We start from the raw sequence: 72089 nt of genomic DNA on the forward strand, positions 1-72089 counted from the left end.
ATAGGACTTCAAGGGATGTGCTGGTGTTAGACTGCAGAGTCTCTTTCTGAAATTAGTGAACATGAAAGGAATGTGTTGCGAGTTCCTATCTATTGTTTATCTGTGAGGGCCCAGCAGATAGTGAGCTTGACAGTGAAATTCTAGCCCTGAAACTGATGAAATGCCAAAGTTTCCTTAGTCCCTTGGACCTCTCAGTGTATCTTTTCTTGCTTCATAAGGGAGTGACTGGTATTTGAGCACTGATAACAGCAATCTTTCTGGTGGTGCCGAGTTAGAAAAGACATTCCTCAAAAATAAACAGCAGAACACAACTGCTTTTTTTTCCCTGTGTGAGTGGCAACCCATATTAGCATCAAGTAATACATCAGTTTATGGAGCAGAACAATGAATTTTGTGTAGATCTAAGCAGCCATTGCAGGATGAGAAAATTCCATTCACTTTGATACTAAGCTAAGGTGAACACAGCAAATGAGAGGAAATGTGTTGCAAAAACTTTCTATAAACTTACAAGAGCCATATAAAGGTTCCTTTTTATGTAAATTTGAGCAATTGTGTTCAGGAAAGTTTATGACAACAATACTTAAGCTCTTGTCATAGTTAAAAATATACTCTAAGTAGAAAAATAAATTATATTCTTTCCTATATGTAGGTACTGCAATTGAGGTATCTTTACTGTTCTTTGTCTCACACATATTGTATATAAGAAAGATTTTCCTACTGGGAACTGAAGTTTCTATTCAGTGATTATTACTTCTATGTCCTCCACACCTCCAGCATTTTCTTAGGAGAAATGTTCAATTACCAGTCAGAAGTTACTTTAAAAAACCCGCTCTGAACAAAACATTAAATAATAAAATTTATTCATCTCCTATCTAGTCATGTACAAGTAGGTAAGTAATATTTAGCTTTTGAGATATATTTTTTCTCAAATATTTTAATTTTCTTTTTTTCCTTTCATTTTCACTTTTTCTGAAAAAACACAACCTGTTTCCTCAGTAACCAAACTTTTTAATGTTTTACCCTTGGCAATCAACCCATGCCCTTGGCATTACATGCAGACCATGAACAGTTGGAGGGAATTTCTAATAAGGATGCCATGTAACCAGACCAGCTTTAAGACTGCATGATCCCAAATCCTGAAGGTCTCCTGGGGCTGATTTCATCAGGTTGATCCATCCTTCTGCTGCACACCCAGCTCCTCACCTCCACAGTGAAGTAAAGGGACTCCAGGAAATTGCCATCATCTCCCTTCTGATTTGCTCCCAGAATTTCCCAGGCTAGATAGCTTGTGTCTCTACCTCTCAGGCATATTGAAAACCACTTGTTATATCTCAGTCTTGCTCACCCATCTTCCATCTGAGGAGGCACAACCTCTGGTCAAGTGTTCATAACCTGTTTGTCCTGGACAAATGGACAAACAGACCGTCTGGTCCACTTTGCCAAACTGAATGCTGATATTAATTTATGCACCTCATCCAACTTATTCTGGCAGGTAAAAAAGTTATCACTGGTAACATGGAATATCTGTAGGCATTGTCAAAAGTGTTTAGATCAAGGTCAATAACCATAACAGTAGATCAAGATGTCCTGTGTTTCCACGTTTTCTTGGAAATGGATGTAAAAGATGATGACAATAACAAATATAGGTATAGATTATCTGAAAACAGTCATGTCAGATGCACAAGAAGTTACATGCTCATTTATAACAGCATTTTGTAATTCAAAAATGGTCCTGGAAAGTTCTTCCAGCTTACTTTTGTAAAATATGAAACTAATACTGAAACATTGAGGAAGCAAGTGTTTACTTGACATGCTTAACACTGGTTTAAGCTTTTGACTATGTAATGCTGCCCCTGCCTATACCTTGATAAATCAAAGAAATGGCTGCAACACATAGTAAAAGTAGAATTAAACAAAAAAATTATTTTAGTTAACTGTAAAATCACATGTACAGAGTATAATTTCACTGTAGAACAGGCCAGCATCTGACTTTATTGAGCAGTGAATGGAAGACACTGTACTTTGTAATTCTTTTCAATATTCTTCCCTGGGATGATGTCCCTTCTAACTCTTCCAATTTGTCGCTTGATTTTAAGCGTTCAATGCAATTTCTACAGAAAGTGAACAAGGCAATTATGTAGGTGTTTTGAAAGCCTCTAGAAGATCTCTCCATCACCTAAATTGAAGATTGGTTGCTTGTAACTTGTTTTGGAGCACGTGACTCTAAACAAATCAACTTCAATTTGCAAATCAAAATGATAAAGTGAAGCCTGTTAGCCTTAGCAAAGCAAGAATGTAAATCCCCACTGATCAGTTTCACTTAATGGTCCCCCTCATAATAACACAATTTTTTTCCAAACAAAAACCTGTTTTTTAATAAATACTGTTCTATGCAATGACAGTGTATCATCATGAAGTAAAAATATATCTTTTGGCTGTACATATCCACCATCTGCCAATTTTATCTAATGTGAAATTCCTTTTCCATACTAACTTCATAGCACAGTAGGTCTTTAGGTCTTTAAATGGGATTACGTGAGGATGAAAATTATTTGGAAAAAGAAGAAAGAACAGTTATTATGGCATACAAACACATATACATACATCTAGGTAGAGTTACACATATAATAATGTATGTGCACGTATATAATATATAGATACAACCCTGTAGACATCTATGCAGATATTTATGCAGCTGGAAAGGTTCACAGAGCCAGACAAATATATATGACCAATGGAATTTTTAGCAGCCAGTGATAATATTTCTTCAGATTATGAAACTTTCTTCAAATGCCTAAAAATTAGGAGTTTATCAATGTTAAAAAACCTTAATGACAGAAGAGCACCTTCAAAAAATATCTGTTCATTCATTGGCAAGCATTTATCACTTTCTGTGTAATGCAGAGCTTATCCGCTGGCAGACTCAGCAATGTTTCCCGACAAAAAGCACAACCTCTAAGCATTCACAATTTTGCTATGTGTCTTCCTCCTACTCTTAACTGACCTGTAGGTGAAAATTTCATCAATTTGTGTCCATATGGAACATGATAAATTTAATGCACTGAGGTCTATTTTACTTTTTCTATTTGAAACTGAATTTCTAAAGTTGGGTCACAACTTATATTTCTAAAAGAGCTATCACTATGTTTATACTTCTAAGCAAATTTATTTTGCCATTTGGGTGTATGACAAGTACTTTATTGTTAAACAAAGGAGCTAGAGATAATTAAAGTGTTGACTTAAATGAACAATGTGTACGAAAATTACTATTCTTTCAGAAAATGTTATTTGCAGAAAAAATTCCCAAGGAAAACCAAGAAACCAAATAAAAAACCACCAAAAGCCTCCAAATAATATCTGAATCTCAGAGTCCTGGACCAAAATGAAGCTTTTCTTCCTGGTGGAATATACTCAGTATTTAAAACGTCTGAGGACAAACCTGTAAGAGATTGATATTTTCTTTTTCTAAATGTAATATTTCCTGTCTTTGCTGGTCAAATAGTAGTATTAGTTTAAATTTACAACTAAAGAGGTGCATAAATTGATTCACTGCAGTAAGCTGCTTCTATAGCATGAAGTGCCATGATTCCTCTGAAAGGAATCTCCTCTATAGAAAAATATGTTTAAACAGCACTGTTTAGTAGTCTTTTTATATACCTCACCAATTTTAAACATTTCCCAAAGGAATTATGATTTCAAAACCAAACCAAACCAAAACAAAAGGATTTAAATTGGATGAAAATTAATCATTTTTGCACAACTTTCATATCCCAAATTATTATTTATCCCTGGTAATTTTTTTCCCCACTTGCGGTCTTTGAACAGATAGAGCTGGGGGAAAGAGGCCGCACAAAACCATGGCATAAAAAACAGTCAGATTTGGTACTATGTGCAGTCCTGAGGCTCATGAAGGGTGCAAGTATGTTTAAGTGATGCAGCAATTGTGAGCTGACAAAAGTGGGGTCGGCATTTTTAGGAGTACCTTTTCCACAGTGGTTACGCAGTCAGATTTTGCTTAGTGCTAATTTTTTACCTGGTAGAAGGGTAAATGTGATGTGTGGAAAATAACTTCTGTTACATGGTGGGAATTCTAGAATGTTTTCCCTTTGGGACATTAAGAGCTGCTAACTGGAGAGATGCAAATTGCTTTCTGAGTCACTGCTTTCACCATCAGTGAAGTCAAAGGCCTTCGGGGAATCAATATTTTTTTTTAAGTGCTCACTTAGTGCTTCTGTTAAGTACAATTGACATAGTTAGTCTCCCTTATAGACATCTCCAGAAGTAAAAGAAACTCAATATGTGAGTCAAGAAGGAGGACTAATTTTCTCTCAGGTTATTCCTTATATAAACATAATTATGCAGGCAGTCATTAAACTCTCCAATCCTGCAAATGCTCACAGCAGTGGGGGCAGCTCATTGTTTTTGCTGTGACAATCCTGTAGTCACTAAGCCCTTGTGGACATGAATACTTGATTCTTGATTCAGAGTTTTCCTAAGATGGAGCACCTGAATTTAAAAAGCTATTGAAAAAATAGGCAAGAACTGTGAGCATGTCTCTGGAAAGAGGCAGACAAACATTCCATCCTCTCTCACACTCTTGGTAGTTTTCACTTCAGATCTGCATAGAGTGAAAATAATCTCTGCTTTGGAAGAGCGAATGGTACCTTACTCTTGTTCTGGTTGAGAACTCCCAACTACAAATGCTGCTTTGCACATCTCCGTTCAGAGGAATACCAGGCAGCAAATGCAAGCATGGAAACATGGTTCTGTCCCCACCTGCCCAGTGGCTCCCTGGCTGCAGCAGCAAAGGACAAAGGTGCTCCGATTCACAGCAGGCAAGGGACAAAGATGTGTAACAGCCACAGTGTGGCAAAGTGACACTGCCCCTTTTGCACCCTCTTGGCCCTCTGAGACCTCCTTCCCCTTGAAAAGAAATGAGTGCAAAACATCATCTGCTGTATGAGGCAGGCTAACACAGCAGAGCAAGATGCCTTCACAGAAGTTTCTCTAGAGATGCAAGGTCTCCTGAGGCTGGTTTGACCCCACCCTGAGGTAAGGAGATAAAGTGTCTCTGGAGATGCATTTCCCTCTCTGTCTTCACAGCATGTCTAAATGACTGCTCTGCATCATTTGCCTGAGTTACTTACATGGGGTGAGATGAACTCCATCTTTGCTGTTAAGTCAGTTTGGGATTTTCAGTGTTTGTTCACCACCTTCATTTTCAGATTGTCATGTAAAAGAATTCCAGAGCATATTTTAATATTATTTATTTCCCATTGAATCATACACCGTGGGAGAACATGAGCTTAGCTTTATTGCTCTCAGCAGCAGCAACAGTAGACATTAAAATGATAATATATCCATTTTCTGAGGCAAAGAAAAGTTGTGGACAGCTACCTATTTAAAATATTTCAGAAGACAATAATTCTCTCAGGGAACCTTGAAATGGCCATAATTACCAGTCATAGATTAGAATTTAAGAAAACTACTCTGCTGTTCCCAACCCCTGAGACTGGAAAATTGTTTTCCCTTCCAGATTTGTACTAGTTATTAGAGAAAGATAAGAAAAGATGAAGCAAAATAAACATAATTAAATCTCAGGTTGCAGAGAAAAATAAAATGAAACAGATTCTTTAGAGAAGATGTCAACTTTTTCTCACAGGAAAAATAGTTTGGGCTATAAAATACAACCTGAGCACTAGGAAAACTGGTGTGACGTTTCCTGCTCTCCCAGAGATTTTCTGTTTGACCCTGGTGAAGTTCCTTGCATACAATTGACAACTGTCACAATCTCTGGCATTTTATTAAAACCTGAAGTTTTTCAGTCTTACTGATTATTGATGAATTTAATAATTTATTGGAAAAAATAAAGTAGTTAATAAACTTCAAGGTTGCTCACAACATTTTTACCTTGTTGATTTTCAAGCCACTTTCAATATTATTATTACTATTACTATTATCATTGTTAGTAGTAGTATTATTATTAAGACATGACATTAGCAAATTTGACCATTTTAAGTAATATCTTTGGGGAAGCAGAGTGATTTTTTTGGATTTGCTGATTTTCTTCTTGTCTTAATTGGTATAGTTTAAAACTGTAAAGTCAGGAAGAGATACAAGTACAGATACCACAGGAGTCCTTTTGTGTTTGTGTGAAAAGTTAAAAAAGGCTGACCCTTTGGGGGTATATATTTGTCACAATTATTTGTATCAGAGTGAAGATGCTGCAGAAGTGCCATATTTCTGTTGGGAGGCTTTCACAAAATGCCCAGCAAATAAGGAGGACAGAGCATTGTGCTTTCAGCATCGAGTGTTTTTTAACTTGGAGCTGGTAGCAAACAGAAGCCATTGCTGCTTGGCTTTGCTTCTCGAAAAGGAAAGGATCTGCTATCACCAGTATTTACTCCTGGCCACTGAATCATCACACAGCATGAAAACAGAGCACCCTCACTCAGCCTAGATGAGACATGCTCTCCTGAGTCATACTCTAAAGATTGGTTAGTGTTGCTTGGACTGCCATTTCCAAAGTGGCAAGATCTCTCTCCTGACATTTTAACAGAGTTGATTTTTTTTTTTTCTACATGGCTCCCAGCTTAAATTGTTTGTTTGATCAGAGTCTCTCATGCTTTATCCTTCAGGATTCTTTTACCTAACTATATGCATCTCATAAGGCTTTTGACTGCCGGTAATAGATTTATATTAGAGAGCATATTTAGAGGGTTTTATCTCTAAATTCCCCCAGTTCCCTGCCACTGCTCTGTTTTCCCTCACACTTTGACCCTAATCAGTAGTTTAGTTTTAGAGAGTGTGGTATATCAGGTGGATGCTCCTCCTTGTTCACAGCCCTCCTCTTCTTGGGCCATAGGACCTCCAGTCACACAAGGATCCCACCAACCCCCATAACCCTCTGCAGTATTGAACCCTAAAGGCAAAAACAAGAACACTGAAAAACAGTGCACACCTCTTGTAATATTTAATATTTCTTCTTTTGCCTTCTCCTTACCTGTTTAGATGGCAAATTCTGTGGTTCTCAAGTTTTGTCTACTGTAAATCACCCAATACATTCATTGTATTGGTAGGGAACCACTGAATTTGTAATCAAAAGGAGCGCTGAATAAAAACATTCTGGAGATTTTAACAAAGCAGAAATACACACTTTTCAACCAACTATGGGCTTCACTGGAGTTACAGAATATGTATTTTGCGTTTGTGGCTTTCATATCGAGAAGGAGAATAAGAATGGAAGAAGCATAGCATTTCCATTGGTGCCTTAGAGCTAATGAGCTCTGGGAAGCAGAAATTCCCTTAGTCTTGGAAGAAAAATATTTCATTATAATGGTATCTATCTTGTGGGTGCTGCCTCATTAGGCCCAGATATCTTGCATTCTCTTAATGACAAGAGTTCAAGTTCATTTCATCAGCAAGATGTCAGATATCACAACCAAATGGGCTGATATCCATTAGCCTCATGGTGTCACTCCCAGCTCCTTGTTGTCCCACTTTGTCAATAGTGATAGCCTGGGCTGGTTATCTGCTTGCTTTTCCAACAGCAAGTCTTCTGAATTGCTCTTGGATTTTCCCATGAGTCAGAGGCCACTTGTCCTGTATTTCTGGGACTATTCAGGAAGCCTCTGAGGAATCTGTCAGCTAACGATCTGCCAAACTTTTATGTAATCAATATTCATTTATGCAGAGGTAAGTGAATGGGCAAAAGCCTGTTTCCATTGAAGTCAGTAGAAAAAAAAACTCCACTACTTCATTGTCAGAGGAGATAGACACTAAATTCACCATTACAGACACTCAATTCACCATTACTAGCTATGTGAATAGCCCAACTCCCAGGCAGCCCTGGTCCCTAGGCTGGGATGGGAGTCATGGTGCAGAGACAGAGGCAGGATACACTCAGGAATGTCCTCACAGACCCAGTGCTGCCAGGCTCCTGCCTTCCTATGGCCATTTCCACTGCTCCTCGAGAACTGACCAGCGGAAGTGCAGCAGCAAACTAGTCCTTGACCATCTCTGGGCCCACCTGGCCCCCATTACCTATTTCCCTCCAAGGTGTGATGCTTTGCAGGTTATGGGATATTCCTCCCATGGTGGTGACAAACCACAGGGCTGGGGTCCCAGCAAGGACCCTTTTGGCCGTGTGACTTGTGCTCCTGCTCAGTGCCCTGCAGGGTGCTGTGCAGCCCAGGGTCCTGAAGATTTTCTCTGATACGGCTCTTCCTCACACAAACTGTCAGTGTTTACAGCCTCATGGCCTCTTGGTCTTTCCTTAATTGCTGGCTTCTCATTATTGGAGGAATGTGTTCACCTCTTTCTCTCTCCCACAGACTGACACAGGAAAGATTCCCTGTGCCCCTTGAAAACAGTGAAAATGGACACCATCCACTTAACTCTCTTGGTTTCTGAGTTTATGTAATACTTCATCACCACACTTAGAGGGCTGAAATTAGCCAGCAGTTATTGTTTGCATTATTACAGGCAGCCCACAGCTAGGGAGTCAGTATGTGGTAGCCAAAGTATGCACTTTGCCACCAATCACAGGTGGTGACAATACAGTGTACACTTCACTGCCTGCTGTCATCACTCTCAACAAGACATTTCAGTGGTGTTGAGCTTTGAAATCAGATTTCAAGGCGACAAGAGCCCTCAGGATTGTGGAATTTAAAGTCAGTCTTTATCTTCAAAGCAGCCTATACAGCTAATGTGCCATATTTGTGTTTACTCTAGTGCTACATCTGTAATCCTTAAGATTTGCCAAACTGATTGCAAGGTAGCCACAGGGGAAGGGAAAAGGAAAGAGAACAGAGAGATTTAATCAGGGCTATATTTCCAATGTGTTGTCTATTAAAAACAAGTTTGCCTTTGCTACGTGAGGACTGCAACACGGCAGATCTGTCTAGTGCTCTTGTGGCACTGACATGTTGAAAGCCACATCACAGGCACGTCAGTTCCCCGTCTCCACAGGGGAGAGGCTTCTCTCTTCAAATATCCTCTTCTGCTTTTTTCTGTGCTCGTTTTGAAGGCTTTCACCTCTTCTGTTGCTATTTTCAAAGGGTGGGAGGAAAGATAAGGTTACAAGGCAGCATGGACATGGTTACATGGTCTAGTCCCTGGTGAATGTGCAATGGCTCATGGAAAAGGGAAGGGAAGGGAAGGGAAGGGAAGGGAAGGGAAGGGAAGGGAAGGGAAGGGAAGGGAAGGGAAGGGAAGGGAAGGGAAGGGAAGGGAAGGGAAGGGAAGGGAAGGGAAGGGAAGGGAAGGGAAGGGAAGGGAAGGGAAGGGAAGGGAAGGGAAGGGAAGGGAAGGGAAGGGAAGGGAAGGGAAGGGAAGGGAAGGGAAGGGAAGGGAAGGGAAGGGAAGGGAAGGGAAGGGAAGGGAAGGGCCAAGCAGAGATGCAGGTTTAGAATTAATCTTTACTTTTACTTTTAAGAATTCACACCCACAATTGAATCACACAATAATAATGAAAGAAGTAACTTCTTCAAAAGCCTATGGTTCCTCATAGGCATTTGTATGGTACAATCTACATTTGCTTTCACTATATGGTGCATTATGTGCCCCGTGGATGGAACTGGCCCACTGAAGTGTGGTGGTGCTCAGGGATAGTCCAGGTTTGCCTCTGTCAGAAGAAGGTGACTCTAAGATCTATCCATCTTAGAGAAACCATAGGCTCAGATTCTGAAGGGAGAGTTTGGGAAGGTGGGGTGGAGCAGGGAAAATAACAGAAACTTTGTTTTAAGCACCGACCTGTTATTTTTTTGTCCAGAATACAAGAGAAGTGATAATAAATCATTTAGCTCTTTTGCTGATATCTTCAACAGCTCAATCTGGAATAAGTTGAAGTATAACAAGGCATTTTATTAACCACACTTGCACGTTTTTACAGTTCATGGTGGGACAGAGCAGCAAAGCTGATCTCAGGGTGCTCAGGTGGGCCAGACTGCTCTGCCCTCCATAGTTATAAAGCTTCAGTCAGTGAGGACATCATCAGGAGATTTCACTGCCACTGGATTTCACCCACACACCACTGAGGCCAGATGGATTTCTCTATGAGCAGAAGTGGTAAAAATTGAACTTTAAACATAAATGAATGTCTACATTTAATTGGGAAGTTAGCCAAGGGACATGCCACTGAAGAGAAGAGCCTGGGCTGTTAATGATGCAGCAAGACAGAAAAAGGTAGTCAGCAGTTGCCAAAAATTTTACTGGGGAAAATGTGCAAAAATCCCCTTAATCTGAAAGTGCCTCAGCTCTCTGGCAATGATATTAAACACAGAGCAGCAAATTGTTGTCCTTCACTTATCTCTGCTTCTAATTCAGTCATTTCATTTACTGTGTATTTGTGTACTGAGCATTTTTATGGGGATCTGCGGGATTTAACTGTTACTGGTTTGGCTGCTGCACTTAATGTCATGCAGCAGCACCCCACACATGGGAATAATTTCAGATATGCTTTCTTTATGCAAGTGGAAATGGATTTTCTGTTTGCTTTGTCATAATCTGGGGTAACTCTGAAATACCAAGATAACTGCTGCTTAAGGAAGAAGTCAATCCCTCCACTCCCTTCAAGCAGAGTCTGTGCTCTGTGGTGGCCGCTGGGGCACCCGGTTTGTCTTCAGACAGCAGACGGCAACACAGGGTCTTGTCTTCAGTCTTCCTTCTTGAGATGCCTTGATACACCATGAGCTCATTGAATGGTTCTCCCTAAACAGAAGAGAGGAGAAGGCAGGATGCTAGCAGTGTCTCCAGTGACTTGGTCATTCAGAGCATATTTAAATGACTTTAAATAACACAGAGCTGCCCCATTGCAGTTTCCAGAATCAGAATTAGGCCATGCTTTCAGAGCATGGTCAGCATCTTCTTGTTTAATGTCATATTGTACCTGATTTTCATTTGGCTTAGTGAGTAAAGCAACCCTGGCAGCAGTTCCCCTATGTTGGCCTGCTCTGCAGCGGTCACAGCCCGCACTTTCTTGTAAGTGACCCTGAAGTGGAGGGCAAATAGTGATATAAAAACCTGTGTGCCAGTTTTGAAAGGTTAAGGTGACATTTTCAGAGTCCCAGATTTGGTTAGTGATATAAATAGCAGCAGAGTTAGGTCAGCACAGAGTCAAAATGAAACTCAGACTTCACCTTGCTGATCAGCAAAAGGAGGACATTTTCTCTTTGCACATGCCTTGCTATTTGGGTCCTATGTGAGGTCCTGTCCTCTGGCCACCAACAACCTCATCACCACAGCCTCTGGTCACTCTTCACTGGCTTCCAGTGTCCTCTGGGGTCTGCACCTCAGTATGGAGTCTCTCTGCAAAGTACCCTGAGCAAATCTGGGATAAGTAGGCTAACTGCATAATTGCACCCTTGGAGAACTGATGGACTTCAAAAATATGTATCTCAGATTCTCTAAGTAATGCCAAGGTAAACTTTCACTTCCTATGAATAGATTGGACCTGACTGAAGTCAGTGTGAGTTTGCTATGGACTTTAGTGTGAGTATAATTTTATGCTGTTTGTGTTCAGCTTCTGCCCTACTCAAAACCTCCTTGGAAAAATGTAGCCCAGAGATACAAAGAGGCATATGAAACCAGAAGAAATTGATTTATTTGAGAAGCAACAGAGAATGACTCCAAAATGGCAATAATGAATAGAAATGCCACAAGACTTTAATGATAATTTTCCTTAGAGAGTATTTTTTTCAAAAAGGCAGGTCTCACCTGTGAGAAGCACATGGGCACTGTCTGGCTAAAGGGGAAATTGTTAGTAGGAATCCCTCAGCCAAACACACCAGTACAGATGCTCCCAAAACTGCTACATCTGCTTCTTGGAAAAACACTTCTTCCACATCCTCTGCTATAGTGCCAATGTGCACTCTTGGGAAATGGATAAAAGCACACTCCAGATTTTCACATGCCAAAGTGGGAATAATGATTCACTAATTAATCCCTCCTTAACAAAACAACAGAATACTTGAAGAAAAGAAAAAGCAGTAAACACTGTTAGGATTTTCTGCAACACCAGAGAAAAATGGGAACCATTCTAAAATTAGGTACGTGTGTGCAAGAGGAACAATATCCTGCAGCATTGCCCAAGATGCTCATGAGATGAGCCTTTCTTTAATTGGGATTTGTCTCATGCATGTGACCTATTAAAAAAAAAAATGAACTGAACACAAAAAATTGTTTCCTAACAGTGTGTTTATGTTTATCCCATTATTAAAAAATTGCTCAAGACTTACATTATCAACAAAACAAAAAATACAACCTTTACAGTCCTTCTAGGGTCAATGATGACAATCAACAAAAACTAGTGTTGGTTGTGCAAATTGAGGGTCTGGAGGCACTGAACTTGCTCAGTCAAGTTTCTCTTTAGACTTCAAAGCATTCTGGAGAGCAGAATACATGCAACAAGGCTGTTTGGGTCAGTGCTTCCTTTTTTAGTATTCATTTTCTGACCTCCTTTTACTGGCTAATTTCCAAAACATGGGCCAACATCTTGGAGCCTAAACACAGACTGCAGAAAACAAGCCATGGAACCATTGCTTGTTTTGGTGCAAAAATAATGAATTTAGTCTGGGGAAAAGAAAAGGGGAGCCTGCTTTTAGCAGCATCTCACCCTATCCTGCACAGAAGGAAAAAAACAGTCATCCATCTTATTCTAACATATATAATTTATAATATGCTTATGCCTTTTTTTTTTTTGCTGACAACTTTAATAAGTAGTTGCCCTATAGTCTTGTACAGAAAAAATGCTACAGTTCTGGGCTCAGGTTTAACCCCATCCTTCCAGCTTTGCTGCGACAAGTTTTTTAGGAGAGAGGGACCACTTGGGATATTCCCGTCCATCATGCTTTGTTGATATCCCTACCTGATGACAAAGAAACCACCCACCATCCCAGGCCTCTCTGCATACAAAAATTACTGGCCTATCCATCAGTCCAGTGGAGAGGGCTGACAAGACATACTACACTCAAATGTAAAACACATGGCTGCAAAACACTTAGTTTCCTGGCAATAATTAAGAATGCTACTTGGCAGGTTGGCAGCCACATAAAACAACTGTTAGTCAGCTTTAAATTTATTGCTTTCCCAGCTTATTGAAATGAAACCCATATTATAAACGTATGTATGAAACGAGGCCTCAGATGATGAAACGACATGCACATAAAGTCAAGGCAGAAGTAAATTGTCTCAGGAGAGCTTTAAAAGTTGCTGTGTCCTAAAACAAGCAGAGAGAAGTACACCTTCTGGGGTGAGCCACCTGGAAACTCACCTGACTCTCCCGGCTTGCTGCCATGGAGCAGACAAAAAATCAAAAGCTTCAAAATGCTTGCTAATTTTTGTGCAAAACAAAGTGGAGAAAAGCTAATTGCCATTAAGTTTGCTTTCCCTTTTACAATTATCTAGGGAGAGCTGCCTTGTGTGCGATATATGCATGGAGGCAACCTTATTACACCCTTTGCAATTACTGTAAATGAACTAAAATTGCTGCTGGCCACATTCCTGATGTCTCTGTGCCATTTTATCTGGCTGGTGTGGCAGCCCAGCCCGGCATTACTGTCCTGGTGATCCCCATGATCATAACCCCTTCCCTTTGTTGATCATCAGGCATCAGCTCTGACCTCCCACAGCCTCAATCCTTGTTGGTGGCCCAAACAGCTCAGTCTCTGGCCATCCCACTTCCTGAGCCAAGCTCTCCATTCCTCAGCTTGCCTTAGAAAAATCTGATCCACCTTGACTTTGCTTTGTGAACTTCTTGGGAATGAACACAGGCTGCCAGGGAAGGGGATAGTGGCCTCTCCTGCATCATTTGTGAGCCCATGGCTGTGCTGCACTTGAGGGCTGCCTGGCATTCCCTGACCTCAAACACTGGAGGGGAACCCATACTGCTCTGGGACTCCAGGCAGTGGATTCAACTGCAGCACAACAGCATTTGTTTCCTGCTGGAAAAGAAAAAAACCCAGGGAATTTACAATTACCTAGCGACTGCTTTTTAGGGTCCTGAAATGATTTCAAAATTTAGATCCAAATCCCATAAACACTTTGCCATATGACTGACTTGACTTGCATGGAGCAACACTTGCCGGCTCTCTTTGAGGTTTCTCGTAAAGAAAAGCTGTACATGTGCTAAAGTGTTTGCAGAATCAGCTCCTTGGAGCTAAATTCTGATTTTGAATAGTTGCACTGCTCTTCCTACATTCACTGGCCTCCTGGGGACATTCAGGCTTCTTCTAGGGTGGAAGAGCTGTGGATGTTTGTGCTGCAGTAAGCAAATGCTGCAGTTTGCTGCTCTGAGATCTTCCCTCTGCCCTGATAAGAAGATCAGAACAAATCTACCTGTGCCAAGACTGGCTTTTCTGGTGAAAAGTTCCCAAGGGATTCACTGAGGTGACATAACCTTAAGTATACTGAAATCAAAGGTAACCTGGTACCCAGAAACTACACTAAGAGTGTGTCTGATCGTCTGTTTGCAAGTTCTTGGCAGATTTTCCAATGGAGATTGCAGCTGATTTACTTAGACCTTAGTGCATGTTCCTAGGAAGGGCACACAGAATTTTTCCATGAAGAGCTGCTGCATTTGGCTTGGTACAACCAAGAAGCCATGAAGCAGTATGTATGCTCAGTTAGTTTTGCTACTAGACTGAGACTCAGGGGTTTGGGTTTTTTTGGTTTTTGGGAGTTTATCGGTTTGGTTGGGGGTTTTTGAGTTTTGTTTGTTGGTTGTTTTGGTTTGGGGTTTTTTTTGTGTGTGAGGTTTTTGTTTGTTGGTTGGTTTTGTTTTGGTTTTGGGGTTTGTTTTTATTTTTTAGTTTTTTCGCAATAAATATTTACAAAAAAAAAATCCTCAAAATTCCTATGCTGGAATTTAAACAAAGCCTTCATGCACATTTGTAAAAATGGTACATACCAAAATTCTGGGGACGTTTAAAAAAGCTAAACAAATCAGATTTTGAAAATAATTAGTTAAGTGTCCTTTTCTGATCATGATGTTAGTGTTCTCCTAAAACAGTATCTTAATGTGTGTTCTTACTGACAATGTGAGCATCTAGGTACATATAAGCATAAAATCTCAAGGAAGGGAGCAAACAGTGTCTCCATGTGAAGAGGAGATACCTCAGCAGTCATGTGTTAGATAGAAAGGAGTAGGTGCAGGAACAGCAGAGAAGAGATGGATATATAAGGAACTGACAGTAAGAGGGCTGAGCACTAAAGGAGCCAAAGGAAAAATTGTATAATACAGAAAAGGCAAGATGAAAAGGAAAAAGAGAGAAAAAGAGAAAGAGAAAGAGAAAGAGAAAGAGAAAGAGAAAGAGAAAGAGAAAGAGAAAGAGAAAGAGAAAGAGAAAGCAGAGGAAGATAACATAAGGCAAGAAGAAAGTGAAAAGGGAAGAAGAAAAAACATCCTGAGGCTGGGGGTCAGAGTAAGAGGATAATAGAAGAGTAATTTGAGAAAAAAATAGAAAAGGGGAAAAAATAGTGTAAAGCAGTAAATTGTAAATTGATGTGCCTTTTTTTTATCTTTTAAAGTAAGCTTAATTCCAGGATGTAAAATTAAATTAAAAGGCACACAAGAATTTTCTATGCAATATATACACTTCTGTATAGATGGATGCACTTGCACACAAATGGACATCTTGAGCAGCCTATAAAAGTGTGCCACAATCCCCTCCAAAAAACCACAACTGTAAACTGTGCACAAGCACACATGGCTGTGGTAAATGGAGCCTAGTTGTGATAGACAGATCTTGGCTGCTTAAAGATACTGCCCAGACAGCCTTCATCCCTTCTAGCCAGCCTGCTACAGCAGGAAAAGCACAAGAAAAAGGACAACAAAGTCCAGAGGCAAATTGTTTGCCCAGAGGTCTTCATATTGGCATAGGGAGCAGAGAGAAAAAGTAGTTGTGGAGTAAGTAATTATTAAACTAGCTACCTGGAAAGAAAAATTAAATAAAGCAGAAGAATGAACAGAGAAACTTTGGGGTGTATAATAAAACTACCCTTCTATGCTACATGCAAAGAAACACAGGAAAAGATTGCTGATAAGTGTTTCAGGAAGACATTGCTTTGGGCTGGTACATAGACCCGTATGTTTAGATGTTACCATAAAGAAAAAACCCCAAACCTCCCTTGCCCCCAGTCCACCATGAAAACAAATGGAGGAGGAGAGAAATAAGGGAAATCAAAGCACTACAAAACCAGACTATTATTTCCCTTCCATTTTCTTAGACTTCTGCTTAGCTGAAGCACAAGACAGTTTGCTGACATAATGACTGCATTTCCATTGCAGTTCCCTGCTTTAATTTGTGAAGATTTTCTTTCAGTTTGGGCACTTTGGTCTGAAATTTTCCAGTATGCCCCCTTCACCTATGAAATAAAAAGCTAAATCTTTCTGAGGAAAGGTGTTGAGGCAATGCTGAAAACTATGCTAAATTAAATTTTTTTAAAGTTGACACATTTTTCCCATTTCTAAATACTAGGACTTGTACTTACGTATGCTCCAGAATCATGGGTTTAGGTTTCTTTAAAATAAAAAAGTCCAATGTAGGCACTACGTTTTAATTTTGTGAACTTTTTGAGTGTTTTTATTTTGCTAAAACTGTTGCTCTTGCAGGAGTATATCCTCCCTGCCTCCTGAAATTTCTGAATTGCCCCCATCTGATACAGACTCAGAGTCTGCTTTCTGGCAAGTTTCCAGCTGCCAACTGAAGTTCCAGTCAGTAATGGCATTCTTTTAAAAAATGTCAAGTGTAGAAGTTTTATGATGTACTGTATACACGTGCTACTAAAAATTTGCAGCAGGGCAAGTCATTTGTAATGAACTTTTTTCACTTGTGAATTATCTGCAGACAGACTGACTTTTTTTTCCCCCCTAATCTGATTTATTATTTGCAGTTTATTTCCAATTTCCACTGGTAATTTTTGATCTGCACTTTTTTCCCACTGCTATCTTTTAGATTTGAAATTCTGATAATAAAAATTTGAAGCGGAGTCTTTCAGCTGGTTGTTTGGTTTCTTTTCATCGTCTGGTTGGATAAGTTGTCTAGGTTTGTATTTCTCGGGGACACAGCCTCGTCATAATTTAGATACTAGCTTTTTATATGCCACAAAATTTGCTTTCATCTAAGAAAAGACAAAAAGCACAACACAGGCTAATCAAAACTTGTACTCAGGTTTAAAAAGGAGTTTATGCTTTGTAGAAATACAGATTTTTTTTTTCTAAATTGTCACAGATTTAGGGTCTGCTAAAAACAATTGATGCTGATATTTGTTGTGATTAAATCTCAGGGACAGATGTCAGAACACAAGCTGCAGAAAGATCCCGTTTACTAACACAGAGTTACAGCATCACTCATAAAGATGGCCTCTAAACTACTGTGGCTTCTTTGGATGTTTACATTTTCTCTTGATCTGATGGTGAGAGCAGAGGATGTGGGAACAGTCAGTTCCCACTTTTTTGGGAGTGCCTGCCTTTAGGGGAGGTCTATCATGGCATCCACACCAGCACCAGGGGTGCAGGACAGCTGTGGGGTGGTCCTTGGCCAGGGATGCAAAAGCAAGGCAGAGACCATGAACGGGGTCCCGTGTTCCTGGATGTCAAGCAAATGTTTAATGTCGAGGCATGTTTTATGTCAATCAAACACATAAACCACTGTTACTGTTACTGGGACTGCATGAGCCCATAAAGATGCACTTTTAAACCTTTAAAAGTAAGGTTCCGTAATTACATCTCATAGAACCCTCCAGGTCCCAGGGGTGCCTTTCTGCTTTTAAGATACCCAAGGTGGATGAGGTAAAGGAGGAAAAAAACCTTCCTTAAAGCTCTGAGGGCAGAAAAATGCAAGCGCTCTCCAATTCCATGCACAAGATCTCTCAAGCTCTGATTTATTTGCTTTAATAACTGTGGGATTTCTCTCTGCTTTTTGGCTGGAGAAATTGAAGCCATGATGTTTGAGAATGTCTTTCTTCCAGAATAATCTGCTCTAGTGCCAGTCATTGGGGGAAACCAGCAGGCTCACTTTATTCAAGCTGCAGGATCCTCTTTCTAAACTACTTTTAAATCTAGCTTGATGCTGAAGCAGCCTCATTTCAGAATAAAAAGGCCTCTTCTGGGCAGCAAAAGGTGAGGCTTTCCCTTACAAAAGCTGCAAGTGACTCAGCTGTGGTGGGTGTTGAGAAATAGTGAGTGCTTCTTTGTAAGCAAGACATCTGAGCTTCAGGCTGCCACACTTACTTTCTTGGAGGCACTGCAGCTCAGTCACCATGCTGGACTTCTTCTGGAAATAATGATGGCTCCTGTCAGAAAAATAAATTATAAAAGGAATTAGACATCTGAATTTGAGGAGGCGTGCAAGCCATGTATTTAAATCAGATTGCTCAAGCTGTTACTGTCCACTGCCTTTCATCACCCCCCACCCCAGCAGACGCTGCTGCCTATGAGGCAGAATCTCTCGGCTTCAGTCCTGACCACAGGGCATGGACATCACCTCCCTGCCAGTCTGGAGGTGGAGGGCAGTGCTGGGGTTTATTTCAAACTGCACACGCAAAATCCCACTATGGATTTTTGCATTGACAGTGAAAGGATTTAGAGACAGTGTCAGAAATGCAGGGAGAGAAACATTGACGGCGCAGTACAGTGCAGTCATTAGATAAGCTACATTATTTTCCCAGGTATATCTTTAAACTGAAACAAGCCCCAGAGGTCACAGCAGCACTTTTTGAAATTCTCCAGCAGCTGTAACTCACAGGAGTCCATAGACCAGATCCACAGACACAAAGCTTTCCACTGTCTTCTCCAGTGGGATGTGGGCAGTCAGCATTGGTTGGGAATTTTCCAACAAAACACTGTTGTTGTAGAATGCCAGGTCATTGGCCCCAGTATTTTCATTAAAAGAAAGGTTTCTGAAGACTGACATGAAAATTTTGAGCAAAACAAGAGAGCACGTGGCAAAATAACTTGCCTTTCAGGGCACTCCAACCGGAACTGGATGGAGTTGAGCCTGGAAACTGTATTTTTCATATTACAGGTGAATTTCCAAGCACCAAGCTTGGAAGACATATGTTAGCTTCTTTTTTATGGGAAAACAGAGCTAGTGGGTCTGAGTGTTGCAGTCATTAGGATTCAATAAACCTAGGCCTCCACAAATTGCAAAGCTCTCCTACCCAGTTCTCTAATGAAAATCTTGAAAAACATTCTGTAACAAAAAAAAAAAAAAAGTTTAATTTGCATTTTGTTTCTGTGCAACTGTTTATTTATATGAATAAATATCTGTGAATAAAGGAAACAAGAGAGGGAAAGAATTCTGATCTAACTACACATTGTTTTAGGAGCAAAAAACTAAAAAAATTAAAGAAAAAGCCAGGAAATTACAAGCTGAGGTTCCCAGTTGACAGTACATATGTCATTTTCATCTTGATACGTTTCATATTTCTCATGACAATAAGAATTTCCATTTATGAGGATTCTGTTTAACTTTGAATTTCCTGATTTTTGTCAGGATGTGGAATATATTAATGCTCTACATGTAATGAGCAGTTTTAATCTCTTGGTTGGTTATTGGAGACTAGCCTAACATTATTTTACACATCCCTACACAATTCCAAGACAGGATTTTCAAGGTTGAAGCACAACTAGACTTTCCTGAGCTGGCATTAACACTTTGGCAAGGAGATCTGGGTGCACTGTGCACCTTCTTTTCCCCGCAGGAGGGCTCCTCTCTACTTGCCAGGCAGGTTTCCCTGGCCCCTGGCTGCTGCAGCCTCTCAGGGTTTATTTGCAGTGTGTGATAATCTAAATTCCTCATGAACACCTTCCATCACTCGCTTGCTGATCCGTGTCCTGTTCTTTTGGCTGAATTATATTTTAAAGTCCCTCCTGGCTTCCCTCAGTCGGGTCTGATGCTGTCTGCTATGAAATGACCCTTGTCCCGAATGACTATCACTCATGTTTGCCCTAAAAAAATACAATGTACCTATAGTGTTAAAGCAAATAAGCCACATGTCATATTAGCAAGTATGTGCAGTTAAAGACCAGCAGACCAGAAAAGACCCACCTCATATTGTCTTATGATTCATATTTAAATATTTCTTCCCTCCGAGGCGGGAACTCAGTCGGACGCGGTCTGTGTGGCCCTTTCCCACCTGTCCTGAGTGACCAATAATTAATTTATGCTGAATGTAATTACTCCCTTGTTAACAGTAGTTTTTCTGCACTTTCTCTCAGTTGGCTCTGGAGACGTACATGTTGAGTGTGATGTATGACTCCTGGCACAGAATGAAACCCTAGTCCTGTGAAAAGACATAGATAAAGTGAGGCTGCTCCATTACTCGCTAATGAATTTATAGGCTCACCGCTCTTATCTGAAGTGCAGCAGAGAAAAATTCTTAGAGGCTATTAGTGTAGTCTTGAAATAAAGATATTGAGACTTGGGTTTAGCCATTCTTCTCTGTCCTGTCACTTCAATAGGCACTTCAAAACAACAAGAAGAAGAAAATGTTTTTAATCTAAAGGCAGGAGAGCAAGACAGACAGCTGCTGCGGCCTGGGCTACACATTTGCCAAGAAACGCCGGGGCTGGAAAAGCGAGGAATAATGAAAACCCTTCCCACGCGATGACCCATTAATGGCACACGGGCGTGCGCAGAGCGGCGCAGTGCAGCGCGGGATGCATTTCAGATCCTGAGCTGCTGCAGCTATTGTGTTTCAAAGCAGTAGTCATGTTAATGTGGTGCTGGCAGGCAGACGTGAGCCTTTTTGGAAGGCGCTATAATAGCTTCCTAGAAATTAAAGACAGAAGGGGCTGGCAGATCATATACCCCATCCTCCTAAACACTGCAGGCTGCTAGGATTCATGCAAATATCTTGTACCACTACCAGTTAAGGCAAACATTTCAACGTTAAAGACATTATCTTGGTGTCAGTGGCAGAAGAGATCCTGGACCTGGTGCCTCCTGGGTGAGAGGGCCTTGTGCTGGTGGGTACAAAGCACGTTTACCAATCTCAGACAATCCTGCTGGACAAAAACTATGCCCCAGGCCACAGGGGTAAGTAGAAATCTGCTAAGACACAGTAAATCTGGTCTAGAACAGAAATTCTTCATCAGCTGAAAAATCATCATGCAGGCTTTGGCTTGCAGACAAGGCACATCAGCAGTGGTGGGAGCTCCATGTGCCCATCAGTGATTATCCAGTGGAAGCTGTGTGGAGAGGGAATCAGGAGTTGAACTGTTGGAGGGGAGAGGTGGGGGGAAATCCTTCCTGATGTTACCACATGGAAAAGTGCATATGTTTTGGCAGATGCATTTGGGAAGTTTCTTGAAGGCCAATTAAAAAATTATATACATCAATAACCAGCTAGCTGTTGTGCAGAAATCTGTATTTTAAACCATAGAAGGTAACAAAGGCCCTGTTGCAGTCTGCTGGGTAAAATTTGATTTATACCAGTTAGCAGACCCTAGAGAGCTAACCTGATACTGCCACACACTGAATGGGGTTGATGAGAAGATCCCTAGGAGGATGGTGGGAGGGTCAGATGACATGGGCTGTTGGGTTCAATATAAGTTGAAAAGAGCAAATGTGAGAAAATATTTACAGCTGTACTCATCAAAGCAAGCACTAAGTAGTTATACAGGAGGCAACTAGGAACGGTGCTGGTCCGAGACTGGCATTGGCCTGTTGGGGATACTTTGTCTACGAAATTGTGTAAGAATGCAACAGGTCAAACAGAGATTGTGGCACTGGTCTGCATATCTCCAGCACTGCTCTTTTGGTAATATGGGCAAGCAGGGTCTAAAGAGATTATTAAAGCCATTTTACCTTCCTGCAGCCAGAAAAGCCATCTCAACTGTACAACTGTATTTTAGAGAGTGACCACGACAGGGTGCTGCCTGGTCTCAGAGGGTCTGACCCCGTGGTGTGTTGGCCCAGCCACACTCACATGGTGCAGTGTGAGGGAGAGCAGATCTGCACTTCAGATCTGCTCTCCCTCCCTTTCCCTTGCTGCAGACTTTCTCCTCGTTTGTCTTGAAGAAAACAGAACTTGGCTTCTGCACAGCCGGGAGAAGGGGCAGGTTTTCACTGTGGGCCACTGGGGATGGAGGAGCTGGGTGGTCGGAGGTCTCTGTCGGGGCACCCCGGCAGGGCTGGCAGCCGTGGGGCTGCTGTGGGCCTGCCTGGCAGGACACAGCACGCTGCACTTCCCTCCCTTCCTCATGGCCTGGCCTGGTGCTCAGGGCTCCTGACCACAGCCGCGGCTTTTTTTCGTGGGGAACAAAGCCCTTTTTATTTCTTTTTTTTTTTTTTTTTCCTTTGGATTTGGCTGTTGGAAAGGAGCTAGAAACTATTTGCACCAGGAAATACAGGCTGAAGAATGAGCGTGTCAGCCCGAGTCCGCTTGGCAGGGCTTCTCTGACTGCCAAAGTGAGGCGGCAGAGCGTTAGGAGCCTGCTAATTGTCACTGAAGACAAAATGAATAGCTGTGGATTAACTGAGAGCTTCTACTATTGTTTTTCTAGAAGAAAACGTCTTGCTTCTAGGAAAGAGCTGGGGATGGTGTTTCAGCTCAAGCACACATTTTTCTCGGTTAGACAATCAGCAGGTCTTCTGGGGCTATACAAAAATATATGGAGATTTCCAGAAATGTCCTTTGCCATTGAATTCTCATCAGTACAATGCCAAATATCAGACTGGCCAGCTTGCTTTTGGAGACTGTCATAATTATATAGCCTATAATTAAAATGTTTCTTTAATGTAAAACATGAACATACTACTGAGATGGATGTTTTAGCAAAAAGAGAACTGACTTCATGTTTTGAAGGGAAAAGACTTGCTGTAATGGATTGTCTTTGGTGAGCAGGGAATTACAAAGCAACTCCTGGACGGCAGTGGCAAACACAAGTAAAACAGGGTGAAGCCCACCTGCTCCCAAAATTTGCCTGCCTTTCAAACTTCCAGCAATTTGTTCTGGCCATGCCTTTCTCAGGTTTAAGATTTTGCATCATCTAAAGCAGAGATCACAATGTATCAGCTTTAAAACAAGGCAATCTTCCTTCACTGATAATGAACGTCTCTGACAGGGGAATTCTGTCTGAAAGCAAAAATCCATTTTACACAGCTAAAAATCTCTGTACTGCCAGCAGCAAAAGGTTTTAGCATCAAGGTCCTGAAATGGGGGCAGGTATCTACATTATAGGGTTTGACAAAAGAGAAGCAGTATGTATTTTAAATTATTTTATGCAGGCAGCTTTCATTTCTGAATTTTTATATCATTTTATATTTGCAATACAGCAGTTTCTGCTGTGCAACTGCTTAGAGAGAAGAAATGGTTCATTCAAGTAATATGGGAACCCTTTTGGCATGGCTCAACATTTACATCTAACCTGAATGTGCAAGATTTTTTTAAGCATTAAATCTTGCAAGAGGAAGGAAAAGAAAGAAGAAAAGTTTTCCTTTTCACACCACACCAGATCTAGTTGAGACTGGATACATGGAGTAAATACCAGGAGTGAAATTCTAGCCCCATTGAAGTTAATGGCAAAATTCCCATTTACTTCAGCTGGGCCAGGATTTCGCCCTTTGAGTATTTCCAGCTCAACCAGAAGCAGGAAATAGTGGAAAGCTCTTGACAGAGCCTGTTCTCATGATATTTCCAGTCCAGATTTTCAGGCCTTCTTACTCTGCATTATTTTGATCACACAGTAAAATAAGAAGGGTGTTGGGAATATGCTGTGCTAGAAATACTTCAGAAAGTAAATGTAGAAATAGAGATGAAATTGAAATTAAAAGGGGAAAAGGATGAATGAGGTGACATCATGTAGAATGTGATATAGTGAGTTTTGGGTTGACTTTATTAGCTTACTATTACATAACAGAATGGTTGTAACGTTCTGTGGAAATGACATATGAGCTGGTATACTACATTTATATAATTTTCACTGAACATAACTCCTGTACAAGGCGGAAATCAGATCTTTGTCCCAAGTCACACTGTTGTGCTGTAGCTGCACACAATGCCTTCCCAGAGCTCCTCAGTTCTTCTGTTACAAAATGCCTCAGGAAGGACAAAAGCAGCAGAATACAGTGGTCTTTCATGTACAGGTAATTAAAAGGAAATACAATTGCTCTGACCTGAAGGCTTTGGGCAGGAAAGGGGCTCTCTCTGCCACCATCTGTTGGTGAACAGGGGAAAGAAAGTGTGTTGGATGTTGTCATCTCAGAGACCTGCCCACACCCCAGCTACACAGATGCTCCCCAGAAAAAACTTTTCTCCTTTTAGCTGAGCTATCACAAAGGCAATGTGGCAACACAGAGACTGCATCTGCATGCATCACTACTCAGAACTCCCCTGTGTGTTTCAGAGGATTGTCTTACACCAGTACAAACTGTGTCAGCCCATCAGTGAAAGGAACAGGAAAGAGTTAAAAGAAAGATGCCCAGAGCAGTGTTTGGCTTCAGGTGTGCCTCCCCAAGGGATCCTGTGCACCCAGCAAAACTTCCTAGTGTCCCAATATGAACCCAGTCTCTTCCTGCCATGGTGTTTCGCTTTGATATGCCTTGCTGCCTTTTCTCATGGTTTCCCTAAAACCAGACATTAGGAATTGCCTCCTTGACTCGGGTTTTCATATGTGTTCCCATAGGCCCCAATCCACCCTGAGTACTATTCTCACTTTCTTCTCGAAAGGGTGGCTCCAGGATTCACGTTCCTCTTTCCCTCTCCCATCTTGCCCTCACACTACAAACTCTAATTTCTGTGGGGAACTTGCCTTTGGGATGGAAGCATTGTCTTTATCTAATCACAGGGCTATTTGTTACAGCAGAATAGTCAGTTCAGGGGTCTTTGGATATTTTAAGTGTCCATATTGTCCCTCATGTTCCCACTAATTTTCAATAAAAGTCATGTTGCAAAAATCTCCATCTGCCAGATAACTTCCTCCTAATTATCCACTAAACACAGACAAAATCAGTATGCCAGGATTATTCTCAGGAAAACTTAGGAAGCATTCCCTAGGCATGAAGATTATGTCTGCCAGAGCTCACATCAGGGTTTTGGCCTTCACTAGCCACTGAGAGTAGCTACAGTGAATCTTACTGGGTAAAGAAAAGGCATTGATAGTCATGACATTTTGTCATTTATTGAGTTACTTCTTTTTCAACACAAGGAATTGATACAATTTCTAGAATATTCAGTCTTGATTTAAAGATATGAAAAGCCAGACTCTCCCCGATCGTAGTAAATATTTTCTGAACAATAATTGTGACAAAGCAATTGTTTTTCCAGTTTTAATTTGCCTGTCTTTCAAGCTTCCAGCAATTTGTTCTGGCCATGCCTTTCTTTGGTTCTTTAGTAAGTGGAGTATAAGTAAACCACTGGTTTCTCCTGGTGAATGTATTACCCAGTGTAATCAAGTGGCTTCTCAGTCTTCTTCTTGATAACTTAAACAGATTGAATTCTTTGAGTGCTTCAGTGTGGGGTGCTTTCTTCAGTCTCTGAATCATTTTTACGGCTCTCTTCTGCACCTTCTCCAGTTTTTCAATATCCTTTTTTATAATGTGAACATCAGCAGCCTGTATGGTGCTGGAGTATCTGATTAATAGGCTGTAGATAAATTTCTTGGTCTATTTTCTGAAGCCTGCACTGAGTTCCCTTTTACCTCAAGTAAAATCTTTGCCATTCCCTCACAGACAGGAGGCTGATCTGCATGATCTGTGGCAAGCAGGGGCAAATGTGCCCTGCCTTCAATGTGATGCAGCCAGCTATGGGCTGTCTCAAACCCAGCCAGGTTTGAGCCAGGTCTGACTCAGTGAGCACAGAAATATGCTCTGGTTCACAAGCCTGGCTAGAGGCTGCTCCTATTAGCTTGGGCTCTGCTCCAGGCTAACCTGGTGACACAGTTTTTGGGCAGAGCATAGGGAGAGCAAGTTCCTGCCTGGCAGAAGGGTATGAGGAGGTTCTTAGGGGGGGTTTTGTCCTAATACCAAGGGCAGAGACTATAATCTGTTAAGGTATTTTGTGTAGAAGGTATTTAGAAAAAGGAAAATTTAAGGAAAGCTATTTAGTGAGCCTAGAAATGTTGGGCGAATAAGCTTATTTCTCTTTAAAAGGATGCCAGGTTTATTGCTGCTGACAGCATCTGGCAAAACTCTTACTTAACTGCATAACGTGAGTGGAACTCCCTGATTTTGTTAGATTTTTTGTTGGTAGAAGGCTTGCATAAAAGGATTTGTGACTCTCTAGGTTCAGACTACACATTCACTTATTTACCAGAGCAGGATGACATAAGTGCCTATTTCAAAGAAATCCTGCCATGCCTTTCATTGCTAGAATAGCCTTTAGTTTTTTCATATAGCTGCAACTTCAAAAAAAAAAAAAAAAAAACAAAAAGGGGGAAGAAATGATAGAATTATAGCAGCTATTCTTCATAAAAGGTACAACCCGTATGTGAGAGAACAATACAACCCATATGTGAGAGAACAGTTCACAGGGCTGTCAGAAAAAACATATGAAAAAGACTGGTTTTAAACAGCACAGTTAGAGATGAGCAAGGTACCTGGAGAGCAGGTCCCTTTACCAGGGTGCTGGGGCAGAGATGGCCTTGGGTTGTTGCTGTGCCCATCCCTCTTGGGATGTCCGTGGCACAGCACTCAAGGAAGAGCCACACCTCTAATGACAGTGGCTCCTCAGGCCTCATCTGCCCCACCTGCTGCTGCAGACACTGGGCTGAATTTAGAGATGCAGGACAGGGCCCTGAAAGGAAACAAGGAAATGAAGTAAGGCAAAAAGTGCTTTAGACTCTAACAGTAGCGCAAATAGCGGTTCTGATTATGCTGATAAGAGTCAGGAGTCCGAGGAGAGCAGACTCACTCTAGGAATAATTGAAGGAGAAAAAAAGGACATGTATAGACATGGTGGGGCAAAAGGAAGAGCAGGGAGCTTAAACATAGAAAGGTGCCCTCCAAGAGCTGGAGAGGCCTGAGGCAGCAGTGGGCTGCTGTGTTAGTGTTTCTTGTTAAAAATATTTAAGGGAGGAACATGTCTGCCCACCCTGACAGCCTGAAGTCTGCAGCTCTGAGGAGTGAAGCTGACTTGCATCCACTGCATGCCAACTCTAGGGGTAAAAGAAGGAAGATGCTCCTTTCCTCTGACTCAAAAATATACAGTAGGCAAGAGTGTGCCTTAAAATACAACCACAAACTGTGATAAAACCAGCCCAAAGCCAAGACCAAACTTATTTGGACGTGGAGGCCTCTATTAACATAAGAGAAGAAAACCAGAATCTCATCTGGTCCATCTATCCCCCATTAAAAGCCAGTTTCAGGAAACCCAAGTACTCCCCCTCACTGGGAGGGCTTGGGCTCAACCTGCCTGGATTAGGAATGCAACTATCAGCTCATGAGATGAAGATTGATGTGCTTCTGATCCTAGATGCAGGGTTTAATATGAGGGCAATTTCTGTGGGCAAGCCAGATGCTCGGTCGACACTGAATGAGAGGGAGCTCAGGAACAGCTCTGCCTCTGCTGTGCTTTTCCACTGCAGGATCATTACAGATGGAGTTTCTCCCTCAGTGCACTCCCAGACAATCTGCTGGTTTTGTCCAGTCCTCCTTAGTTAACAATTTATTTTCCCCTCAGATATTTCCTTGTACATGCTTGTTACATCTAAACACATTCCTGAAGATTTCTACTTTCCTGGTATAGAAAAGTGTAAGAGTATTGAATGATAGTATGGGACTTAGTTCCTTAAAGTGAGCCACAAGGAAGGTATTGGTGCAGGATGTTTGAACTCTTGGCTGTGAATGATGGTGGGGGTTTTAATTTTATTTGTGACACATACAAACACAAGCACATCTGTAGGCAAGACCTGCGGCCATTGGCAAAGAGTCATTTTAGCAGCTCCCCTCACTTTTCATTCAGGTGAAGAGGGATCTGTCTCTGCTATGGCTATCACCTAATAAATGAGGTAGAGGCCTTGCACAGGGCAGATTTTAGATTTTTGGAATTGGTGTGCCTTGTGAAGCCTCAAAGATGCTTGTTGAGTAGGGGAATTTGGAGCAAAACTTCATGCAACTAAACAATGGTTGTTACAAACAACATCATTTGTTTTAGATAACAGAAGTTCTCATCCAAATCTAGGTTGCTTCTTTTTTAGGGAGTTGTTTAGACTTAATCTTTTTCTGGGTAGACTTTAAAAAGCCATATTGCTTAGGGAATTAGTCAATTTGTTAAGTTTTGTTGCATCATATTTCAGAAGAAGATAGATTGAGAGGCTTTTCATGTGCCTGATCTGATTTAGAAACAAAATTCAGAGACCCCATGGGAGGTAGGTAGAACATTACTCTGTCAAAAATTCATAACTTCTAGACATATTCAAAACTGTTTTTCTTTTTTGAAAGGTTTTTATTTTAATGCTTTCTATCAAACTTTGAAAATATTCTTCTGTCTTAATACCTTTAGCCTGAATTTAGGAAGAAAACTTTTGTTCATCTCTTCGGAGAACTATCCTATTTTCTGACAACTTCTGCAGTTTGAAAACAGAAACTAAACTCTTCTATTCTAAAGGAAAGGGATTCTGCCAAATCTTCACCCCCTTTTTTTTTGTATCAACAGTCTAAAGGTTTGACTTGGATAGCTCTTTTTTATTATTTTTCTGGAAGAGGCCAGATATTTTTTCCAAAAACATATGCATTGCTACTAATAGTTTGGCTTTCATGCAGCAGGATTTTTCAATAAAAATACCTGAATTATTCCAACAACTATTAAGGATATTTATTTGCCTCCAACTCTCCTTCATCTCTTGAACAAAAAGCTTTCAAGACTTTTTGAATGCAGAATGAGTTCACAGCTGGCCTCCTCCTGCTGTTTGTTTTTAAGAAATAATGCGTGAATATTGTATTATTTGTAAGATCATAATGCTCAGATTGTGGCTGGTACAGATTAGTGCCATTGCTAAAACTGGCAGCGTGCTCTTACTCAAGCTGAGCACCTCAGCGAGTCCTGCAGAGAGGCATGTGAAGTGACATGGAGCTGGGGCTTTCTAGATTTCTGCTAAGCTTTGCACTTCTTTTATTTCATCATCATCTGGGGAAACAAAATAGTTCTGTTTGGGAAGCTGTGGCATGATCGAGCTGCCTTATAATGTGACGATTGAACCTGGAGGCAAACATGGCAGCTGAAAAGAGGGTTCTGTGCATTTGTTTGGTTCTACCTTATTTTAAGATTCTTTTGTAAAAAGGAAGACTTCAAGGTCCTGATTTACAAGGATGACAGGAATATGTAATAGCAGTAATTACAGCTGGAAAAAGTAATTTATCAGCTGAGCTCCAGAAACACTTGATCTTCCTCCTCTTTCTCATCTGGTTCCCCCTTCAAACTTGATGCCTTTCCAGGACAGACCATTTTTTTTGTCTTTTATTATAAATATTCTACATTCCTTTTTCTTCTTTTCAAGGACATGTGTTGTCTTAGAAGTTTGTGTCACCAGTCAAAATAATGCCATCGCTTCTGAAAATATTTTCATTTTCTGACATGTACGGAGGTGCCACAAAGCAGTGCTGACAACTTCATCTCTTGCATTCCACAAATCTTATCAAGATATATCATCAGAAAACTGCACGGGCTATATCCGGGCTCTGACAAACCTGAAACATGGCCTGCCAGCCACAGATAAGGCTTGAAATGTTGGTCAGTGAAAAGGTGATAACAGCAACAAGGATCAAATGCATGTACAACTTCACCTTTAGACAGCTGTGGTTTTTGGCTGAGTCACGACACTGGAGAAATCTTTGCTGTGCCTTCGCCCATACCCCGACATCTGCGTGCTGCAGGTCGGACACACAGCATGGCCACGACAAGTGCCAGAGGTGGCCCACATTTTGGGAGAAGCCCTGAGCAAATGTAAACCTCATGCGTCACGAGGAGCACCGAAAAGCTCCACTGAAAGCCTGGCGCTTTGTTCGAGGGATCAAAAGGATTGAGGTGCTTTGTTCTTCTAAACGTGGAGAAAAATTGCAAAATGCCGCAACAGAAATAATAAATGCATCCCATTCCTTCCCCCTGAAAACCTCCTACAGGAGGTCTTGCCACCTTTTTTAGCCCTCAGAGGAAAAATGTGAAACAAAAATACAACTACTCAAAAAGATTCCACAAAACAGTAAACTGGCTCTGTACTTATTTTTGGTTAATCTTGGGATTTAAACATATCACTATTATCGTAAAAAAATGGAGTTCTTAAAAAAGAATTTATAATCATTTGCTTAATGGTGCTTTCCCCATGCCATCCGTTTCCAAACAAAGCTTAGTTTATGGCTATCATAAGAGATTATGTTCCCTTACAGTTGCAGTATTTCTTCTATAATGATTTATTTTAAAGGGCTTCACCATGATAGCTCTCCAACTTTGTTCCTTCCTGTATATCACTGTTCAGGGTCAAAAGCTGGAAAAAGGGCTGGTCCCAGAGGCCTAACATATTTCACCAGTGGAGACTCTGGCTTTTCACTTCTCCTTCTCTCCTCATCACTTTATGCTTAAAGAATAACAGATGTGGAAACATTTAGAAAAGAACTAATTGAATTTCACATAACACAATTTAGCATTGTTTGAGGAAGTACCTAAATCAACAGCACATTTTCTGAAAGGCCCAGCGTTGCCTAATTAGAACACCAAACGTGTGACTAATTGGCCACACTTACACCAAAGGCTCTGTCGCAGATGAACGGCTGCCTATTCATCTTAGCTAAACTTGGGCCAGCGGTTTGGCTGTGAGGTAACTGTGGTTGTTTTAAATGAGCTGTGCCAAACATAACGGGGAAATTCAGCTATGGTAGGAGAACAAATCCATGTAAGAGCAGAGGAGTAATCAGGACGCTTACGCTCCGGCAGCACCCGGAGGATTACCAGGAGATTATCAGCACATAAATTATTGGATTCTTTGTGCTCTGTAATTGGGAAACTTAATAGCCTGCTCTTTATCATGTCTACTCCATTGTCTTTAAAAGCTCAGCATCTAATTAAAAAGTAAACTGATATTATCAGGAAAGGCTCCACTCTGCCCAGCTCTTGCCACTGCTGGGTCTGTTTTTTGCATGCAACAGGATGCTTTCTTTTCTTCCTTCTCTTCCTTATTTCTTTTCACGCCTGGCTCTTTTCTCTTTTTTCTCTTTTCTTTTCTTTCTTTTCTTTTCTTTTCTTTTCTTTTCTTTTCTTTTCTTTTCTTTTCTTTTCTTTTCTTTTCTTTTCTTTTCTTTTCTTTTCTTTTCTTTTCTTTTCTTTTCTTTTCTTTTCTTTTCTTTTCTTTTCTTTTCTTTTCTTTTCTCCTAACCTCCTCCCCTCCATCCTTTCCACATTCCTTCCTTCCATTTTTATTTTCTTGGTAGATCCTTAAAGATCTCAGCCACCTTAAAGAAATGAAGATCATTGTGCTAAACTGTTTCCTACTAGAACGTGGCACTGGTGCTGTGAGGATGCCTGGTTATGCATGTTGCTTTTTAATTGTTTCCTATGAAACAAGGTATCATCTTGAAAATAAGCACAAAAACAGTGGGATTTGGGGAATAAGATTAGATGGTTTCACCCATACCTGCTAACGCCCCCAGTTTTATGTAGGATCACTGGATGTTTTATAAACAGGTTCTGAGAAATCCAGCACCCCAATATTATTGGGGTTTTTTCGTCTTCATTTAACCATTATCACAGCCTTGTCACCTCTATACCTTCTGGTAATTCTGAAAGATGACTCCCCTTATCCAGCACAATATCCCTGCAGCCTCCTGCCTGTGGTCCTGGTCATGTTCTTGTGGTGCCTGGTATAGGGGCAAAGCTTCCCACACACATAATCCCCACCCTGCAAGCAGCTGAGGGCTTTTAGCCCTGTGCTGGAGAGCAGTCAGGGGAGATGCAGCTGGGACCCCCTGCCCTGCCCTGTTGCCCCAATTTACCCTCCTCAGTGTGGCCTGCCCTGGACACACAAGCTGGCTGGCTCTGCTGACCCCAAATACTGGGGGGAAAGGCAGGGCCTGAACAGAGGACTTGGTGGGGAGGTGCAGGAGGCAGCTGCATGTTTTGTTTGCCTGAAGGCCTGGAAGAGCTCTTGTGGCCTGCACAACCCCTTCTGGTCACAGTACTCATACACTCTACTGGTTTGAAGGAAATTTATTTCCTCGACTTGTGTATCACATAAATAAGAGAGGGGGTAGAGCTGCTGAGTTTGCAAAGCTCTTTGTTTAGCATTCCTTGAGTGATAAATTGTGGATTGCTGCTGATGGGAAAGCTGCTCTAGAAAATCTGAAGCTTCCAGAAAAAGATGGAAGAGATATTGTGCAAAATGATGGAAGTTTCAGATGAGTGCAGTAGCTCTCTTGCTCTGAAACCCTACCTGCATTTTTTAGCTGTCTGCTTCTTCTCTTGCCCCACCTCTCTCTCTCCCTGTCTCACTAAATTTTAAGGACAGGTGTTGTCCTTTCACATAAACTTGTTGTGTAAGAGAGGTGAAAAGAGCACCAGAACATCAGTACATGTTGCAGTGGACAAGCTGCCATCCAGCTCCCACCACGGAAGACAAGGGCAGCCTTGGCCTCCCTAGCAGAGTCCAGTAAGTTCAGAGAGGAGAGAGGCAGCCTGTACCTGCCTCATACAAACAAAGCCTGTACAGAGAAAATGTTTTTACCGAGAGGAAATGGCTGCAGATTGACACAGGAGGGAGGAGAGAGAGGGATTCTGAGTTAGGCCAAGTTCATTTCTGGGGTAAGAGTCCATTTTTTTCCCCCCCTGTGTTCAGAGGAGTTATTTGGCTGGCATAACTAGTTTAAGTGTGTGTCACCTAAAGCAAAAAAACAATGGAAATGAAAATTTAATAGGCCACTAAATTAGGAAAGAAATTTAAGAAATCATCTAAACCATTGTTCTGGCCATATCTAGGTAATCAGATGTAAATATTTGCTTAAAATCCTTCTATATCAGGTCTTTACTACTACCTGCGGGTAGCAAAGGAATTTTAAAAATGTTTCACCTCAACCTTTCCTGGGAAGTAGTGAATCCTTTTATTTTTATGTCTCATCTATCATGGACATGAAAATCAGAAGCCTTCTTCCTCTTTGCAGTGGTGCTTTACATATTTGAAAATCATTAGCATGTCCTGTCTTCACAGGACTAAACAACTCCATTCATTCATCTTTCTTTAGGGGTCATGTTTTTCCTAGTCCTCTGGTCAGCCCCTTTGCTTTCTTCCCTACTCCCATGCCGTGCAACTATGATCTTTCAGTCTGTCAGCAGTGTCAAAGACTGGAGATCCCAACCCACCCAAGGATACTGAGAGTGGGAGCCCACAGGTGCCCAATTAGTATCAAATAATGAGCCCCAAAATGACCTTTAATGCTGATGAAAATTATTTGCCTTCAGAATGCTTAAGGCAGAATCTTTTTTAAAAAAAAATATGTATCTAGCCATTTTCTGTTGCTCATATTTTCAGCTGAAAGCAAAAATTTGACTCCACCTAGTAACATAATTCATTAATAAAATCAGTCTTTGATAAAATCTGTCAGATAATTAAAGGCAGGATATAAATACGTATTTATGTTTGTGTGTATGCATATATGAGTCTGTTTGTATAGTAAAGCTGCAGTACTTAAAAATAAACCCTAATCTGCTTGTTTCAGTAACAGGGACCAGTTTTTCTGTTAGTTCTCTGTGGTAATTTGCTTACCACAAATTCTTCCCAATTTATGTTGGAAGAAAATGATGAAATGTTCAAAGCATGCACAGCAACAAGAACCAGTTGCACCAACTTTCATTTCAATTCTACATAATAAGAGCAACCTAATACCTGAAAACTGGAGGAATGCAGTTAATTTTGAGTACCTGAATTAGTAGATAAGAAAAAAGTGTTAAAAGCTACAAGAAAATCTAACAGATACTTTCTTCTTAAATACTCACAGGTATTAAATACATCCATGACAGTGTTCTCCTTTGATTCCCCAGGGGAGTGATCCCCCACAGGAGGGGTCACTTAATGTGCTTTATGTGTATTATCCATCACTCCTGAGCTCTGCAATCACTTGAACTCATACCAGGTAGTCACAACAAAACTGCCCAAAGCAAAGCAAAGCAAAGCAAAGCCACTTCCTCAGTCATATTTTGGGCGTATTTTCTCTGTCTATAGCTGACAAAGGGTGGGCCATTGCTCCAAGACCTGGACAGATTTCAGCGGTGGTGGGAAAAGAATGGAAATCTGCCTGATTTTATGAACATGGCCTCTCTCAATTGATGCCAACTTGCAAAATATCTTTTAATTATAATGATTGATTACTCCCTTGGGGAATCTTCACTCAGGTTTGGAGCCCAGTAACTTTTTACACATCATACAGATTGATCCTAACAATACTTGAAGAGAAACTTGTTCAGGCATACAAGTCTCCTTCCAGTCCTCTGCCAACCTCCAGTCCTGCAAGGTTGCCCAGTGCTTTGGGAACACTCAAAACCAGCTTCCAAAGCCAGCAAAGATGCCCATGGTGTGCATACCAATTCTGCTTCTGCCCCTCCAGAGTTAGATAAATCACTCCACCCACTTACGTTCTTGATTTAAATTTTGTGTCTAAATGTGTGTGTATTGAACAAATATCATTTTCTATCACTTAGAATTTGAAACAAAACCTTCTCTTCTCGAATACAGGGTGGGTGATTTTCATCTTTTTTTTTAAGCAAGATAAAGCCTTTTTTTTTAATCACTTGTAGATGATACTTCACTTGCTGCTGTTGTTTATAGATGCATCCTGCTCATATATGGCAACCAGACATGCTGTACTGCCTCTTGCCCTGCATTTGAGACAACTGAAGCCCTAAGCTTAAATGTAGGTATCACTGTGAGCAGGCACTAAAAAGCTGAGTGTCATATTTATTTGGTTAGTGCTCTTGATTCACCTTTGATTCTTGCCCCCAGAAGAGAGAGAACATGCGTTATGTATTGGTGTCTGAAACCATTTGTAATTGATTGTCGGCTGCCAGTCACAGTCGTGCAGTTTTGCTGTTGCTCCTACTCAAGCACAGTCTTTAGTCACGAGAGCATTTTGGAAAAATCATGTGTTGCATGACTTGAACTGGCCAACCCAAGCTAGGCATTTTGCAAATGTGAACGTTTCACCCTGTGCCTCAGCTTTTCTGCTGTAAAATGCAACTAATTAAAGGCCATGCATATTCATTTCAGAGATTCGCTGTTAAGAAAAACTATTCTGTGTTAATGAGGATGTGAAGGAAGGCAATGTCACAAAAAAGCCCATGAAGAAATGAATAATGCTGCATCCCATGCCAAGCATAGAACATTAATTTTCATCAAACTGCACATCATGTTGTGTAGCTAAATCCAAAATGCAGACCTAATTAATTTAATTTTTATAACTGATAGGGTGGAACAGGACTATGTAGCACCCACCAAACAGCAAAGAGAGGAGGTAAGAGTGAAGCAGAGAGGAGAAGGGAACTTGGGACATCAAACAACATGCAGGATTTCAGTCCTTCCTGAGATCCACCACAGAGGAGCTGAAGTTAAACTCCATGCACCCAGCCAGGGAGTGTCTCATTATATAGAATATCATTACAATATACAACTCATTGTCATAGCACACTGTAGATATAAAAATTTTCCTGGGTTGAAAAAGAAATTAGACTTGTTAATGGTAAAAGAATCCCCACAAAACATCAAAATCACAGAGAACTGGAAGCTGGTGTACTGCTGTTGTGGTTTTAATCCCAGCTGGTAATGAAACACCACACAGCCACTTGCTCAATCTCCTCTTTATTCTCCTTAACCCTAGTGGAACAGAGAGGAGAATCAAAGTAAAGTTTATATGTTGAGATAAGACCAGTTTAATAATTTAAAGTAAAATACCGTATTAATGGTAAATAATAATATCATAATAATATTCTATTATTATAATATAGAATATGTACTATAATATAATATATATTACATAAAATATATTATATATAACATATATAATATATAATATCATATACTATAAAATTACTATGATATTATATATAATATATGTAATATTATAATGATTATTATATATAATAATAATATTATATATGTTGAAATAAGACCAGTTTAATAATTTAAAGTAAAATACCGTATTAATGGTAAATATAACAACAATAATAATAATAATAATAATAATAATAATAATAATAATAATAATAATAATAAGATGATGATGATGATGATGATGATGATGATGATGATGATGATGATGATGATGATGAAATTTTCCTTCTGGGTAACTCCCTCCAGTTTATATACTGGGTATGATATTCTGGAGTGTGGAATATCCATCTGGTCAGCTCAGGTCACCTCCCCCATCTGTGCTCCCTCTCAGTTTTAGGGTTGTTCTGAGTACCTTTTCACTAGCAGAACATGAGACAAAGTCCTTGACTTTGGATAAATACAACCTAGAAAGAAAACCAAAGCATCATCACCATTCTTTTTCAAATCCAACACATAGTACTGAAACAGCCACTGAGAAGAAAATCACTCTTTGGCTGAAATCAGGAGAACTGGTGAAAACATCATTACACACACCCATCATGTTGGTACATCCTGCTTTGTGTATCTACCCATGGTCACCACCAGAAAAAAGAAGCTGGGACAGGGGGAGTTCTATCCAAATATTTGGACCATACTTGGTTACATAGAATCATTTAGGCTGTAAAAGACCACTAAGATCATTGATTCCAGCTGTTAGCCCGGCACTGCCAAGTGCACCACTAAACCATGGCCCTAAGAGACAAGTGAACATCTTTTAAACACCTCCAGGAACAGTGACTCAGCCACTTCCCTGGGCAGCCTGTTCCTGATATCCATTCTACACCTCCCCTAGTGCAACTTGAGGCCATTTGCTCTTGCTGAATCACTGGTTACCTGGGAGAAGAGACCAACCTCCCCCTGGCTACAATCTCCTTTCAGGTAGTTGTAGAGAGCAATAAGGCTCTGAGTCTCCTTTTCTCCAAGCTTCCTCCAAGATCCCATTTTCCTTAAGACTTGTACTCCAGACACTTCAACAGCTTTGTTGCCCTTCTCTGGACTCACTTCAGCACCTCAGTGCGCATCTTATAGTGAGGAGCCCAGAACTGGACACAGCACTCGAGGCACAGGGGGATGATCACTGTCCTGGCCCTGCTGGCCACACCAGGATGCCACTGGCCTTCTTGGCTGCCTGGACACACTCTGGCTCATGTTCAGCCACTGCCAGTCAACACCCCAAGCCAGCTTTCCTTTTTTTGGCAGGTTTCCCTCCACTGCCCCTCCAGCCCATAGCTCTGCATGGGGTTGTTGTGGCCCAACAGTTCCTAGGTACTGTTAATAGCATTACAAGTGCATCTCAGTGGATTCTGGGGTGCTTGGAAAAGGAATAGCACTTTTTTTTCCATGTTAGTCACAGCAAAGGCATCTTTATAGCCCCTGTGCACAAGTCATCATGTAGTTCTTGAGGGAGATTTTATGAGCAGAGCTCATTTCCATTTTAGAATAAATAGGCTTGGATTTTTGCTATGCCCTACTGACATGATGAACAGGATATGAATAGCTACTCCTTTCAAATGGCATGAAAGCAGCTTCATTTGAATAGACAGGACCAATCCACTTGCAGTGCAGACTGTTCCCTACTTTTGTTCCCGAAGTGGAGATACTGCAGATGCAGAGCTCCTGCTCCATTATGTATGTAATGAAAACCAATTGGATTTGTCTTCACCAGCAGGAGGAGATTTCAACAACATATTTAACTTAGAGGAGGAAAGCATTGTAAATTTAGGTATTGTTGCTGGTAATTATCCAGAATATATTTTTGTTCATTCTAAAAATGGCAGATAAAATTCCATATTCATTCAGTAAACTAGAAGTGCTTTTAGATATCTGCTACCCACTTTGAGCTTCTCTCAGAAGAATTTCCTGCAGTAAAGAGAACACATGCTACACCCAAAATGATTATCTGTTGTGAACATAGATTTCATGGGCAGCACCTACTATACTCTTGATAGAACCTCTTGTCCACATTCCTGTTCTATAAAGTAACCCAAGTCTTAAGATGCAGAGGGTTGGATGTGCATGAGGTCAGTTTAAAAATGCTCCAGGCTCATGAACTTTAAGACTGAATATCAGTTTGGCTTGCACCATGAAACAAAGCACTTGATGATAGGTAACCTGAGGCCAATATTTGCAGCAATTAGAACAAGACAATTTTCATCTGCTGCTGAAAATGCCAATACCTTTCCCAGTGTCCAGCCTGCTGACATAAGAGATTTCAATACGCTTTTTTTCCTACAGCAATTGAAAACTAGAACTGATTTATGAAACAAACTTGCCTTTTTCTTCTTTTTTTACTAATTTTTCATATTCATTGTTGCTCATACTTAACCTTTTGACTCTAATTCCTTAATCTGCATGATGCACACAGAGGCTTTGTTCTTTCTGACAAGTCTTATCATTTTTTATCTCTGTCATCTATTTTTTCAGCCATTAGCTGGTCTCAGACTCTCTGTATCTATAATCTGTTTACATTCTTCTTCATTATTTAGTATTAGTGTAATTCTTCAGCAATCTTTCTCTAGAGCTGAGGTTTTTTCCCTGCCCTTTGCTTCTTCTGAGCCAAATTTCTGTGACAAGAAGCCCCCAAACCTATCTGAGGATCAAGACAAGTTAGGCACGTAATAGTGACTGTGAGCTAAAGCTTGGGCTCATGCTCTAATGTTGTTTAATTTACTAGTGTGGACATAGCCTGTCTGTGAGTTTCTGAGCCTGTGCCTGAACTCTTCCTGCAGTTTACTTCAGGGAAAAGTAATCTAGAAATTAATATTAGCAGTCCAGCAATCAGGGGTAACTCTGTTGTAATGGATGTTGTAATAAATACGTTTAAAGCTGAGTTTGGATTGCTCAGAGGTTTTTAAAAGTTATTTATTTTGACCCAAATTTGTTTGGACTTTATTTATATGTGTAGTGTCCCTTGGCACTGTGCTCAATCAAAACCATAAAAAAGATGTTGGCAAATATTACATCTTTCAATTATTATCACCTGTAACTTTTGAGGCAATAATGGAAATATTAAATGTTTGGCCTAAACTTCTGACTGAAATTCCCTTGGCAGTTCACTGCATGTCTCCTCCAGCAGTGTTGCAATGTGCATTGAATGACATCCAGCAGATGATGTTAAAAAGACATCAAGATCAGGAGATATTTATTCTTTCTAAACGCCCACATGACTGTAAACTGCTCACTTCATTAATCAACATTTTGAGTTTTCAAAATAACTTTTCTATGTGAAATCTTAGGCCATTTTTCCTCCTTAGTGTTCAAACATTTTCTGGAAATGTGAACCCATTACAAATATAATCTGATTTTCACCCTGACCCCAAAGGACAGAAAGACAAAAATAAATAAATAAAACTCAAATCCATCCCACAACTATGAAATGGAGGCACAGAAAGACTAAAAGAAAATGTATCTACTAGTTTGGGGTGTCTGTTTTACATTGCTGCAAATCAGGCCCCTAGACATGCAGCAAGCCAACTGTATTTCATTACAGCTTGTCTATGAAGGCCTTTTTCCTGAAAAAGACATAAGATAAATTTGTGGTAGAATAACTATTCCAAAATAGTTTCATGAATAAGTAACTGTCGGCACCCATGCAGTAAGAGGTGGATTTAAGCAGGCTGTGAGCACCAGGGTGGAGGTGCCTGTGCTGGGGCTGGGACAGAGCCTGACTGCTGGGGATGGGATCCTGCCTGGTCTCTTTTTGGGTGGACAGGTCTCTTCTCAGCACAGCATCCAGCACTGGCTCCTGGAGGCCCTCACTTGCTCTCTCATGCACCCTCAGATGTGTTGGGTGCCACCACACCATCCCCTGGGTATGATGCCATCAGCCTCCAGGCCCTCATGCCCTTTCCATCCTCACCCAAAGGCTTCCCCAGAGCAGCTGGAAATTATGGCCCACATATTGCTTCAAGAAATTAAATTAAGAAAAGAGCTGATATTTACTGTAAATATTGACTACAGAAAAGACCAGGAAAATGTATTCTCTTTGCCAGATTCCACAAAAAAGCTGTTCTTTTCTTTCAAAAGGAACAAATGTTAACAAAGATGAATGAACATTACAGAAAATGATTGTCTATTCAGAGGAAATACACATGGAAGGTAAGGAAATCATCTAAGCTGATTTAAAACTGGAGCAATCCCTCCATAACTATCCAGACTTCACTACATTTTTTTTCCACAGAACACCAGAAACACGCAGTTAACCCTAAGGAAGAGCTCAGTAAAAACTATGGGATGTGTGAGGAACTAAGGAGGAAGGTGCAGCAAGCTGGAGGAAGCTGCTGATAAGCTTCTGTCAGTTTCGAGATGTTCTTGCTCAATTGTGTTCAACAGTGAAACTGGGCAAGAAAATGCAGCGCATGCCAATGAGATGAGTGGAACACACAGAGGAACGACTGACGGAACAAGAGGACAGTCTTAAGCTGTGCCAGGGGAAATTTAGGTTAGACACCAGGAAAAAATTCTTCACTGAAAGAGTGATTGGTCATTAGAACTGTCTGCCCAGGGAGGTGGCGGAGTCACTGTCCCTGGATGTTTTTAAAAAAAATCTGGGTGTGGCACTTAGTTGATGAGGAGGTACTAGATTATACGTTGGACTCAATGATCTCAAAGGTCTTTTCCAAACTAGTTCATTCTGTGATTCTGTAAGAATATCACATAAGGCAAACAGGGTGGCCTTTAGAGCAGAAAGAAATTAAACAGTAAGGAAATCATGTTCAGACTAATAATAATTTCTAATATAAGCAGGGTGTTCCTCAGCAGGGAGCAATTGAGGAAGAGAGCTGCCTGACTATTAGAAGGACACCAGATGAGTATGAGATGGTTGTGCCAAAAATCTGAATTAAGTTCAAACAGCTACTAGCATATGTCAGCTGTGAGCTCAGACAGAAGCAGTGTGTACAGGAGTCCAGGTCTACCTTTGTGTGTTGCATGTGCTGCTGCTTGCAGCCCAGGCTGGGTTAGAGAAGCCTACACTGCACTGAACACCCTTTGGTAAAAGACACTGAGAAGGATATCACCTGACTGGTTAAACGTTGGTCCCAGGACGAGTAGGGCATTACACTGGTGACAGGCAATTTTGGGTGGGAAGCAAGAAGGTTTGAGTCTGTTGGAGCAGTGATGTCTGGGAGGGATCCTCCTGGGAGCACTGCAGCCAAACTTCAGTGTCTGAAATCCCCTGCGTTCTGCATCTGATTCTCTCATGGCAGCAATGGTAATGGCTGTTTGAAAGGGCTCTGGTAGCAGCAGGTATTTAGCTCATCACTTCTGTTTTTGAACCATGAGTCAGTGCAAGTTTTTCCCCTGTGAGAAATGAGAAGTAATCAAGACAAGAAAATAATTCTGAGTATAGTGCAAAATAACACTTGAACATTAACAAACTACCAGGAAAGCAATGTACTCTTAAGTTTTCCCAACTGCAGGGATAATTCAGTGAAAAATTTCACAGTGCATGTGATTCCCTTGAAATAAATACAACATGATTGTGGATGCATTTTTAAAAGACACAAGTCAAAATATCACAACAAAGGCTGGCTACACTGTCCAAAAACTTCCCTGCTATTACCAAATATACACACCTCTACAACGATGACAGCTATAAACATCTTACTCCACCCTTTCCTAGATGTGCAAAATGTGTTGTCAATCCTTTCTGCAATAAAAGAATGCTGAGGCGCCATCACACGAAAGCTTATTTTTTTCCAAACAGCAAATGTCTATAAAAATACAGTCCTACGTCTCTGTGATAGATAAGAAATACTAAAGGAGCAATAATAATTAATGACCATATGAGATGAAACTCCAGTTACTCAGACGGCTGTCTCCACATAATCTGTATTTTATACAAAAGGAGAAAGAACTCAATGGAATTTCAGCTGTGACCGGATAAAAACTGCCAACAAAAAGTGATAAGGAAAGTCTAATGTGCATATTAATCATGTTTATAGCGCCTCATTTGCTGATATATTAGCCTAAACTCCCTTTCAAAATACATTTTTGATCATGGGTAGAATCATTTAATACAATCAAACTTTAAATAGGACCAATTAATGTTTCCATCTTCTATTAATTAAAAGTAATTGATTATGATAGCCTCTCTAATAAATCACAGAGGAAAAGAGTTTGAAAATGTACTGTTGGATGAGTTGGATTTTTAATAATGTGGAAAGATTTAAGCCACACACTGTATCTTTATGTGTTTATTGCCTTAGTTTGCATTCCATGTTTTTATTATCAAAGTATTTTTTGGACTACAATTCAAACCCAACAGTCACATATTATGTTAAAAGGCTGCCTGAAGAATTCTGCACATCCTAAGTCAGTGCCTTCCTATTTCTTTGTATAAGTAAGCAGGAACAGATAACTAAACAAAGCCTAGAAAAGTGTGTATAAATTACACCCCCTTGGTTTTTATTTTGTTCTTATTCCTTTAATTTCTATTTTTCAACATTTCTCTTTTCTTTCATTTCTCTATTGCTCCCAGCAAATATCCGCTACACCATGGCATGACTTAAAGGCGGCCTAGCCTTTTCTTTCTAATTGTCATGAACAATTTATTGGCTGTCCTGTATTCTGTCTGATCAGTACTTTGCACAAACTTATTTGCAATTTTTCATCACGTGAGGCAGACAACATCAATAGCAGCAGACATCTTCCTTTCACTTCAGTGGTTGTGGACACAGTCAGCAAGTGAGGACATTTTTGCCTGTTAGCTTGAAGCACACCTCTTGTTTGTACCTTTGGGGAATTGGTGTAATATCTGCTTCACAACTGCCTGGGGATGCATCCGCATTTGTATGCAGCATTTTTCTGCCTGGAGACTGAAAAAATAAAAGAGCAGGATAGGGAATGACCATTGCACTGGGCAAACATCCCACAGAAAGCCTCTGCACTTGAATAGAAAGCTTCCCTAAAGAATAAGTGCTCTTACACATGGAGGGTAAGGAAAATACTTAGGGCTGAGGGAAGCTTGCTTTAGGTTCCTAAGACATATTTGAAAAATGCCTCTTTCATAACAGCATCAGGGAGATTACTTGATTGTTTTGTACATTTCCTGTGTGATTTGCAAAGTTGTCCTGCAAGCTCACATGACTCTCTGCATCTCTCCACGTCTTCCTTTGCATCTCCTTTCCAGCCATTATTAGATTTCTCCAGGGGCACCAAGACTGGCCCATTAGTGGCCACATTCTTCACCACAAATAATTGCCAAATTAGTACTCCCTAACTAAGTGCATGCTAGAGAATTGGCCCTTTAATAGTTTCTTCAGAAGTAAATGGTTCTTATCACACCAGATAAGACTCCAGGCATTCATTTTCCCCTCGCGTGGAGCCGTTTTTCTGCATCCCGCACTGGTGTGTCCCTGTGCGTCGTCCTGTTTACGTCAATGGGCTGCCGTGATTATTCTATCACCACGTTCATGTTACAGTTCTGGACAGTTCAAGGTTATGTGATTTACTGGGTAATCCTACTTCTTTTTTTGAGAAATTAAGTGTCTCTGCTCTCCTAGCCTTTCACAGAGAGCTGGCAGATCCTGCTGCAGTGGGCCTCACTCCCACACACAGCCTGGCTTCAGATGAGCTTGCCTTCCTCTGTACAGAGCCTTTCATTTCTGTCAAGCTAACTCAGACTGAAAAAGAAATCTTTTACCCACTTAGCTCACCTGCATAACTTGTGGGCAACCAGAGTGAGGCCCAGCCTGGGATGGGGTAAGATGTGACCTAGCTCTGAATGGAAAACTGTGTGTCACACTGCATATTCACTTTTTGTTTCTTTCTAAAGAAAAATTATAGTTTCACTCTGTAAAATTAATAGTATGAGTTCAAATAATTGTTGGGCAAATAGTGTACCAGGATGACTTCATGTTCCCAAATTACAAGCTTAATCTCTTGGAAGATTTTGGAGCTTTGATTTCCTACTGATAACATGATGATGTACATGTTACCAGTTAAAAAGACATTTACAGATGCCCTAAATTCAGGAGTTAAACTAAACCTCTGCTCGTCCCAATTCTGCTATATTGCATTCCTGAGAATGTCACCATTGTATGGTTTATGTACAGCACAATATGATTTAACAAATGACAAGCTTTTTCCCTAGATGCCATGACTTCATTCATTCAGTTATGTTACATTTCAAGTGATAACACTCTAATTAGCTGCTGAACTTTGGTATCCCTTGCATACCCTTCCCAGTCCAAACGTTCACTTATCTCTCCAGAAGTGCTACATGACATCCTTGTTGTTTCAGGAGAACACAGTTACCATTCAGTGACTGCCCCCACACTATCTAAGATAAGTGTTATATGACACATCTTCTAATTCAGAGAAGTGCACAAGCAACAAAAGCTGTTCCTCTGTACAAACTTCTCAATCAGCAAACTCAAAGCACCACCGTCTTATACAAAGTACTGAGTTACTTTGCTGTAACATTGCTGAATATTTAAGTCTGGCCCAAGCAAGGCAGGGATTATCTTTCTCTCACACATACAGTGTCTGTACATGTTATGCTCTCATTTCTAAACAGCAGTAACCTCGCAGATGTAGTGTTATATGCTATAATTTAACTTTTGCAGTCCTGAGCCAAAATCCCCAAAAGTGAATTCAGTTTGATTCACAGCAGGAATTCACTCTTTCATGGAACCCCAGTTCCATAAATTTTATGTAAACAGTTTGGGTTTGATATTAATTGCATGTATACAAAGACAGTTTTTTCTCAATTTGCTCAAAGAACAGTTCTGGCTCCATTTCGACTGTTTCTTTCTTTGTCCTGTTTTTTACCCAGTGATGAAAAGAATTACAGGAATAAATCTGCACCACACCAAGTAACACAGTGCAGACACAGCCTTAGACCAGAGCCCTGTGAGCCCTTTCATGCTATTCTCCACATCCTGTTTGACTAGTCTTAATTAGTCCCCTACCGACTTTGGACTTTCTGCAATTCTTGAAGAAGCCTGACGCTTGGAAAGAAGCACTTCCAAAACCTGCTGCAAGCATCCAGTTCTCTCACTGGGATTCCCTCAGTCCACCACAGGAGAATACTTACAAGGGAGGAAGAAAAACACTGTGTTGGAAGTTTCAGCACAGGGAATGGGAAACACATTAGCGATATTCCCCTCTAAGACAACTGCAGGAGGCTCCCTTGCATTTTGCCATCCACAGATTGAGGACTTCTTGCCAGTGACATAACCCATGAGAAGGACCTCAAAAGTAAGCTTCACAAGACATTTAAGTGCAGAACTAACAAAATGTTGAATGAATTCCAGCTGGTGAAAACATATGGCAGATTCTCAGTTTTATCTTCACTATCTTTGTTTGCAAACAAACGTGCATTTGTTCTCCGTTTGTTTTTTACCCAGTGACTTCAAATGATCATCATTTTAACTCTAAGTCCCTGGTGAACATACAGCCCCATAAAATCACACCAAATTATATGTCAAGTAAAGAAAGGGCTGTTACAAAGAGGAAGAGTACAATCTGTTCTCCATGCCCATGCTTTACACAGCAAGAAGCAGTGGGCTTGTATTGCAGGAAGAAAGAATCAGATCAGACATTGAGAAAACCTTTCCAACAGTAATGCCAAGAAGTACAGAAGAGGTTGCCTGGGGAGGTTGTATTCTCTGGGCCTAGTAGCCTTTAAGAACACATTAGATCAAGATCTGTCAGAAGTATATATCAGTATTACTGAGCCTCCCTTTCCATAGCTTATGATTCTCCTTTGAACTTAATTAATCTTGCAAGTTTTAGAAAGTTTGCATCCAGCTGGAAAATAAATTACCACTCAATAGTATTGTATTTAGGAAGATTTACACTTCTAAAATATTTAGGAAATGGAATCAAAAGCTTTGCTTTAAATATAAGTGATCATTGAACTGAATCTATAGAAACCCACTGCTGAATCTACTGAAACCCACTGCTGGGAAAAGGGCCAAAGTTGGGAGACAGCATTCTTTTGATGGTGGTAACTCCTGTGTTCTTATTGCTCCTCCCAAAAAGCAGAATGTCAATAAATGGTGACATTGAAACATTCCCAGAGGTCAGGAATTTGAAGAAAATAGATTGTAGTAAGACACTTATATAAAGAGTTCTGAGCTTTTAGACTTTCAGAGTCAATGCTGGTATACCTGTCAGAAGTGATCCACATTAGCACCTACCAGACAGGCAATCCCAGTGGTGTTTCTATTCTAATTGTGATGTATTTTGATCCTGCTGATACCTGCTTGGTTATTTTTAACACTTTTGGAAAGGGAGGTCTCAGCAGGCTTCAGTCGTGTGTCCTACCACCTGTACTAGACAGCAAACATCATCATTTTCTGTGTGGCTACTGGCACAGATCATTTATTCTGCATTTGGGCATAAAGCATGTGTGTGCAGCTGTGATTTCCCCTGCATGAGCAGAGCTATGAAGCAAGGTCTCACAGCAGAAGTGTCTCTGTGCCTGATCCTGCAATGTGGGAGCACAGGGAGAAGCCAGCACAGACCTGGTGTTGCTGTGGAGTGCTGGTTGATGGCTCTTCTTCACCTATGCTGATCATTGGCTGCAACATTTTTTGTTATCCCAAAAGTCCTGAACTACCTGGTATTCAGTGTGATAAATTGTGACTTGGAAAGAGTCCTGAAACAATAAGAAACTGCAATAATCCACAACTAGAGTTTTTAACAGTGTAAGAACAGGATGTGTATTCTCACCAGTTTTATTTGTGGGATTCAGAATGCCATAAAAGTAGCAGAAAAGGGGGTGGGGGGGTTGCTTTGCTTTGCTGTTAAGGGTGGATTGGTTTATTACTGCATTCATTATAATTAAAATTCCATAATATACCCACATAAAGGTATATGTCGCAGTTAAGTTGATATTTTTCTTGCTTTATTTATGACCACATAAAGTATGGTTTCCTGAGCATAATCTCCAAAAGCTCAGGGATTTAAGCTCCACCCCATTTATATATCTTAAGCACTACACACAAATGTAATTCCTGTGGCTCCTCTACTCACTCTCCACACTTAAAAATTGTTCAGGCCAAAGGTAATATGTTTCTTAGATGCTGAGTACAACTCAGAGAGCATAAACAGTTGGTTCTATATCTAACCTTAGGATAAAAAGTAAATATATATTGGATTTGAGACTACTAATGCTCAAAATGTTGACCAAAACCTGTATCTGAGGATATTCTGTATTCATAAATGGGAAACAACCAGAAGGACCTAGCTCCTCAGAAGTTCCAGTGACATGTTCCCCCTTGCTCCCATTGTAGGACAGGTCAGAAAGACACATTACAGGACAGTTTTGGATGGAAGACAGTGTTGTGAGTGGCTGAAGTTCTTGAGCAGTCCCACACAGAGGCTGAGACACCTCTGTGAGGTGCCTGCAGGAGCCTGTGCCTCTGAGGTCATGTTTTGAGATCCAACGTGTTTTCCCTCAGTTTGCAGAAGATCCAGGAAACTGGAGGGCTTGAAGCCTTTCAGCACAGAGGCAGAAAAGGAGAGAAGAGGAGGAAATAAGAGGAAGAAAATTCCTTCTGGCCACATGAGAGCTTGGAAATGCCACCAGAGGAAATTAATTTTTTACGTTTACTGACTAACACCTGGCTCTGCTGCAAGGCTGAATTTCTGGGGGTTTTTTTCACATCTTCCAAGCTTATACAAGAAACAGGCAATTCTGGGCTCTCCTGCAACCAGGTTTTTAAAGTGGGCTGTTAAAAAAGCTGTGCATATGACCTCAGATCAAAATTTTCAGTCTTATAAGAGGATTTTGACAAAATTCGTAGGGCTCAATGAAGAGAAGAGAAAGAATCTGGAAAAAGAGTTTTATGAGAGCATCTAGATAAATTTGTGAACCTTATTTTAACAAAGAAAAGTATGAAGAGGTTCAATTCTTCTTCTGCATAGGAAGTCTATGATCTCAGGATTTTTTTTTAAAGTCTGTAAAAGCTTACCAGGTTCTAGTAACTGGCAGGCCTCAGAAGACATCCTGTGATATTTCACACTGATGTTCATTAACCACTGAAATTATTAATTTGGAGGTTTGCACTGAAATTATTTATTTGGGGTTTTCCTTGTATCCCTGATGTAAACAGGATGTTGCCTGAAAGATTTTTGTCAGCCTGTCAGTTATGGACTTGCTGAAGAAAACCTTGCTGAGGGAAGTGCGAAATTCAAAGCTTTGTGTAAGGTAAATATGGAATATTGCAGGTAATGGATTATTACATACCAGAAGCTGCAGATAGTCTGGTACTGAAGATAAGGGTCTCTTGCATTGCAGGTGGAAGATGGTAGCCTTTCCAATAATACTTCCAGCAATGGTTTGATTGTTTTGGGGTTTTTTTTTTTAGATCTGTCCCTTTTACTGAGGACACTGAAATGTTTCAGAGATGATGATCCCTGACAGTAAAACTGTCACAGAACCTCACAGTGATGTCATGGGGAGAGAAAAATACTTAGAAGGAACAAGATTAAGAAACAAGAAATAAGATTACAGTTCAGAGGAAAGAGAGCCTTGTTGCATTCACCTGGCCTGCACGTGAGCCTTCACCTCACTGGTGAAATGGTGTAAAGACCACACAGCCAATGATAAGACTGTGAATGCATTGGTTTCTTTTATCCTGTTTCTGATTAGAAGACGGTTTATCTTTAGGGCAAATTTTTATCCATGTGACCCAGAGTAGATGCTATCTCAGTATCCAAGGCTGGAAATTTTCATCAAGAAAGATGCATGATGAAACAAGTTGGAGATAAATGTCCTCCAATGAAAGAACTCAAAAGCTCTTCACCCTTACTATTGTTTCATTTGAGGCCTTTTTCTAGACATCTGGTCCCTGAAGGTTGAGTGTTAAGGTAGGGAAACCCAACAGCCATGCCCACATCATGCCTGAGGTCTGGCTCTGGTTTTATTAGTTATTCCCTTAGCACTGATGAAATACTAAAACTCTGTTTCCCTATTACTTTATCTTAATAATTGCTGAAGAAATGCCTGCAGACATTGAAACAGTCTGGTTTGAAAAACCATTCAGTAAGCCATTAGCTTTGATGTTAACAGATTATACTCTGCAACTAATGGTAAATTTTGCTGTTATTTCCTTTCTAAAAAAGGCAGAAAAGATGGATTTTTAGTTTTTAGGGGCCAAATTGATGAGATTAACTATGTGCATTTCATTTATCAAGAGCATTAAGTGTTTTGCAGTGAATGATGAGTGTATTTTAGATATACTGAAAACACATAGATATATAGTTTATTTCTTTTATGTTAGAAGTTGTCTACAAGAGAGCCATTATTTACATCCTTTATATCTAATCAAGATAAACTCTCAGTCTCATAAATAAGAACACACTTATTTGCTTTAGTGACTTATTTGAGTCTGGAAAGATTTGCTGAGCAGGGGCTGGGCTCGATAATATTTCACAAAGCTAAAAATTCAGTCTTGATACATTCTTGACATGAGACACATCATTTTTCACATATAAGAACAATTACCTCATGTTTACACAGCATTTAAAGCATGGAAAGTGATTAGATTTTACCATGTCTGGCATGCCTGGGATGTACAAATTGCTACTGGCTCTTTATATATGGAAAGACATCCATTTAATGCTCTTTAATTTGGTGCCACTTATCTGCCCGTGGAAAGGTTCACTCCTGGTGCTGGTGATGAGTATAAAGTACAGGCCTAGAAACAACTGTCAGAGAGGGAGGAGGCTTTAAGAGGGAGATAAGTGTTAAGATAAATCTGCCTCCTCGAATCAGTGGGATGAGCCCCATATCCCAGGAAGCCCACTCCTCATGGGGTTGATAACACCTTCCCGTGGTGGGAGAGGCCAGCTGGCTGCTGCAGGGAGCCTCTGTGCTCAGGAGGGAAGGGGGATCCCAAGCAGAGAGAGGAACTGACTGTGATGGATTCGAGCTCGCCAACAACAGCTGTCTGGCAGGTGAAGGTGCTCCAGCAGGACCTCCTCCAGCAGGGAGGGCAGGGCCATCCTCATGGCACAGCAGGAACCTTCTCCATGGCAGGCTGGGAGCCCTTCAGAAGGGAACCAAATACATCAGTGTGGGGTTCTCATGCCCATGTCCCAGTTCCTCTTCAGAAAATAGCTCAGAAGTAGAGTGACAAATCCAGACTGCAAAACCCACTTTTCTAGCTGTCTGCCATGCTTGTCCTGTGTGACATGTGAAGACCAAGCCCATTCTCCTTTCTCCAAGTGTCCTTGCCATCACTAATGGAGCACCTGAGCTGTCATCACCAGAGTTAAGCTCTTCTTCATTTGCACTGATACACCTGCAAGCATGCTGCCACACTTGCAGCATCTGTGCATGTCTGTACCTCAGTAGCAGTGAGCAGGTTTGCTTTGCTCTGAGTGCAGTTTGCTTAATAAACAGCCCACATATCGCACTTTCTTTAAAACACATTGCATGCATTATCTAATGCCAAGATGAACATGTCCAGGAATAGACAGCTTGGCTCAGGGTCTGGGATATTAAGTAGCCTGAGTTGATCTCCTGACCTCCTCCCCAAGCAAGGGCTATGCTGCTGGCTATCCCAGACTAATAGACTTGTTATTTCTCCGATTCCTGTATAGCAGTGTCTGGCACAGAGAGCAGGCTATGTGTGGTGTTTCTCTCAAAGATTATGAAAATAGCATGAAAATGCTTCAGCTTTGCTGAAGTGGCCAATTTTCTGGCTATAGTTTTTGTTTGTTGATATTAAGTGATATAGTTTTGCATTCTGGAAACACCTTCATGAACCATCCATTGTTTGCTTTTGCAGTCTCAAAAACATTAGTAAATAAATGCAAACCAAACATCTGGTGCAGTCAGTTTCATCAACCAATGTGTGATATATTGGCTTTCATGAGGAGAGTTGGAGACCTAACTGATGGGCCTCAGTGGTCTGAAAATTACCAACATGCTAAGCAAGCCCTTGGTGCTTTGGACACTCTTTGAGGTACACAGCCCTTCACAAACTTTCAGATCCATAATTCTGTATTGCGGTATTGTTATTGAGGACATCAGGGGGTGGATCAAAAAGGAAGCAATGGGGTGAGCTTTTTTCAATGAAATCCGTGGAAAAAAAACTTTGAGGAACTTTATTTTTCTTGTGGAATATCTGTGGCTAATCAAGGGAAATCAGCACTCCCACACCCTGTCCAAGCTTTAAAAATATGACTTTAATGGAAACAAATGCTAGTATTTTTAAGTCTGGGCAGGCTGGAGGCCCTCAATGTTTTCAAACAGAGTAAATCAGAGAGGGCAACACCCTCATAATTTATATCAAGTTTACATAGCTTTCCAAGGTACTAATTAAACCACTTGGTCTCAAACAAAATTTCTTTTTCAATAAACCAGAAATAATACTCATTCCAGAGGCTTTGTACCCCATCTTCAGAACAACTGTATGAGTTGTCTGTTAAAGTCAAATATGTCTGGAGCACAAAGACCATGTGGATTCTCCTCAATCATGTGTTTAGGAAGGGTGTATATACAGAGTGGTATCACAATCTAAAGTGTACTGCCGTTTAACTCTTTTGAGCTCTGGTCACAAAGGGGAGGGATATGTGGCATTGCATCCAGATTGCATCCAAGTTAAGCTCCTCAAAACAGCTCTGACTCCATGGAGATGCACATGCATGGCTCCAAACCCAAGCACCATGACAGATCAGCGATGCCTCCACGGTTTGTCTCATGGTTGGAATACCTAGAAAGCCGATTCTTACCCGGGTTATTTATTCTCTTGGCTGTTTACAGGGTGATTCCAGCCTTGTGGGGCTGTGTCCCCAGCCACCTTTAGCCATCGTTTAACCCTCCCTCTGACCTGCTGCTGCTGCAGGGAAAGCTCTGTGTCAACAAACTGAACAACATTGGCAATGCTTCAGAGCCTGCCCAAAACTCCACACGGCCGCCGCTGCTGCCATGAGCGAAAGTAATTAGGGACCGTTTGCAAGGGTTGTTTGGAAATGTGTAAACAGCAGTATAAACAACAGCAGGTCAGGTCAGGGAAGGAGGCTGGCACTTCATGAGGCCACGGCTGGAGCCTGCCCAAGTGTGAAATTCCCAACTGGGAGAGAACATTTGGAAAAACAACGCACTCGAGGTTTATCAACACAAATCATCTCCTAAGTGGCACATTTTATTTAGAGTATGTGTGGCCTCCATCTAGAAGAAGGGAAGTTTTTATCAATCCAAGCTTTATCACTTCCAGATATCTCTTTCTTTGTTTACTGGCGGCGTGCACAATGCCTTCATTTTGAGCGGTCCAGTTTAAACACAAGTGGGGCTGGCTTTTCTTGTGGAGCCCGCACTGAACTGCCTGTGCTCCCTTTTCAGAACTGTGCTTGTAAATCTTCCCTTCAAGCCCTGAAACGCCTCTTTGTGACCGTCACCCTTGAGAAACGTGGCATCCTGGCCCCAGTGCATGAATCTGCTTTGCTAGAAGATCATCCCTGCTCAGGAAAGCACTTTGAACCCTGCTCAGCTTTGAGGAAAGGCTTCAATGCCTTTCTGAGGAGGAGGAGGAGGAGGGAGTTTCTGGCATGGGTCAGAAAATCAGAATCACAGGGCAGTCTGTGGAAGGACAGGGGTATATAAATAAACCGTGCATAAACCTAAAGTAAGCAGAATGAGAACTGCCTCTTAAAATTCAATTGGGAAAGCTTCCTGGGTGTCCTGAGCACCTAGGTGGCCACAGCACCCTCTGTGACACTATGGTCCTTCTCCCTGGTGCTAGCACTGGCCTTGCAATGTGGCAATGATCCTCATGGATGGCTCCCACCACTCTTTCAGGTCCCCATCATGCACAAATTAAGGGACATCTGTAGGTGTTGAACCAGAGTCAGCTGTTATTCACAGCTTACCTTTCAGCATTTGTTATAAGGAGGTTTTCAGCAGTTAAAAAATACCTGGGTTTTTTTCTCTGTGAGGCAGCCTGGCATTATTACCCCTGTTTTACAGAGAAAATAATGAAGAAGCTTGCTTAAATATAACTGAAAAAGCCAGGGGAAGAAGTGAGAAAAAGCATACTATCCCTCTGCCTCAGGTCTTCACCCAGAAGAGCTCATCTGTGTCCCTGTGTGTGGGTAACACAGGTGTTACAACCTAGGCCTTGCCGCCACCACAAAGCCACTTTTGCCATAATTTGCAGAGCTCCCTGAAAGAAACACAATATATTACCACAATTTAGCTGTCACTGGCCTGGTCACACAGCCACACAATGCTGTGTGACCAGTTGGATAGGTCAGCATTTGGGCACAGTTGCTGGAGCTGCCCCTTCTGGGAGACCTGCTTCCCACTCTTCTCCCTGCACTCAGGCAGAAAGCACTGCTGGCTTCACTCCTGGCCAGTGGCTGCCTGTGGGCAAGAGGAGGCATTCAGCCACATGGGCTGCCCAAGCTGCTGCTCATTGCCTCAGGGAAAAGGCAGCATGCCAGATGGGCTTATCCTCCCCGCCACAAGTCAGACCTTGCTGGGTTGAGCCAACAATAGTTACTTCTTGCTCATTCCAGGGGAGTTTTCCAGCATTGTAGTGTCAGTTGGGGACATGAATATTTGATGACTTTGTGCTGTAGCAATCTAAATGTACCAGATGAGTATGATCATACCTTTAAAAGCCTCTTCTCATACTGTACAGATCACGTGTGGAAGCTCTTAGTAAACATTTGTCCTCACCTTCTCATTTTGCCTTAACCTTAAAATCTTCATTGTCCTAAGCTCTTCCTGAGGAAAATATTTGGCTCACACTGTGACACTCACTTTCCTTGAAGTGTCTAGACTAATAGAGTACCATGGCGTGGTACTGGCCCTGCAAGTGGCTTCAGTGTGCAGGCAGCATTGTTTCCACGTCAATACACATCAAGTGCAGTCCAATAGGCTTTCTGTATGTCTTTAAATAAAGAAATAAAATAAATATGACTGAATTATTTGCTAGACATTATCCCTTCAAAAGGTCACAGAGAAACAAGTTTTAGGTACAGAAGCTTGTGCTCTACAGTGTGGGACAATGAACAGACAGAGAAAAGAAAAAATTTCACAAAACTCTAGGCAATGGCTGGTGAAGGGAGGCCAGCAGCCATTGCATGGTGGAAAGTCAGTTGCTGTAATCATTTGAAAGCTGCTCGTGATGACTTTCTTTGCTCTGTAGCCAACACCTTTCCTATGAGACAGGAGGACCATTCAGCAGGTGGCCCCCTCTGCAAAGGGAGTGGGCATCTAGGAGGCCAAGACAAGGTTTGGCTGTTACTTTTTAAATCTGGATGCCATTTATTTTCTGTGCCTTGCATGGTATTTATGAGAGAAAGAGGGACAAAATAACTGAACAATGAATGCCAAAATCTCAACTGGATCCATGGCCAGCCCCATTGAAAACAGTCCAAGCCATTCAGGCACCATGTGGGGAGTGGTTTTATGAATGGTCCATCATCACTGCTCCTCATGCTGTAGTATCACATATTAGCTGCTCTTTGAAACATGTGAAGGGATAAGAAGAAGAGGAACAAACTAATATAACTCATGTATCCAAGCAGAGCAAGGACATAAGACAAACCGAGAGAATCTCACTAAAAAGAATTGGACATTTGCTCTTAACTTTCTTTTCCTGCCTTGTAACCAGTTATTCAGCCATCAATCAACCTTACTTTTACACAACGGCACTTATTTGCCCTAAAGTTCCAAATTGGGGAAAATTTTTGCTGAAAACCTTTTGAAAATACATCAATTTCATCAGGCAAATCATCATATGCTTGCTGACACCTTCAGAAGTCACTAACTGGTTTTTCAGGCAGGACTTCTTTGTGTAAAATTGTTATTAACTCTTCCTCAGAAACTCGTATGTTGCAAGGTGTCCTCTAGCTTTGCCTTTTGTTAAACTTTGTCTCAGGTTGCTTGGCATGGCCATGATGCTTCCAGGCCTGTATTTCTTCAAGTCAGCATCACTTATGCTTCATTTCAATCTTCAAGGACCAGTAACATTTTAAGCAAGAGGTTACACAGAACCCTTAGTAATTCAGCTATTTTACCTCTGACTTCATTTAAATATGGCCCAGTCTTGATGATTTCTGGTTGAGTGTTTTGGCAATTTGTTCCATAACTTCTTCTAAAGCCAGATACTTTGGTTAAGTCCCCATAAAGAAGAGTTCAGACTTGGCAAAGGAATAAGAAGTAAACAAATAAAAAACTATAAAATCCAGTGCAGCAATAAGCCTGGATTTTGCTGGCAAAACTGGACTCCCCTTGAGAATATCAACTATTCTCAGAAATTATGCTCATATCCTAATTTTAGATGCAACTTGTTTGTCACACCTTCGGCTGTAAGCCAACACAAGGCTGGGGCTGATAAAGGGCCTGTGTGTCCATAAATGTGACATTGTGGTGCTAAAGCAGAGAGCAAGAAGGGACAAGAAGCTGGGGGTCAACTGATGAAGGTACAAATAGATCTGGGGAGATGCAGGACACCTAGCTGAGCCAAAGGTCTTGAGACATCAGCTACTCAGCTCCTCCACTGGCCACTGTATGATTGCTGCATTTCAGCTGGTGTCAGACACCCTAAAACCATCTTTACTTTCTCATGGACTGTCAGCCTCAGTGTCACCATCACTGCTGGAGCATTATGGCCTCTTTTGAACCCATTAATACTGGCAGCACCACGCAGAGTTCAGTACCCAGTTTCAGTTTACTTAAGGCTTGTTTTAAAAAAACATTATGTGCTGAATTTTATTAAATCAACTTAATAGGAGCTGTGAAGTAAAACAAATAAATATGGAACTCATTTCTGCAGTGAGTGGGAATTATTCTGTTTGTTTACAAAGGCCATTAAAAGCTTACTGGAGGTGTTCATTTCAGCAAGGAGGCCTCATTGATGGATCAGCTCAGCCTTGTCAAAACTGTATCCAAAATTTCACAGCAGTACTCTCATTAGGCTCTAACAGTTGAAAGAAAACACAACTGAAGAGAACTATTAATGTTTCCCGGTGGCCTCCAACCTCCTTCACATTAGTTTTTCCCAAACCACACTGCAAAAAACTTTTCTAAGATTTTTGGGGGCTGGTAGCTCACAAAAAGGACAGAGAAGGGAGGAGCTGAGTGCTTTGTGTTCTTAAAACAAGGTATATTAAAACAGAAACCTTGATAACTGCAGAGGTGCTTAAGCTGTTGCACAGTGTAATGTCTCTGATAAAATGCTCAACAGCAGAGAAAGAATTATACATTAGTAAAAATGTAAGAATAATACCACAGAGTATTAAAATCCCCATTTTAAAATGTGAACTAAGCATTTCTTAGGTGTGAGAGTTCAGGGTTGACCTTAACTGCTAGAAAACAGTAATTTTAGTTGCATTTCAATATGAACACATGGAGCCATTGTTTGTTTTCCCCCATAGACTTCCATAAGCATATCTACTTTTTTCATGTACATATCAAGAAGTCAGAAATACAGGTCTGGAATAATCTCTAGTCAAAGCAGATTCTATATTTGCTTTTAAGCACTTAATCATTTTCAAACACAGGTGATCACCTCTGTTGCCTCCATCCTTAGCCGAAGTACCCAAAGAAATGATCTGATTTTAGAGTGGTAAAGAGCCTGCTGCTCCACCAGTGTCACAAATGGCCTTGGGTACTTGGCATTTCTGGATGTAGCACCTTTGCATGGCTGCACACCTCCTGAGCACATTTTCAAACATTGTAAGCAACTTTTCTGAGTACCATTTCAAAGAGAACCTGTGTTAAGGGCTGCAGTGGGGCAGACGATTTCTTCCCACCAGTAGCTGGTATAGGGATCTTGAGACTCTGGTGTGATCCTCAGCAATGGGACGAGCACTTGAAGTACAGCTTGGCCACTCTCAGTACAGTCTGCTATAGATCATATGATAAAATCTGCCTTCTATTTAGTCTTTTAGAAACCTGATGCAAGTCACTTCCTTTTCATCTTCAGACCAGTAACTTGCAAAAATAACTAATGAGGTCATATGTGATGTGATGGTTTTGCATCTCTTACATTTTTCCCTTCTTCCCTTCTTCTTACTTTCCCCAGGTGACAGTAACAACTTATTGCAGTCACGTGTAAAAGCATGTGATTGCAGTTTCCAGCTGGAAGAGACAGGTTACAAGGCGGCAAGGACCAGATCCTCAGAAGGACATCACATACCCTGTGAATCTGGAGGCCTCTGGCTGCCATCTGAAGGCTTTTCTCAATGTCATCTCCAGCATCATCACTGTGTCAGCCTAAAATGTCCATGCCTGGATGGTCTGAGAGCGCAGTGCTGTGGCCATGAAGGAGAGAGATGAAAGGAGGACAAGGAGGTGCTGGTCATAGTGGCCATGTTTGCTGTCATCTTCTCATTTTAGAGTCTGACCAAGCACATAGGGTCGCAGAACTGAGCCCAGCATTGCTCAAAAGATTCAGCATCTGCCCCCCTCTGGCTCAGACTGTGTCTTGTGAAGGCAATACTGAGTGAGCATCACAGGAAGGGCAAGGCAAGCCACAATGTGGAGCTTTCACAAAGGGAATTTCTTAGTGTGTGTGTTGGAATGCTCTTGGGAGGTTTCTGTGCTCAGCATGAAACAGTCCATGGATAAAATACAGAGACAAGTCTGGGGACATGAGTAGGATCCAGAGCCTTGAACAGGAATGAGATAAACTAGAGAAATTGAATCCAAACAACTCAGAAGATACAGTAAATTCCTAGTGTGGGAGGAAGAAAAACAGTATTGTACAACTTTCAGCTGTGAAGATATTAAGACAGTAAATATCTTATGTCAAGTTCTGGATTTCCATCAGTTTTATTTTATCTTAGTTTCAATAGAATTTTTTTCCCTAAATGTAATCCTCATTAAGTCATGTGAAAGATCCAGGCTAACTGTTGATGTTACAGATTACAGGGAAGATGTGAGGAACACTGACTGTCCCCTTTCCATAGCAATAGTCAACAATAATCCCTGAAAGCTGTGGCCTTTTAACGAGCAGCTATAATACAACAGATTTCCTAGAAGACTATTAAACAGAGATAGAAATCTCTTTAAAATCTTTATTCAGCTTTGCTAATCAACTGCCACTGTTGTTTAAGGTTGGAACTTTTTCTATTCATTTTCATTATTTCAGAAGGTCCCCTGCCAGAACCATTGTAAAGCTTTCTATTAAAATCCTTCTTACTGTAGTGGGATGAATTTTTTTTCTTTTTCCAAAAGACTGATTTAATAGAAACTTGGCACCAGAAAAAGTGTTTCTGTTTCATTACTATGCTATATAAAAGTTCATGGGGCTCTCAGAATATTCTTTCTAAAAAAAAAAATCCGCAGCATATGCTTGGATACAGAACGTATTGGCAATTATACAGTAGTCATCTTTCAAATACACACTTCCTATGTTGTTGCTGAGACTGTTAGCGATCATTCTTAAAATGCAGAATGAGTACTGGAATGCAGTTCATACTCTGCAAATTTTTTCAAAATGTTACTTGAGTCACTGTTGTGGTAGTTTGTACACAAAGAAAGAGCTTGAATTTTTTTAAAGCCTATTTAATTTACACTTTATGTTACTTTGTTTAAATCATATTTCTAGCATTTTTATTATAGCAACTCTTTTCAGTGTAGCCCAATAAATTCTTGTTTGGCTCACAAAAACAATAATAATTTTTAGCACTTACATAGGACTTTAGGTTTCCAAAGTGTTACCCAACTATTAACTAATTAATGTTTGTTCAACCCAGATTGGCCATATAAAGAGGCTGCAGTGAATGAAAGGAACATTTTCTCTGTCACTACTAACAAGATTAAAGGTGTTGATGTTGCACAAACTCAAAAATGAGGCACAGTTTGAAATAACCCACCTGCTATTGATTTTGGCCAAATTATTGGCAATCTCAAACTTGTAGATTACTTTTCAGTTGTATCAAAGGAGAAAATGAGGAAGTGCTTGTTTGCCTGCTTTGGTACCCAACAGCATGTGCTGACAATGGGAAAAAGCCTTCCATCTTTCCATTTTTGAGTACACACAACTTTTCAGCAGCACAGGAAGCAATTTTTTCTAAGTACCCTCTGGGTCATTTTGTCATGGCAAGGGGCACAAGGCCCACAGAGGATGGTGTCCTTGTGTGCTGTTCTCCTCCCACCTTTCCTTTCTTCCCTTTCTCACAGCCAGGCTCAAGCCTTCTCCTCCACTGACTCATCAGGACTTGGACCTTAGCTTTGCATTAGAGATGCTTTCTAGCATACATTTGGTTTCAATACATTAAAAAGTTGATTGAGTAATCTTTATGACAGATGGGGTTTCCTGTAAATCAGGACCAAAAGATTACCTTATTCAGCCATATCCAACGTGGCTGCCCAGCAGTCCCCTCTACAACGCTTCCCGCAAGAGTCCCTGACTTTACTGGGCTTCTGGACCCACAATAATGATGTTGCAATAATTTAAAAGCAGGACTCTTGCATGTGTTCTGGAAATAACACGGCCATAAACATAACTGGAAGTTTCTAACTGTCAGTGATTTCATACTGACTTTAACAATAGCCAGTAAACATATATTCAGACTTTAATCCAATTTTCTCAGCAAAACTAATTTCAGTAAGATGCTCCAGATAATACTTTCTTGTGGGATTACTGCACAGCCTGGGTGCCGTATCATTCAATCTTCATCTTTTATTAATGCACTGTATATGTAATATATTATCCCAAATCCTCACCAGTGCTGTGTTCCTAAACCCGTGGAATTAATTAGCTGCTTCCATGTTCAATTTTGACTGCTTTAACACCACTGGAATTTCACTAATCACATTAGACATTAGCACCATTCACAGATTCCTATTCTTACGACTTCCCAGTGTTTGCAGCCATCCACAGCTGACGTCTGGGGGGAGGCAGAAGCACTGTGGAGACTCCTCTGCTCACGAGACGGGACGTGCCCCGATGCCGGGGAACACGCCACAGCTGCAGGGCTCCACGCTGACACATCCACTAACAGGATTAGGACTCTAAGTAGAAAAAACATATGTCGTTTGCAATAGAGCTGGAGAGCTACCAACAGCTGTAATTAAGGATGCCTATGCATTTCCATGCTAAGCCCCTGTTTTCATTTGCTCATAACTTTCCAAAACTTTCACCTATAAGGCTGAACTTTTACAGTCCTAGTCCTGCTTTCTGCCAAACTGTGGCTTTTTTTTTTTTTTTCTTTTGTTGAAAGTTTGAGGAAAAAGGAGTATGTCCATTTTTTTTTTAATGAGAGAAGAGAGAAATTTTTACAAAATTCCCTCATATAAACATGTGGATTGGAACTGATTTATGCTAGATTTTCTATTTCATTTAATTTTCATATGGCATTTTTAACTCTTAAAATATGTTCCAGCAGCTGGCAAGCATGGGATAACATTTTAATAAAGAAACAGCAATAATGCAACACACTTTTCCTCTTCACCTTGAAATGTCCAGGTACAGAATTTTAGAGTCAGTGTAATTACCAGCTGAAAAATTATTATCCTCTCAGTTTCCTCTCAGCCACAGAGAGAGCTCAGCCCTCCACTCTGTAAATGCAGCTGTAATAAAGCTCCTCTTGTGTTTCTCAGGGTGGAAATTGGGAATGAACAAACAATACTGAACACACAGGCATGTCATGACCCTTTCTTAGCCTGTTGGGATAACACCGTGTGGCACACAAGTGTTCACTGGTGCAACTAGAAATGTGTGAATATTCTTGGCATTTGCAGACATCTCAGAGTGTTTTGAACCTGAAGGACTCTTTCAAGCCTCTGTAAGTCTATGTCTCATGTGCCCCTTTCTACCTGATGAAAAACACTCAGTATTAAAAATAATGTTGAGGGTTTTTTTAAGATAGAAAGAGTTTGCGCCTAACTAACTCACTTCATTTCTTTCTCTCCTTGTCCTTGATCCTCCCTCTTTCTTCTCCCTCTCTGGATACTGAATTTAGACTCTTGTAACTCAGCAATCTCACAAGTTCTTGCTGTATGATGTGCACACACCGTTCAAACAATAAGATGATAAATTTACCAATAAGTGAATCCTCTTTGAAGAAAGAATAGGTCTTCTGTGCTTATAGTAAATATTTAATTTAAAAGAAAAACCCAACCCTCTCTTGTACTGTTTATTACTCTTGTGGGGAGAAAAGAAAGACTGTGGGTGAGAGATTTCTAGGATTTTTTATTTTTTCTGACTTTTTTCCCCTTTGTGTATTAGATAAATTTTTTATTCACTTATTGCCTTCTTCACCAAGTTTTTCATTCACAGACAGAAAACTCATCTTTACTAATGAGACATTTAGAAGCAACTTGCTTTTAAAATGCAGTTATGTTCTCAAGCTTTACCTTTGCAAATTACAATTTATATTTCTGAACATCCTGAGAGGGAGGCAACTTTTTCTAACAGTACTGATCTAGAAAATCTTTACAGAGGATCTCCTCATGTTCTTTTGAAATCTACCAATTTAAGGGTAATAAGCACTTTAAAATAGAGTCAAATTATTCTAATAACATCAATGAGGTCTTTTGTTTGCTTCTTTCATAGTTCTCAAAAAGATTCTGATTTAGATTGCTCACAAATTAGATTCCTTATAAATTTAAAAATTCTCTTAGACCTTCAGAATTACATGATGGCTGTTTTTTAATTGCTACAATATAAGACATTGTAGTAGAATATTAGAAGATATTAGAAGGATAGAAAAAAATTAATTTTAGGAGATGAAAAGACTCTGAGAACCTCAAATAACAACTTGCCCTGCTCCCCTGAATATACAGTGTTATGAAATGGCCTTTAACTAAGTTTTGTGTACTATTATCTGACTGGACTCTCATCCCACTTAGGGTCAGGGTGGCTAGTCAATATTTTTTCACTTCCAAGACTTTTGTAGAGTGGACTTCTTTGATGTACACCAGCTTGCATGAAAATGTTCCTTTCCTCTTAGGCAATTTAAGACTTCCATGACCCTGGCTCAGTGCCTGAGAAGCTGGGATGAATCTATATCTCCCCAGCACGCTCCAGCATGATGTTCTCAGTGCTCCCTCCTCCTAATGAGCCTCCCCTCTCCAGCTTCACTTCACAACAGGTTCCCTACATCCTCTTGCTGAGAGGGTGCTGCATCCACAGTCCAAGATGGGAAGGATGGGAAGGTGCCCAGCTGCCCTCTGTGGGCTCACAGGTGCTGTGTGTCTCTGTGGAAGCAGCCAGAGGCTCTGGAGGACTCAGCAGTCACCCTTTGAAGAAGTAGGTACTTCAAGCTTTTCACTATTTCAGCAATTTGTCACAGAAATTCAGTGAAAGGCCCATCCCTAATGTAAATCTCAGGCCTCTTCCCCAAGGCACTGCTGTGCAGTTCTTGTCAATTAATTATGAGAAGAACTTCTTTTAGCCTTCAAAAAGTAATGTATTCTCCCCAAATCTCTTAGAAACACCAGAACATCTTTGCTGAAAATTTTCCAAAGAATAATGGATACAAAAAAGATATCCCTGGAAAGAAAAATGGTCATTTCTGAATGGTTGAAATCTGTTAAAATTATTAGAAACTAAAATAATATTTTTAGTTTATTTTTTAAACTAAATAACTCATTATAATGAGGAGGGTTTGAGAAGAGATGCAGTAGTTCCATCTTTACCTAAAACATTTGTGCATCCATGTAGGATGTGAATACAGGATAAGTACAGAGGAAAAATGTGTCTCGTGATACTTGGAGCATATAATGTTAGATCTGTGATTTATGTTTTTAATACAGACACTCCTCTTACTCTATCTATTATGGAGCCACAAATGCAGCTGAAAACAGTCTTTAGCCCAGCATTTAAAAAGGAAATGGGAGAAAACAGAAGATGTTTGTTGATTCCCATCTTATCCTTGGCCAATCCCCATCAGTGTGACCCCAGCCTGTTAAAAAAATCAAACCTCTTGAAAAAGCACACAGTTTCTAAATAAAAAAAAATAAAACAAAAAACAACCAAAAGTCATCAAGGAAACTTTTTTTGCTGTAAATAAGTCACTTAGCTGTAGAATTCACCAGATAAATAGCCTTATTGTTTTACCTTGAACTGGGGAAGTGCTCCCAAGGCATGTTCAACATTATACTCCAAGCTATTTCAATTTGTTCTTAAATTCCATGTGAATAACCTTCATACGGTAGGGGTGTCTGTGTGCTTGGTTCGGGGTTTTTTCCCCAGAGAGAACTCCTACTATCAGTTTGGAAAAACAATTTTCCTTCTTGTACGTCTCATCTTTTCCCAACAAATGAAGTGGAGGGTTTTTTTGTTTGTTTTTGCAGCCAGCTTCAATCTTGGTTCAATCCCTGTACTTAAGCAATTCCCTTAGATTTTAATGCCCAAATACCTGGAGCCAGGTCTATCAAGAATGCCTCTCCAAAGCCTCAGTGGATATACTGGAAGCTATGAAGTGCAATGCAGTCATTTCAGCTAAACATTACCAGCTCCTGACCCTGGAACGGGAAAAGTCAAAGTTCTTTTGGAAATGACACATTGTGACCTGCAGTCTGCTGTAGCACATTAAGTCTGATAAATGATCAGAAATGATGACTTAAACAAGCATCTAAGAGAGAGTATTTTGCCTAATGTACCCAGCAGTTAACCTTATGTAGTCGCGTTGCATAGTGGGCTCATTTGGAAGCCTGTGGGCTTAGCTGAGAATAAACAATGCGTTGCAGCACCATTAAACGTTTTCTACATCTTCCTTCTGTGTTAATGTGGTTCAGTGCTTCTGTCATGAAAATGAACCGAATGGAGTTTCCCACACTCTCGACCACAAAGAGTGCACTATATTGCCTTTGCAAGAGACGTGTTGTACCTTCCTGAACACATGCCTGTTTCAAGAGCAAACCCTGATTTTCATAGCACTGAAGAGGTCTGCAGCATAGGAAAGAAGCAAACTCAAAAGCAGAAAAAAAAAAAGTGGAAGTGATGTCAAAACCATGCAACTTCTCCAGGTGGCAAAAAAAAAAATCCTATATAGGCACAAAAATAAGTTATTTTATTTTCCCACATGCGCAAAATGTTCTCCAAGTGAAATGGCAAATCTAATCCTCCTGCCTAATAAGTTCTCAAATTTTTAATTTAGACATTTTTGCTAGAGCCCTATAGGTACTAGAATAATGTGAGCTTTTTCTCTGTATTAAGTTGCTCAACTATAATGACTTCATCATTTCATTTAAGCACCTGTTCTGGAAAATAGGTCCTTATCCTCCAAACACTCACATCTAGTAAGTATTCCCATTTGAACTCTAAAAATTGTATCCCAGCTCTTTAGGGTGATTTATGGCATACTATTAGAAACCTCTATAAGCACCTGAAATATGTCAGTGGATGAACATGAGCAATAATTGTAAATATAGTTTATGAGTTAAGCAGTGCACTGATATTGACAGCCAATGCTCAGCAAAATATTGAATCTCCCAACTCCTGTTCAAACTCCCCACTGACTTCAGCTGGAATTTAGACTTCAAATGGGGAGTCAGGAGGCCAGATGCTTTGCTGATCATGGGTCTTTGGCTGCAAAATGCTGAATCTTCCCAAAGGAGCCAGTGGAAATGATAGTGGAGAGGTATTTTATGCAAGCATGACTCCTCCTGGAGTTTGTTCAGTGAAGGGAAATCTCTCTTGAAGTTCAACTGTCTTTCTTGTTTCTCTCACAGTCTTTTTCTCACAGGCTTTTATGAACTTTTATGAACAACAAACTGAAAGGGTGCCTGTGACCTGGAGGAGGGGTTAGGATATGTGCTTTGGCCATCAAGACAGAAAACCCAGCTCATCAATGTCAACAGGAAAGTTTCAACTCCTTTATCCACAAAAATAATTTTATTTTCTTATGAAGAGGAAATCTACTGTCTTTGCTTCTTCTCTGCCTCTACCACTTCTCTGCAGGTGTCCCTGACCTCCATGCAGAGCAGGGGGATGAGGCAGGATTCTCAGAACTCAGGAGGGGAGGGGAGGGAAGGGAGGGTGCCCTGAACTTTCCACACACAAGGTGTGACTGTGTTCACAGAGTTGAAGTCCAAGTCCCCTCCTTTGCTGCTGCCTGACCTACCTCCAACTTTGTCAGCCTGGTGAAGACACCCTTCATTCATGGCGCTTCCTTTCTCATGTGTCAAATATCTCCAAGATTTGCTCCACTATTTGACAGGATGTAATTAATGCAGGGGTGAGCTTGGCCCAACACACCTAAATATTAGTTTATGTTCCTACTTCTACAGCAGCATTAGTAGAAGGCCCATACCCATGTAAATACCAGCATTCTCCCTGCTACTTTCTGTCTTATTTTAGCCTCCTACTTGCAAATCTGCTGGAATCCTTTGCATTATGTATCATTGAACTGTTTCTGTGAGACTTGAGCTTGGCTGTAACTGGGTTTCCTTTACTTTTTGTTTTTAAAGTTAGTATCTTAAAGAAAGGAAAATAAACATAAAGTCAGAATTTCCTGCAGGACAGTGGGAAGGGGAGAGATCAGATCAGCTGTAAGATGTTGGTGCTATTTTCCCAGGATATGCTTCTTTTTCAGTTGTTTTTTTCCTTGTTTTCCTTTTTATTTATTTATTTATTCACTCTTTTTAAAATCACCTGCAGGCTCTTGGACAAAACTGGAAGATTTTCTGGGTTTCAGATATAGCAGAGTACAAATTGCCAAAAAACATCTCTAGGGTGAATCTCCCTGTGCTTAGTGATGTTCTTACAGCATGGATGCTTCCATAGGAAAAAAACATCTGGAAATGGAAGACCTAAGCTGTTCTTTTCTTGCCCAACCTGCCAGTGAGCAGCTGCTGCTGTCTTGTCACTGGGATAACCCTGTCCTTACTCACCTCTGACTGTTTCATGAGTATTGCGGACTCCTGAGAGCGGGGAGAGCCTGCAGCTGGGCTAGCATTGGGTCAGCACAGTTGGATGAAATTTTGTCCTTAAGCATCAACCTCTAAGTTCCTATATGAAACAGGAGCAAGAGCAATTTGTCTCCCTAGGAACTTTACCTGCAAAAAAATTTTTTCTATCTAAGCTAGTTAACCCAACATACTTATACTAAAGTGTTTCTTTGGGCACTGGCTTGAAATATCTATTTGGGAATTGCCCTCTTGGAAAATTGCAGTTTAACATCTGAGATGAACCTGGCATACAAGCTGTCACACACGAGGGCAGAACAAGTACACACAGCTATCATCACATCCAAGACAAGACACTGTGGAGGCTTTGATGCAGAGCAGGAGGAATTTCTCAACACAGGTGCATTCTTGTCCCTTGAGCAGCTCCTCTACTTGGAGATACCACACGCAGAATTTGTCTACTATGAAGCTGATGTTCTACAGTGTAGTCATGGGCAGAAACAGCTATCAATAGCAGAGGGTATTAAAAGTGACTGCAAATTGAAAAATGAGAACTCCACACTTAATTTATCTGTAAATGGCACAGAATATACATTTTATTGCTTATTAGTTTTTTCTCCTAAAGAGAGAACACCGGGTGAATCATCAAAGGGCAAGGGCAAAGTGAAACAAGGATTGTGCCTATCCACAAGGCCAAGCTCTAAAGCTGTACTTCAGGCTTTTACCTCTTCTCCAGTTTCAGTTTTCCCTGAAGAAGATAAGCCATGGAATTTGCAGGGCCAAGATCTTCTCTGCAAAGTCTCCTCCAATGTCTCGATTCCCCAATGTGTCGAGAAAGTTTGTCCCTCTCTTTGGAAGCAAGGGGACATCCTTCCTTGGATGGACCAGCCTCTGCACACTGAGGGCCCTGTGCACACTGGGCTCTGCATCCCTGAGGAATATATACCCAGACGAGGTTTTGAGTATTTGGCTATGATCCTGGAATAACCTCAACGAAGTTGATGGATTTTCCCCAGATTTACTTCAGCATAATGAGCTAAGAATTTGGACCTCTGTACCATATTGTGTGGAATTTTATTAATTTTAAATAAAGTTTCCACCTTAAATGAATTGCAAGTGTTATCTGTTTATATATATAACTTCATGCTCTTTATTATTTAAAATGTCCAATTTGCTAGATGAAAACATAAATACTGACTGCAGCTGTAGAATTTAATAAAACCTCAGGTTTGAGCTAGCAAGTGAAAAAAAGTATATTATTGGAAACTTGTGGTCAAACTTGAAGCTTGAAGGAAATATTTTAGCACTATCACAATATTAAATTGCAATCATTATTTAATTTATCTTCTCTGAAATTACTTAAGGGAAGTGCACCAAAAGTCCTATTTACCTAAGCCAGGAAATAAGTCAGTGATCAGCTAGGTGGATGAAGTAATTGAAAGCTGACAAGGGACAATATAATGCCACTATTGTAACAGCACTTAGAAGTATTGTTTGAATTTGACCTGCTTAGGAATAAATGTTGCACAGTTTTCATTTCATATAAAAATGGAAAAAGGAAAAAGAAAAAAGTGTATAGCAATAAAATGTGTTCGTTGTACTGAATTATTGATATTTTTCTTTAAAATGAAAAATATCAACTTTGGCACATCTGGAGGAAAGGAATGTTCTCCACAATTACTGAGATTTTGAAAAAAAAATATAGATATATTAGAAATTAAGGTATTCGCCAGTCAGTACTTCAAGCAAAAAGTCTGAACCCCTGGGCAACCTGTGCATTTCAATTGTCACTTTGAACTTTGGAACAAAGGGTAGACTGTAAAACCAGTTTATAAAAAGTATTATGAGATACCACAACTGGCATTTTTATGACCTTATTAAACTACATCCAAGTGTCATAAATTTTATGTAATGAAAGTCAATAGGATCGCTGACTTGATTTTAATATTAGGAACATGCTTATTAGTTTAAGAATTTTTCTGAATAAAAGGGGTATTTTTGTTGTTTTCTTACCTTAGTAACTGATGTTATGTGGAAGTTATAAATGCCAGATTACATTAATTTTTTTTGGTCACATAATAATATTGTTAGTAAATTACTTGGGATTAATGAGCAGCTTTTCTCACTAATTAAAGCTAAAGTTGTTAATTTAGACTCAAAATATTTACCATTCTTATGACAAACAGCAACTGACCAAGTTTAGATATGAAAACTAAATCATAGTTTAGGAAAAAAGATCCATCTATCAAGAATGAATACTCAAAATGTCTTGTAACTTTTTTATTCCCAATGCCCTATCTCTGCAGCAGGAGAGGACCTACAAATGTCAGTTCAAAGTAAACCCATTTTTAGATCTGTTGCTGTTCTAGATGGAGAGCTTATGCCCAGAAGCAGCATAAAAATGTACTGAGATATATCAGGAGCAGTGTTCACCATGGGGGGATATTATCTGTGCTCTTCCCTTGAGAACATCAGCCAGCTGAACCAAAGGTCCATCTGAGCCAGCAGTCTGCCTCCTACACTACCCAAAAGAATAGTCTAGGGAAGAAGATAAGAGTCATGAGAGAAGAGCATGCAATTATGGGACTTCCTCTCTGCTCCATCACCCTCCTCCAGTCATTTGCAACACTGCAGGGGGAGTAAGGGTGAATGCTCAGTAGCTGCAGAGGCATTTCTGGCAAATGCTTGTCTCTTGTCATGAGAAAATAAGTGGTGATTGCTATTTGTACATCTATATTCCATTTAGCCAGCCTGCCTGGCTTTCCTGAGCATCAGGAGCAGCAGGTCTGTCCTCCCCAGAAGCCAGACATGAGCATGTGGGGGTGGCCAAGGATCCCCCAGCACTTGTTCTCAAACTGCTCAATGCATGCTCCCTGTCTCTTCCAAGAGATCCCAGCTACTGACAGAGCCAGGCAAGGCAGGTCTGCAGTCCAGCCCCTTGCTGTCCACAGCAGCCTGGACAACACCTACTGCTGATGTAGCTTGCCTCCGAGGGGATGACCAGCAGGAAGGTCAGTGCTTCCCTCAGCCAACACTCCTAAAAAAGGCAGCAAGCAGCTGACAGCTGTCAGGATATGGACAAAGCTATGGCTGATGTCCAGGTGCGCTTAGTGGAAATTTTGCTTTTACAGAGATGACAGAAGGATCTCATATTATGTTCCCATAAGAAATTTGTTTGAAAAAAGCAAGAGGGGAAAACCACCACAACACCAAAAATATATTGTGGCCATTCCTGAGACGTGTGTCAGAAAGCACCATAAAATTGACTCAGTGTATTTTAAGCATTTGAATTATTGATAATTAAACTGGGCTGGGTTTGTGCTAGTGGAATGGCAACAATTTTTCCGCCTCAATTTTTTCTCATGTTGCAGGGAGAATCACCATTCTGCACTGGGATCCGAGATTTTTGTGAACAACTAGAGTGCCATTTTCTCTCCCACTTTTTTCTGCAACATCCAATCTTCTCCATTCTCCACACCCATTTATCAAGGGCCAGAAGAGCACAAGGTGGTCCTGCAAAGACAGCCACACTGACAGCTCTTCATGGAAGGAGCTTTCTTATGCCCTTTTGTGACAGCCACTGGCTGAATGCCATGTTGTAGTCCATAAATGGCTGTACATGGAGAACATGGGGTTTATTACCTTGTAGGTTTCCCTAAAATACCCAAAAGAAAGCTAAAGCTTATTATAAATTTTGGAAGGGAAAAAAAACCCAAAAACATTGATGTAATCAATAAGATATTAGAGAATTTCACTCATAGACCTGCTCCAGGATTGCCAGACTGAAGGGGAGAAGAGTAAAGAGAGAAAAGAGAGAAAGGAGAAAGAAGCCAAGCTCCTTAAAAAGCCCAAACAAAACAAACAAACAAAAAATAAACACAAAAAAACCCCCACAAAAATGAATACAAAAAAATTATAAAAATAAACAAAAACAGAATAAAAGGTAAAGCTGGAGAAGGGAAAAAAGGAGGCATCAGAATGCCAGAAATAACAGACTTAAAATCTGCACAAGTTAGGAAAATAAGAAAGATTTATTTCTAACCAGAAAGGGACACATAAACATAGACAATTTGTCATGAGTGAAGTAGTTCAATGCATGGATAACTACTTGTTTTTATTTTGATCACACAATTTGTCCCCACTAAATAGCCTGCCTGGCAAAAGACTGTACCTTCATCAGCACATCTCCTAAATGCCTGAGAAAGAAAATGAGTGAACTCTGGAGAAGCAGAGCAACAGGAGGAGCACCTGTTAAAATAGATAGCAATTTGTTACAGATACTGTGAAACTGCAGCTGTGCATAGGAATTCCCTGCACCAAAAGCAAGAAATGTTAAAGAAATCTTTAGAAGGATAGGATACCCGCTGCATTAATGTCAGGAAAGATGTAGTTCATTTTGTCTTTTAAACTGTGTGTGTGGGATGTACCAGCCTTAAAGAAAAGATCATTTACTCAAATGGGAATGGTGGGAAAACCTCTGCAGGAGGTTTTAAGGAGCCTATCTGCTGGCACCACAGGGAGAAGCTAGTAAAGCTAAGAAGGTAAGGTTAAAAAGGTGGTTTTATAACAGTGGGATACATCTCACCAGGAATCTCCTGATCTCACTGTTATGTAACAGATTCCTAGCTGCTACTGGCACACACTGTTTTGAGGTCTCAGCTTAATTGATAGAAAATTACAGAGGACAATTCTTTCCTTATTTGAATTAATTGTCCTAAGAAGAAAAAAAATCACTCTCCTCCCAAACTATCTTTCTCTGCTGACTGTGTGCTTGAAACTGGATTGGTGGACTTCTGATTCCCAGCTGAGTGTCTACTGAATCACAGAATCACAAAATAGCCTGAGCAGAAAGGGTCCCAGAAGGATCATCAAGTTCAACTGTTAAAGCACATTTTGTGGCAGAAGATCACCATGGTAATACACTGCCAGCTTTGTAGAACAGAAACCTGAGAAGCAAGAAAGATTACTAAACAAGAATTTTCATCTCTATTAATAGGAATTAGTAGAAATTGAAATTACCCTCTGTTTCACATCAGTTCAAAAAGAGCAATGATGGAAGAAAAATGTTACAGAGTAAACCAAAATATTGGTTTTCAAACTAAAATTTCTAAATTTTTAGAAATTAAGGTTACTCAGATAACAGAATATGTGCTTTTGGAAATACCTGCAAACTATGGAAATAAGTTGTCCTATGTGTATCCTGTGCATGTAGCCCAGGATGGTGCCTAAAGTCACCTGCTAATCAAAGATCTAACATGTTCCAGAGCCTTTAAGTCTATTCTTCTAGCTCAAATTCTTCACTGACAAATCATAGCTCAGAGATATGTTAAGGAAAGAGCTGTAAACTCTAGATAGTACTCAAAAAAGTCAGTAATATCATTAAAAGTAAGCTTATAAAGCAACCATGAGAACTGCTGGGGTAGTCTGTCACTGTGAAGGGCACAAGGAGGGCGATGGGGTGAGGGGTGTGCAGTGCACTGTAGTGCAGTGCAGTTCAGTGCAGTTCAGTGCAGTGCAGTGTAGTGCAGTGCAGTGCAGTGCAGTGCAGTTCAGTGCAGTGTAGTGTAGTGCAGTGCAGTGCAGTGCAGTGCAGTGTAGTGCAGTGTAGTGTAGTAGGGGCTAATTTGTGTTTTAGATCACTCGTCATCCCAAGTATGCTTTGTGGCTCCACCCAGGGTACTTCTGGGTTCCACGGAACTCATAAAGTGAGTTATGCTGTCAGCCAGGATTTTCTTGAGCAGGGAGAGCACAGGAGAGATGTCTATGCTTTTCTTCCTCACCAGCTGTGTGCCAGGGCTTCCCATGGCTGCCTCCCCTCCAAGGGCATCCCCTGCCTGCAGAGAGGGAATTGCAGTGCTTGTCATTGGGGAAACAATGAAGATGATTGGAAGGGTCTATATACCACATCACTATGTGGTATATAGACCCTTCCATTACTAAATTACTACTATTACAATACAGTGCATTGTTATGCTATTGCTTTCTCTTATAGAGACTGATAATTGTATCATACAACTTTATTTTGATATTACCAGTGTTCTTGAAAAATAGTACTTTTTTCTAATGATTGTAGCATTAGAAAAAGCACAATAAAACAAAATCACTTGAACAAACACAATTGTTTTTCTTGACAATGGCTCTCTGTTGGAACATAGGTGGTCTAATTTGAAAATGTAAAAGGAGGATTTTGTACTCTTTATTAATGCACAAATTTTCTATTGGTGTTGTATCTTTTACGTTCAATCACTAGCC

This window comes from Ammospiza nelsoni, chromosome 3 (assembly GCF_027579445.1).
Source record: "Ammospiza nelsoni isolate bAmmNel1 chromosome 3, bAmmNel1.pri, whole genome shotgun sequence".
Classification (NCBI taxonomy): domain Eukaryota; kingdom Metazoa; phylum Chordata; class Aves; order Passeriformes; family Passerellidae; genus Ammospiza; species Ammospiza nelsoni.